Raw genomic sequence first — 71664 nt, 5'->3', positions numbered from 1 at the left:
ATTGAAGGCCATCACATCTGTCTTCCAAAAGCCATGAGTGTGTCTTGGTGCAAGAACTGGAAAGCACTTTTGATGGCGAGGACATAAAAACACTTCAGGCCACGCTGTCCTAGCCGTACACCTATCTAACTACCATTCAGTACACTATATTTGGCTAAATTATAAGCCCCTTGTCAGAGGGTGACTGAGTCTTCAAGAAAGGTGGGATTAGTCCCCCTTATGACTAAACAGTTGTGCCCAGGTTAGGCCTAATGAGGGGTGGGGTAACGCCTGGTGGTGTAAGGAGATGGTGTGGCAGGCTCGTAGTAAGGGATTGCGGGGGAGGAAGAGAAATAAGGGAAGGAATTACAGAACGGAAGCTAGTGTCTATAGTGTGCTTTGGAACAAGAGTAGGCTCTTGGGATGTAGCTCTGGGGCCAGTGTTCCTGAAGAGGAATGGGGACCTGAGAAGCTGGATGAAGATTGTTCTTTGTCCTTGCTGTTGAATTTTTTGTTAATGTGACCCTTGGAAGAGGATGCTGTTAGGCATATATAGAAAAGTTGGTGGACTCACTGGTAACCCATTTGGAAGGAAACTGAGGCAGGGCTGCTCCAGCACCCTGCTATTGCCATGTGGGAGTGCTCTGGATGTGGTGACCCGCTTACACCCCTCTATCTGTGTGTGAGGCATAGATGGAGCAGATAATGGTCTATATACTTTGACTATACTGGCCTCCCTGTGGAGCCACTGTAAGAAATATGCCCACTGGGGGAAATAGTTTAGTTTTTACTATTGTTATTGTCTGTTTTTTAAATATATGATTTCAGGCATGTCACACATTTGATGCAGTTTTCAGGGAACTTGGCTGAGAAAGAAGCATTCTTCTGAGACTGGAGCAGTCCCATAAATAGCCTTGTCTGGGTTTTATTGTCAGTGACAAATTAGAAAGTCTCTCACAATCAAAGTGGAGAATCTGACTTCTTATGTGTGTTTACATACCCGACAGCTTAATCTGTGCTGTAGACTGTGAGAGACTCTATTGAGCAGAACAGTAACAAACCGAGCCCAAACTTAGCAGCCATAAAGATAACAGATAGCCTAGTGCTCCTCTCTCTGGCACTTTTCCTCTGCTTCTCCAGTAAATAACCATTGCTGCAGCCTTACAGAGCCCTGTGCCTGATACCTCTAACTCTTGGGAAGGGTCTGACTATTAAAAACAAGCTCCATAGAATGTATATTGCTAAAGAGTGGCTGATTTCTTTTTGAAAGATGGGTCTGATTTTTTAAAAGGGCCTCAAACTGACCTCCAATTTTGCATCCATAAATAATTGCATTATCAACTAATTGTGGACACCAATTACAGCATTTCTGTGTCTGATTTTGGGACAGAACTTAGATAGATTTAAACAAATAACTATTCCTGCAATAAACTTTGGATATAAAAGTGTCTGTAAAATTGGGTCCTAAGCATAAAACTGAGTCTCTGGCCAGTAACTCACCAGCAATTATTCCAATCCCTCATGGTGCTGAAGGGTCCTGGCTCCAGGTGCTATGAAATCACAGGTGATGGGAGAGCTGACTCATTAGTTGAGGAATGGTAAACAATCAAAATGTCAATAGGAAACAATTAGAATGTTATAGTAAACAATCAAAATTCCATCCATGGTTTACTAAAGTGACTGCAAATCTCCATAGCAACACAGTGGGCCCTTTTTTCCCTCTCACATTGCTATAAATCAAGAGAGACTCCAATGAAGTCCATGGAGTTACACCTATGTGAAATGGATGTATATAACAGAACAATCAGGCCCATGGTGGATTAATGCAGGAAACCTTCACTTGGTCATGTTTATTGGGTTACAAAACTTCATTCAGTCTTGCTACTGACCATTTAATGTTTTTAACTCAATGTCCAACTGATATTTTCTTTCATTTTATGTCTTGTCTGTGTTTTGGTTCCATGTGTTGCCAACCAGGATGATGAAGTGAGTCCAGCTCCTAGTTGTTTATTAATTTCTTGCTTTTCCCCAGTCTGTGGTTGGTAACAACACTGACCATTCTATCTGTGTTGGAAAAAAACTAAAACTCATGGGAAAAGAGAGATGAATAAAGCAGACCAAACTAGCCCATTGCCATAGGCATGAGAATAGAATCATAGAATATCAGGGTTGGAAGGGACCCCAGAAGGTCATCTAGTCCAACCCCCTGCTCGAAGCAGGACCAATTCCCAGTTAAATCATCCCAGCCAGGGCTTTGTCAAGCCTGACCTTAAAAACCTCTAAGGAAGGAGATTCTACCACCTCCCTAGGTAACGCATTCCAGTGTTTCACCACCCTCATAGTGAAAAAGTTTGTCCTAATATCCAATCTAAACCTCCCCCACTGCAACTTGAGACCATTACTCCTCGTTCTGTCATCTGCTACCATTGAGAACAGTCTAGAGCCATCCTCTTTGGAACCCCCTTTCAGGTAGTTGAAAGCAGCTATCAAATCCCCCCCTCATTCTTCTCTTCTGCAGGCTAAACAATCCCAGCTCCCTCAGCCTCTCCTCATAAGTCATGTGTTCCAGATCCCTAATCATTTTTGTTGCCCTTCGCTGGACTCTCTCCAATTTTTCCACATCCTTCTTGAAGTGTGGGGCCCAAAACTGGACACAGTACTCCAGATGAGGCCTCACCAATGTCCAATAGAGGGGAACGATCACGTCCCTCGATCTGCTCGCTATGCCCCTACTTATACATCCCAAAATGCCATTGGCCTTCTTGGCAACAAGGGCACACTGCTGACTCATATCCAGCTTCTCGTCCACTGTCACCCCTAGGTCCTTTTCCGCAGAACTGCTGCCTAGCCATTCGGTCCCTAGTCTGTAGCTGTGCATTGGGTTTTTCCGTCCTAAGTGCAGGACCCTGCACTTATCCTTATTGAACCTCATCAGATTTCTTTTGGCCCAATCCTCCAATTTGTCTAGGTCCTTCTGTATCCTATCCCTCCCCTCCAGCGTATCTACCACTCCTCCCAGTTTAGTATCATCCGCAAATTTGCTGAGAGTGCAATCCACACCATCCTCCACATCATTTATGAAGATATTGAACAAAACCGGCCCCAGGACCGACCCTTGGGGCACTCCACTTGATACCAGCTGCCAACTAGACATGGAGCCATTGATCACTACCCGTTGAGCCCGACAATCTAGCCAGCTTTCTACCCACCTTATAGTGCATTCATCCAGCCCATACTTCCTTAACTTGCTGACAAGAATACTGTGGGAGACCGTGTCAAAAGCTTTGCTAAAGTCAAGAAACAATACATCCACTGCTTTCCCTTCATCCACAGAACCAGTAATCTCATCATAAAAGGCAATTAGATTAGTCAGGCATGACCTTCCCTTGGTGAATCCATGCTGGCTGTTCCTGATCACTTTCCTCTCATGCAAGTGCTTCAGGATTGATTCTTTGAGGACCTGCTCCATGATTTTTCCAGGGACTGAGGTGAGGCTGACTGGCCTGTAGTTCCCAGGATCCTCCTTCTTCCCTTTTTTAAAGATTGGCACTACATTAGCCTTTTTCCAGTCATCCGGGACTTCCCCGGTTCGCCACGAGTTTTCAAAATAAATTTCCGGGATTCAGATATGTGGGTTCTATGTGGTCAGACTGAAATTCATGGACTGTTGTTGTATGGGATACAGTCTGTGGTTAGAGTGTGAAGAACAGCGAGAAACAGAGGAGGTGAAATGTTAAGAAATCATGAGGCTTGCTTGTTAACTAGAATCTTTCACCATCACAAGTGAATCCTTCTGAAACTGACATTTGATAGTTATTCATATGAGGCATATATTCTGAGTTTATAGGCTCTGTTGTCCAGTTACTGCCAACAGCTGGGTGACACAGCACAAATCATACACTGTAGGAAAGGTTGTGAGCATCATATGGAAACTCTCCCATCCCTCAACTCCTACTGCTATGGATTCACCATCATCTGTTGGAGGGTGACTTGTCCCTGATGCTGCTGGGAGACTCATCTTTTCACACATCATGTTATACTGGAAGAATATCTCAACCCAAGAAAATGGGCTTTGTTGTTGCTCATATTTAACTCTTCCTGGGAGAGAGGAGTGGGGTTGACCAGTCTGCCTCAGAACACCAACAAAGAAGTGGGGAGGGGAGAGGAGGGGGGAGGGGGAGGCGTTGGTCAGACAGATACTGAATATACAGAGCAAGACCCTCAGTTCAAAGGGGTCTTAAACCTGGGGCTTCCTCTGTGGTAAAAAAAACAAAACCAACCCTCTTCCATTGGGAAAAAGCCAACCGAGTTTGCTCTGTAATTCCCACTCCTCTCCCTCTCTCCCCCAAGTCTGGTGGCCACAGGCTAACTTTCTGCGTACTCTGAATTCTACTTTGGCATTGTGAAGGTTCCATCACCTCTGCTCCTCTGTTGTTCTTCTGTGCACAGCTCTTTTACCCTGGCTTTGGTCCGTTGGGGCTTAACATTTGTCCCACTGAAAACTACTCATAGTTTGACAGCAGACAGATGCAGCAAATATGTCAAATGTTCCTGCATTTCTTCTCCTATAGCAGGGGTTCCCAAACTTGGTTTGCGGCTTGTTCAGGGTAAGCCCCTGGTGGGCCGTGAGATGCTCTGTTTACTTGGGCATCTGCAGGTACGGTCGCTCGCAGTTCCCAGTGGCCGCAGTCCACCTTTCCAGCCAATTGGAGCTGGGGGAAGCGGTGCTGGTCGGGCCACCGCTTCCCGCAGCTCCCATTGGCCGGGATCGGCAAACTGGGGCCACTGGGAGCTGCGAGTGGCCATACCTGGGGCACTCAGGTAAACAAAGTGTCTCGTGGCCCGCCAGGGGCTTACCGTGAACAAGCCGTGAACCAAGTTTGGGAACCCCTGTCCTATAGGAAAGGATTCTAGTTCATGTTAGCCGTATTGCTCTTTTTTCTCAAACTGTGGTTTCCCTCTTATAAACTGGAAAGATTGTGTGGGACATTGGAGACCAACCTCTCTGTTTCTCATATTGATAATTAATAGTCAATATGTAATAATTTATTGATAATCAATAGCCAATTAACAGCCAGTAATTGAGAAAATTTTAATTGTGATTATAGTTTTGATGAGAGTGGTTGTCTCGAGTTTAGTTTTAATTAATAACAAAACTCAGATAAGTCAGCTTTTGATTGGATTTTATTGATTAAAAGATAGTAAAGACAGAATATTACACAGAGAGGCCTACAATTACTCACAACCGTAGAATACCTTCCTCTGTAGTTGTCTCAGACAACCTGCTTCCAGTCTGCAGATGGTCTCCTCCCCCTTCACAAATGATTTCCTTGTTACCCCTTCTTCTTTACCACAATGACCCTTAACTACTTCCTCCTTTTGGTACATACTTCTTCTTATCTTAGGTTATTTCCTAAGTCCTCTGTTCCCTTGTAACTTTCCAACTGTCTCAACACCTGGTAGTTAGTCATTGTTTATTCCCTTATTTGGATCATTTTATTCTTTATACATTTTGCACACATTTCGTGGTAAGTATTACTAAAATATCTGTTACAATAAGTTCAAAATACATGGTTACTGCTTGGTACAATTCAACTCCTCATAGTTAGCCAAACTGCAAAGCATCGTAGGACTCTAGCTCCCAGGCAAGCCTTAGATTTTTCCTTTGGCCGGTTTAGATGGCAGGCCTTTTTTTATGTTTAATCTCTTATGGCATGTATCAGTAAGAGGAAACTGAAAAAATAGACACTTCCCTTTTGGCTAGCACTCCCCATGTAGCATCCATTGGGGTTCTTTCTGTCACTTAAAAAAAAAGAGTGAGAATGATAATTCCCAATAAAGGTTGGTATAGTATGATCTTATGTTTATATTAGGGCTGTCAAGCGATTAAAAAAATTAATCGTGATTAATCGCACTGTTAAACAATAATAGAATACCATTTATATAAATAGTTTTGGATGTTTTCAACATTTGCACATACATTTATTTCAATTACAACACAAAATACAAAATGTGCAGTGCTTACTTTATATTTCTTTTGATTACAAATATTTACACTGTAAAAACCAAAAGAAATAGTACCGGTATTTTTCAATTCACCTAATACAAGTACTGTAGTGCAATCTCTTTATCATGAACAGTGAACTTACAAGTGTAGAATTATGTACCAAAAAAAAAACACATTCAAAAACAAAACAATGTAAAACTTTAGAGCCTACAAGTCCACTCAGTCCTACTTCTTGTTCAGCCAATCGCTAAGACAAACAAGGAGATAACGCTGCAGATATTTGCAGGAGATAATGCTGCCCACTTCTTGTTTACAATGTCACCTGAAAGTGAGAACAGGCGTTCGCATGGCACTGTTGTAGCCGGCGTTGCAAGATATTTATGTGCCAGATGTGCTAAAGATTCATATGTCCCTTCATGTGTCAACCATCATTCCAGAGGATATGCATTCATGCTGATGATTTCTGCTCAATAACAATCTAAAGCAATGCGGCCTGACGCATGTTCATTTTCATCAACTGAGTCAGATGCCACCAGCAGAAGGTTGATTTTCTTTTTTGGTGGTTTGCGTTCTGTAGTTTCTGCATTGGAGTGTTGCTCTTTTAAGACCTCTGAAAGCATGTTCTGCACCTCATCCCTCTCAGATTTTGGAAGGCATTTCAGATTCTTAAACATTGGTTAAGTACTGTGGCTATCTTTAGAAAGCTCACGTTGGCATCTTCTTTGTGTTTTATCCAATCTGCAGTGAAAGTGTTCTTAAAATGAACATGTGCTGGGTCATCATCTGAGACTGCTATAACATGAAATATATGGCAAAATGCAGGTAAAACAGAGAAGGAGACATACAGTTCTCCCCCAAGGAGTTCAGTGACAAATTATTTAACGCATTATTTTTTTAATGAGTGTCATCAGCATGGAAGCGTGTCCTCCGGAATGATGGCCAAAGCATGAAGGGGCATACAAATGTTTAGCATATCTGTCATGTAAATACCTTGCAATGCTGGCTACAAAAGTGCCATGCGAACACCCTGTTCTCACTTTCAGGTGACAATGTAAATAAGAAGCGGGCAGCATATATCCCGTAAATGTAAACAAACTTGTTTCTCTTAGCGATTGGCTAAACAAGAAGTAGGACTGAGTGGATTTGTCAGCTCTAAAGTTTTACATAGTTTTGTTTTTGAGTGCAGTTATGTAACAAAAAAAATCTACATTTGTAAGTTGTACTTTTACTATAAAGAGATTGCACTACAGTACATGTATGAGGTGAATTGAAAAATACTATTTCTTTTGTTTATCATTTTTACAGTGCAAATATTTGTAATAAAATAATAATATAAAGTGAGCAGTGTACACTTTGTATACTGTGTTGTAATATAAATCAATACATTTGAAAATTTAGAAAACATCCAAAAATATTTAATAAATTTCAGTTGGTATTTTATTGTTTAACTGCACAATTAAAATCGTGATTAATTTTTTTAATCACAATTAAATTTTTTGAGTTAATCGTGTAAGTTATCTCTGATTAATCGACAGCCCTAATTTATATATAGGGTAATGTCTAGAGAACCTAGAGAACTCTACTTTCATGAAGTGCTTGATGAGAGAAGACTGTGTGCGTGGAGGAAGGAATAAAGCCTGAATGTTGAACAGTTTTGGCTCTCGCTCTTCTTATACTTGAACACTGAACATATATAGAGAGATTTAATCAGGAAAATAATATAACCTCTGAGGTAAGTAAATCTGGGCAGTGATACTTAGGGAGGCAAGAACCTGAGAACTGCTTAGACAGGATCCATCATTTTCCTCATCTGTTCTATTTGTCTACAGCTGCAGCATCCATGGGTATGACAATGCTGAATATCTTGAAATAGTGCCAGGTAGACAAGGATCAGGCCCTGTAGGACTATAAATCAACAGCAACGTGTTGAATAGAACCTGGAGCAACTGAATGTTTCAAAGGGGAATGAATTCTGAGCTATGAAAGAAAGGTAACTGTCATCTTGGAAACTGGTGGTTGGAGTGGAACAGTCCATTTTAAGAAATTTGGAGTATAATTGGAAATACACAGCAATCAGCCAATACATGCTGCATTTGTACAGTGCTCTTGTAGGGTGTGAAGGAACCTAAAGAGAACCTAAGGTGTGAAGAAACCTAAAGGGTTTCTTAACAATGCAAAGACAGTTTACTGGGTAATTTATGGGGCCCATAATGAAAATTTCCACAAAAACCTGTACATTATCAAAAGACTCACTGTGGTCTGTAGTTTTTTTTTTTTTCTCTTTTTTTTTTCTGGTCATGCATCAACCCACAATGCTTATGAAAATGCAGAATTGTTTGGCACAAAAGAACAAGATGCCAAAGGGAAGGTTGAGAAAGAATGTATCATTCCAAGCACACTGGGACTTCCTCAAAAAAAAACAACAAAAAAACCCCTTGTTCTGGTATACAGTATCATTGGTGGCTTTTGCATGTGATTTTCTAATCAGGATGGAGGTTCTGGCCTTGAGTATAAATATATGAGCGCTCCCTCTGGGGTGGACTGCATCTACTGAGCAGAGCAGAGCAGTTAACCTAGATTGAGCATCTCCACCATGAAGACAGCTGGTGTCTTCATGGTCCTCCCTCTGGTACTTTTATGTTGCTTCTCAGGTGAGTACTCTTTGTTGTAGCCTCTTTAGAGTAGGGTGACCAGACAGCAAATGTGAAAAATCGGGATGGGGTGGGGGTAATAGGAGCCTATATAAGAAAAAAAACCCAAAATTGGGACTGTTCCTATAAAATCGGGACATCTGGTCACCCTACTATAGAGCCATGTGTTTGCTGCTTCCTAGTCCTCTGGAAGCCTTGACTATTAAAGGATAAGGTCAGTGATATGCTTGTTTTTAAGAAGAATCCTGAGATCCGGCCTGTTTTGCTTGGATAGTAGACAATCCAGGGAACCGTAAGAGTACAGGTTAATGTTAATGTCCTTTGACAAAATCTCCCCTTTCCCATGGTGCTGTGAAATGTACCATATGACAATTGGTTGCAACTAGAGATGGTGGTAAAACATTCAGTTTCAAAATATCAATGAAATTCAAAATTCAAAAAAACTTGGGGGAAATTTCAGTGATTTTTGGTGAAATTCCTTCCCTCCCCCGGCACCTTCATTTTTCAACCAGCTATTCAGAAGGTAGACATTCTTCAAGTTTTTGAATTTTCTGTTTTTTAAAACACTTCTTATTATGGCAAAGTTACCATAAAATGTTAACATGCTACATCATACATTACTTATTAAGGATCAGGTTAATATTCAAAGAACTTGGATTCAGATGCCATGTGTATAACTGGGACATCAAATTTGTGAAAGGACTCATTCCAAAAAGAATTGAAATCATTTTGAAAGATGTTACTGAGAAGACTAAATATTAAGGACCTGCTTAACATCCATTGACTTCAATGGATTTCTAAGCATAAAGTTAACTTCCTGGCTTGTAACTTTCCTGCCTTATTCCCACTCCTCTGCACAACGCGTCATGTGAAGCACTGGATCCATGCGCTGAGAACTCCTAAACAGTGCCAATGACTGAAAAGGTTTTTGAATGATCAGGCTTAGAAGAAAAAAATATTTTCAAAAGTTGTAAGGTACTATTAGTTACCCTGCATCTTCAGTGGAGTAGAAAACCTGAAAAATGTATAGTTATAATAAGCAAATGATAAGCCCCTTATTATATTTTCAAATGGTGCAAAACCCCACATATGGCCCATTTGTTGCAGAAAAAGAGTTCAATGGACATTTTTCTTGAATTAATGCTTATAACCTGATTTCCGTTGCAGGGATTTGTCTCATTGTACATTGAGTATCCATATTTTTCTTCTAGGTATTGCCAGTGAACCTCCGAATCAGGTTAGTCCAACTCTTCCTGTTTAGTAATTTTCACTCTCCCCTAATCATTAGGGAATTGCATTGTGGCCAACTTTTCCGTGTCGGAAGAAACACTAAAACTAGTTAAGAAGGTCTTCAGATATTAGTGATGAGTGCAGTCTAGGAACCTACTTCGAACAGAGTAGTGGGCAGGGCTGGGTTAATCAAAAAGCAAAATGACCCCAGTTATTATCATTATTGCTATTAGTTATTATATATTGGTACTGTGGTACTGATATTTCCAGCTGGGATATAGGAATACTTATTTTGGGGGTGGATTAAAAAGTTCACTTTCTATAGGAAAGAGGATATCCCCATGTGTTTCATATGGTCAGTCGCTGAGTTTACCACATTGATAGTAGATAGTAATGCTGGCTATTATGGAACTAATATACCCCTAAAACAGTAACGGTTATCTTTCATTCATCTATATGTCTAGAAAATAATATATTTACAGTTACAGAATGATTGTTGTGCTTATCCAAAACCACCAAAGGGCAAAACCCGCTGCTGTACATAGTGTTTTTCCTTCCAAATGCTTTACTAACTACACGATATTCATAGAGCATCATGGAAATGCAACTAGCACTTGGGCAGAGAGTAGTTCCAAACTACAGAGCACAGTACCCCAGTGGTAGGGAGGGGAGAAGTACTAGCAAAGACACATGGAAAAATCCTACTCTCACCTGTGTCACAACTGTTCTTCTACCTTCTAAAGCCAGGGCTGGCATTAGGGGGTAGCAAGTATGGCAATTGCCTGGGGCCCCATGACACAGGGGTCCCTGTGAAGCTACATTGCTCAAGCTTCAGTCCTGGCTGGCGGGGCTCAGGGCCCTGGGCTTCAGCCCCATCCATCTGCCCTGGCCTAAGTGAGTCTAGTGCTGGTTCTGCTTGGTGGACCCCCTGAAACCTGCTCGCGGCTCCCGAGGGGGCACCAGACTCCTGGTTGAGAATCACTACTCTAATACACCCCAAAAGAATGAACACTAATAGTTATCATCATGTATTCATCTGTGTGTCTAGAAAATTATATATTTACAGTTGCAGAATGATTGCAGTGCTTATCCAGAAGCAAAGGGCCAAACCTTCCTCTGTACGACAGAGTACCATCCTGTCTGTGGCACCAATGGTGTGACATACAACAACATATGTTTTTTTGTGCACCAGAAAATGGTGAGTAAATAAATCAATATTTTCTATTAGCAAGAATTAGATCTACTGCGGCAAATGATACAGGAATGCTGAAAACTTAGAGTGGTCAAAGAATATTAATATGAATATATCTGTCCCAATCACATGTTATACATCCCATGTACTTCTGTGTAATTCCACAGTGATCTTATGAGATGTATTGCTGTGCAGGGACATTCATTTTGATCTCTTTTTGTGTTTCAAGGGAAACTGGAGGCAAATTTAACCTACTGCATAAGGGAGTATGTATGAAAAAGGTAAATCCAAGTGTATTCTATTTTTCATTAGCATAGTGTTTTTCCTTCCAAATGCTTTACTAACTACACGATATTCATAGAGCATCATGGAAATGCAACTCTCACTTGGGCAGAGAGTAGTTCCAAATTACAGAGCACAGTACCCCAGAGGTAGGGAGGGGAGAAGTACTAGCAAAGACGCATGGAAAATCCTACTCTTACAAAAAGGACCATGGGCTTTGTAATGCTGACTTACAGGAGACAGAAACTTGGTATGCCAGATCTCATCACCCCCAACATAAACCCCATTGCTCTCCCTGCCTCCACCTTTCCTCCACACACACATTGACTATAGGCAACTGGTTTATCACCTTTGGGAGAAAGAAGGGCTGATCTAACTGATAATATTTCAGCCTCTGATTCCAGGCAAAAAGATGTATTTCAGGGTTTCAATTTAAAACACAAAGCCATCCCCTCCACCTGAAAGCAAAATATATTCCAAATCCCAAGGCTGCCAACACAGTAAAGGGGAGTAAACCAAGACATTTATAAGAATGAAATTGTAAAACTCTATTAGTAGTATCCATGTAGTCTCTCTTCATATTCTTGTACTAATGAGAATGAAGTAAACAGTAAGTGAACTTTTTAATCCACCACTAGAATAAGTATTCCTATATTCCAGCTGGAAATATCTGTACACTGTGAAGTCATTAATAGCAGTTGACTCCAACCAGATTCAGGGCTTCACTGTCTTACGGCACCACATAAGGAGATGCTGTTTCTGCCCTGAAATGCTTCCAAATCTTCACTCAGATAAATGAAGAAGTAGTTATCAGATTGATTGCAGTAGATACCCACGAACAAAAGACCCACGCAAGATATCCTGCCCATGAATCTATGCACCAGTCTGTGGAACTGATGGTGTCACTTATAGCAATGAATGTCTGCTGTGTGCAGAAATCTTGTAAGTCCTTGAATATTACCTTTGGAATAACTGAATCAATGGTAAGAGATGCTAAGAATAGTTCTCTTGTATAAGCATTTTCTTTATACAGGGATATATCAATGTCCTGAGGTAGCTGAGTCCCTGACTCACATCCATATTCTTTTGACCTCTTCTGGTTAACCCCTATGTCCCCCGGACACCATAGCTAATATGATCCCCTATCCCAGGGATGGGCAAACTTTTTGGCCTGAGGGCCACATCTGGGTGGGGAAATTGCATGCAGGGCCATGAATATAGGGCTGGGGTTGGGGTGCGGGAGGGAGTGCGTGGTGTGGGAGGGGGTGCAGTGTGAGGGGGTGCAGTGTGCACAAAGGGCTCAGGGCAAGGGGTTGGGGTGTGGGAGGGAGTGCATGGTGTGGGAGGGGGTGCAGTGTGCAGAAAGGGCTCAGGGCAGGGGGTTGGGGTGCAGGAGGAGTGCAACAAGGGGCTTAAGGCAGGGGGTTAGGGGACTCAGGGCAGGGAGTTGGGTTGCGGGGTGCAGGAGGGGTTTGGGGTGCAGGCTCTGGCCCAGCACTGCTTACTTTGAGCGGCTCCAGGGTGGCAGCAGCGGGGCTAAGGCAGGCTGCCTGCCTGCCCTGACCCCATGCTGCTCCCGGAAGCGGCCAGCACCACGTCCCTGCCACCCCTGGAGGATGGGGGGAGCAGAGGTCTACGCGTGCTGCCCTCGCCTGTGGGTACCTCCCCCACAGCTCCCTTTGGCTGCGATTCCCCGTTCCTGGCCAATGGGAGCTGTGGAAGGTGGTGCCTGCAGGCGAGAGCAGCGCGTGGAGCCCTCTGCCCCCTCCTGCCCCAGAGGCTGCAGGGATGTGGTGCTGGCCGCTTCCGGGATCGGCGCAGGGCCAGGGCAGGCAGAGAGACTTCCTTAGCCCTGCGGCGCCACGGGGGTGGCAATCCCATGGGACAGATCCAAATCCCTGACGGGCTGTAGTTTGCCCACCCCTGCGCTATCCTCTAGCTCAGGGGTTCTCAACCTTTTACTTTCTGAGGCCCCCTTTCCCCCAACATGCTATAAAAACTCCACGGATCAGCTGTGCCACAACTAGTTTTCTGCATACAAAAGCCAGGGCTAGCATTAGGGGGTAGCAAGCAGGGCAGTTGCTTGGAGCCCCACACCACAGGGGGCCCTGTGAAGCTAAGTTGCTCAGGGTTCAGGTTCAGCTTCAGCCCGAGGTGGCAGGGCTCGGGACCCTGGGCTGCAGTCCTGTGTGGTGGGGCTTTGGCTTTCTGCCCGGGGTCCTAGTGAGTCTAGTGCCGGTCATGCTTGGCGGACCCCCTGAAACCTGTTCTTGGCCCTCCAGGGGGCCCCAGACCCCTGGTTGATAACCACCACTCTAGTTAATAGGTTTATCTTTGTGCATGCACCTAACTACAAATCCCAGATCACAATGGGAATCCATGATTGGTTAACATCAGATCCATGCTGACTTCCATCGGGATGATGAGCCTCACATTCCCAGTAACTTCTGAGATTATATCAGAGAGAATTTGATCATTACAAATCATCCCTCTGAAATATTCCATATGTTCTTAACTATTTCTGTAATTTCATAGTGAATTCTGGAGAGTTTTACTCACCAGGTAGACAATTTTATTATTCACTGACAATAATTGTCTTCTCTCTTTCAACTTTTCATCCTGTAGAAATGGGGCTACCATAGGTCTGGCACATAAAGGAAAATGTAAGGAGAAGGTAATGGCACATTTTTTATTAATTATCATTAAAATTGACATGTCACACAGTATAAATCCTGGTCACAAAAATGTTGATAACACTTGATAGATGGAAAAATGCTACTCTTACACAAAAGGCTTTGGGATCTGTAATGGTCACTTAGAGAAGACAGGACCTTGATTTTCCAGATCTCATGACCCCCAACACAAATCCCACCTCCTTGCCTTCCTCCCTGCCCCCACCACCTCTCCGCACCCAGATTAATTATAGGCAACTGATTTATCACCCTTGGAAGAAAGAAGGGCTGATCTAACTGATTATGTTTTTTCAGTGAAGCAGATGGTGTTTCTTATGACAGTGAATATGGTGGGGCTTGGAAACCATGGTGATTGGGGCATTTTAATTATTTATTATACAGCAAAGAGATGGGTTGAAAGTATGGCCTTTGTGGTAAAAGGAAAGCTGGGGAGATATGAAACTCGGGTTCTATTCCTGTTTATGTCACAGACTTTCTGCATGACCTTGGGAAGGTCTTGTAATCTCTCTGGCCCCTGATTCTGCTTCTTGAAGTGGTCAGTTCATGACGCAGTGGCAGCATAATAGAAATTAAAGATCCCCACAGAGTACGCCTGTCTAAACGTTTTCTCCACAACCGTCTCCATTATCAGAAGGTCTTATAATATCTGTAGCCCTGATTATACTTCATGACATGGTCCGCTTATGCCACAGTGGCAGCATAAGGGGGTTTAAAGAGCCTCTTTACTCCCATCTCAAAGTGTTCTCAGCACAGTATCATACTAAAGTAATAGCTGTGGGTGCAGAAAAGTAGGAATGGAGAATCTGGCCCACTCTGACTTTCTTCCCAATATGTAAAATGGAGATCAAATTACCTGCTTCCTAGAGAAGCCTCATTGCTTAAAGAAAGGTGCTATGTTAGCTCAATAGATGAGTCTTACAACAGATGACTTATTACTCCCAACAACAAATGGGGTTATAATGTCATATAACTATGTAAGCAGAGTCAGGATGAGCTCCACCCTGACATCTGGTGGTGAGGTGTGGCAAGTTGTGGAAAAGAACTTCAGGGGCCAATCTCATTTGCATAGGCACACCCAACCCGCCTAGAGTGAGGCCATAGCTGCCCAAATGGTTACTTTGGCTGCTGTGGGATCCCCAGTGTCTCTGTTATTGGGGCAGGAGGAATAAATTGTTATTACCCTGATTATGGGAACTGTGCTTGGAACTGTACTTGGCCTTTTGTTATGATGAAGGGACTCACCATCAACTAAGTAGCACTCGCTAGGCAAAGATCATGGGTTCCAAAACTCTGTGAATTGAGAGAGACTGGGGACAAGTATTAATACTTGGTGGCATGGGCCCCTTGGTGAGGCAAAAAATTGGCAAAACATGCCAGATAACTGATCAAGATATCAGAGAGGATTAATATGAATATGTCTGTCTCGTCAAATGTCTTGTACTATACAGTCCATTTCCTTTATTTTTTTACATGTGACAATGAGATGTTTTATTTTGAAGAAATACACATTATGCTTAATTTTTCTCTTTTCAAGAAAAATGTTAACATTGTTAATTCTTCCATTAGTTGATCTAGAGAGAGACAATATTTAGAGTTGTTAGGATGAGTGACGTATAAAAGCTTAACTAGAACAGAGGGAACTGGAGTTAACATTGGCATAAAACATGAAGGCGTATGTAACCGAAAGGTAAATCTACACATATTATATTTACACTAATATAGTGCTTTTCCTCCCAAAGACTTTACAAACTATAGTATGTACACATAACACCAATTATGTAGTCATCACTTGGGTGGAGAGCAGCAATTAATTTGCACACAGCAAACTAACCAAGTAGTGAGGGTGGAAAATATTGACTGAGGAGATATGTAAAATCTTACTCTGACAAAAATTGTCATAAAAACTTAAATGTTCATGCAGAGGAAACAGGACCATCTGCTGATTCTGAGAGACCTATGCACAGTAAATTGTGGGGGGAACTGAATTGATCTACCATGGAAGAATGAAGGACTCTGTGGAATTTTATCTTGTGAAATCTAAATCAAATAGATGATGTTTAGATTAGAAGGCATTTTTGAGAATTTGCTCATACAAGACTGTTGCATTGAGATCATTATCTCCATTTTCCCTCTGTTCTAGTTAAGCTTTTATACGTCACTCATCCTAACAACTCTAAATATTGTCTCTCTAGATCAACTAATGGAAGAATTGGCATAAAATAGAAAATATTATGCTTCAGTATAAATGATAAATTCTTCTGATTCCTTTATGTAAAGATATAGTTGCCATTTGTCCTGTTCATCCAGCATTCCTGATGGCATTACTGTCTTGAATTGGCAGTTCAATAAAGCAAATTTAGCAGAAATTTTTGCCTTTGTTCTTTTATCACCACAAAACATTGTGGGATTCCTTGAGGGAATCATTGAATAAACAAACTTTTCTCTTCATTCTCTATGAAATGAATAATCCAAAATTAAAAGAATCAATTTGATAATAAATGTGTTCTGGGATTGGATTCTGGTGGGGAGTCCACAGGAAACACACACAGTGGAGGACCTGAGTTAATATCAGTCTTCCCCTGGAATCAGTCCAAGGAGCTGCTGATCAAATAATAATCCAGGCTGCACCCATACATTCACCTTTCCCTCCTCACCATCCCCTTAGATAGCTACCTGGGCAGCTATCAGGATTTTCATCAGTCCCTTCATGCTGGGTAAATACTTTGAAGGTATGGACAGATTTCTGGTAACGCAAAGTTGTGCCTCGAAGATACATGCAACACTAGTCATCCAAATTAACTTGCCAACCATCCTTAAAGGTGAAGTGTACATTGCATATGCTAAAGTGTATATTTTCATAATCCAAGAGAGATCTGTTAAATTGTTGATGTCCTAAGCAAACATCTAAAGACCTAAGATTAAAATCTTAACAAGATGCTTTCCTGTTCTGTCACAATAGAACTCATTAAAAATCTTTCATTTCCAACATAATGGTCTTAGATTTCAGTTTTTTTAACCTTTTGAATCTACTTTATATAGTACTTGTATTAAATTGCTGTGGAGGTGGTTTGGGAATTGAGTTGTTTGATTCTGAAATGAACGGTGTCAGGAATACATCAAAAGAAATGATGAGGGATGAAAGTAATATTAAATTCTTACTGGTGTGTGGACCAGCTCCAGCCCCCGGAAGGGGTGGGGCCTCAGGCGGAAGGGGCGGAGCTAGGGGGTCAGTCTCCCACAACCAGCCCATCCGTGTTGCCTGGTACCCGCCACCCGGGGCTCCGGCGACGATTTAAAAGGGCCCGGGGCTCCAGCTGCTGCCGTGGTAGCGGCGGCCAGGAGTCCCGGACCCTTTTAAATCTCCAACCCCGGGGCAGCTGCCACTTTTCTCCCCCCCACACCCCTACCAGCAGCCAGGGGGGCAAAAGGGGCAATGACATTAAAGCGCTGCTGCGGAATGCTTTAGCATGGGCTATGTACTGGCCCGTACCAGCCCACTTTCACTCCTGGAAATGACACCTTGTTCCATGATGCTCTTATGCCTTTATAACAGCTGAGGGATTCCTGCACACAAACAACTTCAGGGATGGGAAACAGAGGTGGGACTAGCTGAAGATACAATACAGTATGCAATCTCAATTTTCCAAATCTTATAGGAGGCCTGGAGTAAGTTTTGATAAGCAAGGTTGTGGATTATTTACAACGTTAGCAATTAAATAGCTATTAGGAGATATGGAAGTCTGGGTAACATGTTCAGAGAATCAAGATTCTACAAAATATACAGAAAATATTCTAGATTTTACGCCCTGCAAAGTTCTGACACTTCTATCCCTCCATAGTAATTAATGCTAATCCCCTCATAGGACAGTCCCATTTATCATCAGCAAAGCAGCTCTTCCCTTCTTTAGGTCTATGTATTCTTGTTAGAAATGGGAAGTCAGAACATGTCCTTCACAGGCAAGGGAGCTTCTGGTGAGTTTTCACTGTAGACTTTCACTCTCACATATTAGTCACCCTGAATTTCTGCCAAGGAGTGAGGCATGAAAATTTTGTTTGCCAAGTAAAGTTTGGTTCTTGTCCTATGTCCTTCTACATACTCAATATCCTAATATCCAGATGCTAGCTGTATCTGCGCTTGCGAGAGAGTAGGTATGTATGTATGCTACGCTGGTGCCATCTAGTGCTGCAACTAATGTTCTGTCAGCAAGTTCTAGATTTTAAATTTCTACAGAACATCAACAAAGAACAAATTTATCTTTTCAGCAGAGTCTACCAGCTCCCCACTGCTGGTTTTCACTGTTCAAAGGAGAGGCCCTGTCAAGGATGGCTGGATGCAGCTACCTTCAGTTCAGACCTTACACATCAGTGCTACTTCTGGGTCCATGGGAGCATTGCGAGTAGCGTGAGATTGTTTGTCTTCATGGAAGATTGAATGCAGGTTCAACCACAAGTTTTCCTCTTAACCCACTCAGTAAGCAGACCCCCAACTCATCATTGTCATCAATCCATTCTGGCACCACCCCCTCCTCCTTATCCTCATATACATGGTGAAGCACACAACATATCCCAATCACATGTAGGGAATTAAACATTTTATTAAAACTGTTAAAAAAATTATATAATACATAGGTTGAGAGAAGAGTGTCTGTACATCTGGGTATAGTGCTTAGATTATCCACAAATACAAAGTTTGTTTTTAGAAGTCATGTGATACATAGAGTACATAATCAGCAATAACCCAAATTTAGGAGAATAAATTTAACAATACGGTTTAGGTATTAGAATCCGAATACTCAGGTACGTCACTCATGAAAAATTGTACAGAGATTTGGTTGTGGAAAGCAAAATATATCAATGAGTGGAAATTGTCCCTCAGTAATCACATGTAGGGAATTAAACATACTACAGTCTAAATGAGTCTGTATGCAGCACTATTTTGCTTTCAGTAAGCCAAAGGTACATTCCACCATCCTGCACTTTCTCAGTGTGTCATTAAGGAGAACAATGGACTAGCTCACCCAGGTGGAAAGAGGCCAGACATCTAGAGCACCTTGCCAGCGCATCTTGTGTAGGTGTCCATGAATGTGCCACAGTGTCCACAAGAGCTTGTGTGATGATGGTATCATACCCTTTCGTGTGAAGATACTCACTTGCTTCAAATGGCATTCAGAGGATGTGTATATAGGCATGCTGCCAATCACACCTGCACAGCTCAAGAACCCATCCATGCAAACACCACAATTATTTCAGGGATATTTCCAAATTCTGTAAACCTGGCCTCGAGCACAGCATTAATTGCCGCATGAACTTCCAAGACTACTGAACCAGCCATGGATTTGCAAAGCCCGAACTGATTGCCAACAGTTCTGTTAACAGCCTGGAGTTGCCAACTTCCACAAGGCAATAACAACATGCTTCTGGACCATTAGTGACTCTTTCATCTGGGTGTCCTGCCACTCCAGGGACAGGGCAAACTCCTCACACATGGGAAAATCCTGGGCTCCTACCGGTTATCCCATGTTTCTAGCACAATGTAGTGCACCACTCTGCACTTGCAGTCATGGTCTAGAAGCAGTGGCCTGCATGGCTGGGGAGAATCTACCCTGAAATACAGCATCGGTTCAGCCCAAGTCTCCATGGTCCCAATCTGTTGTTGTACTTCCGCGTGTTACTGCAAGTTACTGCCTCTGTCTTCTCCAGGCTAACAGCCACTTCTGAAAGGCTTACTACCATCTCTCGACAGCACCTTCTGCAGAGGCCCACCAAAGAAACACTGCACATTCCAGAAGAATTGGCAGCTGTTGCTCCCAAGCAGAATCCATACCTTCAGCCCTATCACACCACTTCAGGTCCCACAAGGAAATTTATTTCCCAGGCCTAGACCATTTCCACCCGCAATCCTCAGAGTGGGTAGCTAATTTGTCTCACAGCACCCTGTGAAAGCAAGCATAGAGTGACACAGTGAATTAGTGCCCAGTGACGTATTGGATATGCTCCTATGTACCTGTATTATTTCTCACAACCAGACAGAGCTCTAGTGCTGACGTGGGGCGTGCCCATAGCATGCAGATGCAGACAATGTGGTTGCGCTCTAGTGAGTGAGGCTACTGTGCATAGACTAACTTGCAGTTGCTCAACCTGTGGTTAGCCTGAGTAAATACATAGCCACAGGCTTTCCTACTCCACACCATTAAGTCTGGTGTTTTGGCCTTCTCTACAGTGCCTAATTTGTGCCAGAGCTGAGCCCTGGCACCTCTAGGCTTGGCAGTTCAAAGCCCCGTTATCTCTGGGCTTGCCACGTTAGTTATGAAAGTAAAAAAATTACTTGAGCCCTGGCACCTAATTGCTTGCGCCCCAGCACCTCCTTCATTACAAATTAAGCCCTGCTTCTCTAGTGGTGGCTGGTCCACACACAGAGGTTGAGGAACCTGCTACATTTGTTGCCAAGAGTGGTGAGCTCTTTAGTGCCGGAAAAACCAGCCTATGCTTTTTAAATCCAGCAATCCCAGTTCAAATCCCACTGCTGATAACCCACACAGGAACATCACATTATACATGCAACATTTGCAGAGCTCCCAACCTCGCCAGGTCACAGTTTTCAAAAGTGGACAGTGATTTAGGCTCCCTCATTTTTGGGTGCCCAAACCTGAGACATTGGGTCTTATCTCCAGGGGTGAGGAGCACCGACAGTTCCCATTGACTAGGCCCAATGTGACTCAAATTGAGTACCCAAAACATGAGGCACTACCCAAAATCAGTGACTACTTTTCAAAATATGGCTGTAGATTTTTAAACTTTCCAATAGATTATTTTGTATTGTGTGCTACCTAATTTAACTGGTATTTAAAGTACAATAAATACTCAAGTTGTTTGTAAAATTCTTGTAGGGAAGAAAAAACTGATGTTTGTAAACAGGAATAAGAAATATCTATTTATAGAATCTCACAGTGCTAGGCTAGCCCTGAGGATTTTAGGAAAATTTGGAGAAAATAATCATTAAAACCTTCCAGTGTGTAAGAGGGAGAGCTGCAAACCTTTAAAAAATACAACTAATTATTTTACTTTGGTTTTGCCTTAGACTTTCTTGAAAGACAGAGAAGGCTTTCAGAGCAGTGAAATATGTGAACAGAAAATTAAAACCTGGTGGGGCTACCATCTGTGAGTTTTGGAGAACACCTTGTATGGCATGACTCTTGCACTGCCCTACTTTTTTAGAAGGTTTTGGAGCACAGCCAGGAATTGCAGATTAATTACTGCTGATTCATTGGTTCAGGTGTGGCTTGTTAGACACCACTTTTAATATAAAGGAGAAGGCTTCTAACAGAGTCCAAGTGGGCATGGGTGGAACACAGAGAAGACAGAAAGAATCCCAGAAGCTGCTAAACCGGAGGAGTGGGTTTAGGCTGGGAGTGCTTATGGTATTGATTTGCAGTTGCCCTTTTATTTATAAATCAGCCCTCAGGAGGGTGATTTTTTTGATTCTCTGAGTATGTTGTTTCTATCTGGAGCTCACGGGCCACTCATCTAGTTTATACCCTAATAAGGGAGAAATGTTCACAACTGATTTTTTTACCTGCACAATGTGTTTTCCCCATTATACTTAGGGCCAGATCCTGACATCAACTGGAGTTGAGGCTGTTCAGCATCTCGCAGGATTAGAGCTCTACAGCACACTTCCTTAACTTTATACAAGATACACAGTAATGACTATACTAGGGGCAGTGATGAGCTGCCAAAACCTTAACAACTGGTTCCTGCCTCACCCCATGAGGGAGTCGTTGCCCACCCCCGACCCCCAGGACTTCTGCCCTATCCAACCCCCTGCGTTCCTTGACGCACCCCCCCACCCCCCCAGGATCCCTGCCCCATCCACCCCTGACTGCCCCCAGAACTGGGCAGAAGGGTCTCGTGAGCCACCGTAGTGGGTGCCACCCCACCCGTAAGAGCCAGAGGGACCTGCCGGGGGGCAAGGTGGGGAGTCCCGGTGGTGCTTACCTGGGGCAGCTCCCAGGAAACATCTGGCAGGTCCCTCTGGCTTCTAGGGGCGGGGGAGCATAGCTAGGGGGGAGCAGGGGGAGTGGCCGCTCCCCCCCGCTGATCACATCAAAAATGGCGCCTTAGGCGCGGACTCCCTGGGTGCTCCGCGGCTAGAGCACCCACGGGGAAAATTTGGTGGGTGCAGAGCACCCACCGGCAGCTCCCCACCCCGTCCCGGCCCCAGCTCACCTCACCTCCACCTCCTCCCCGGGCTTCCCGCGAATCAGCTGTTCAGCGGGAAGCCTGGGAGGGCTGAGAAGCAGATGGCGGCGGCTTCACACTCAGGCCGAGGGTGGCAGAGGTGAGCTGGGGTGGGGAGTGGTTCCCCTGCGCCCCCACCCCAGGTTACCTGCTGAAATGCGGGCGGCCCTCCTCGCGCCCCCCGCCCCAGCTCACCTCTGCCTCCCTGGGCCTGAGTGCGAAGCTGCTGCCTGCTTCTCAGCCTGTCCCAGCTTCCTGCAGGAACAGCTGATTCGCAGGAAGCCTGGGGGGGGGGCGGAGAAGCAGAGTGGGGCAGCGCGTTCAGGGGAGGAGGCGAAGGCAGGGCGGAGGTGAGGTGAGCTAGGGACGGGGCGGGGAGCTGCCGGTGGGTGCTCTGCACCCACCAAATTTTCCCCTTGGGTGCTCCAGCCCTGGAGCAGCCATGGTGTCGGCGCCTAAGGTGCCACTTTTGGCCGGTTAAATTTAGAAGCCCTTTTAGAACCGGTTGTCCCTCGCGGAACAACCAGTTCTAAAAGGGCTTCTAAATTTAACAACCGGTTCTAGAGAACCAGTGAGAACCAGCTCCAGCTCACCACTGACTAGGGGCACATGTATAATCTTAGGCTTTCAGGGAGTTCCTGAGGTATCAGTACTACCCAGGCGCTCTCTCTGAATTCATTCTCTTGATCCATTTCCATAGGTTTCTGAGAGATCTTACCCCATTAGCGATTGCTTGCTTCCCCCTTATCCCTATATAATGTGAATGCCTCACATGGACTCTAGAGTTCTGTACAAAGGACAATGGGACAAGTGACATTCATTGAGTCCACAAATCCCCATGGCAGCCAGTCAATACTGAACATATTTTCACCTACTGTCCAAATACTGGTCACACCAAATAAGTGTTTCACAAGCCATGACCCACTCATAATGTGATTCATTTTGAAAATGTCCTTTAGAAACAGAGGTCTTTAATATAAACCCATACTGCTGAGTGTCATGTTTTGATGTAGGACCTAATCATAATCTACATAGACTGGCTACTGTATTTCACCAGCCCAAGCTAAGGAATCACTATTAAAAATGTGAACGGTAGCAGAATGGTCCAGTTTTATGGCAGTAAACTGGAGATAATTGAGTGTAAATCTCTGCTGCTGATCTGAGGCAGGGTCACCATGTGACGCAAACTTTCCTCATATTTTCTGCAAATTATGTTTTGAAATGAACATTCCTACCTGCCTGCAACTGCCTGCAGAGAAATTCCTGTGTCAGTAATATCCTTTGCAGATGATTTGCTAATCCAGGTCCCGAATCTGATTACTTCTATAGATATACAGAACTATATATATCTGTGAACACAGTCGGGGGTTAATTGCAAGGATACCTACCCAGCAAAGTACTAACAGAATCAGCACAGACCAGACACCTGTCTTCACCATGAAGCTAAAAGGTGCCTTTGTGTTCTTTTTCCTGGCATTTTGCTGCTTCATTTTAGGTGAGTAACTCTCTCTACTCTGCGTCATGTATTAAACCCTATGGCAGACACCTCTGGCATCAGAAATCTTGACTATTAAATAATAATGTTGCTTTCACTTATTTTCTTAAAGAGAAGATGAAGGTAAACATTTTGAAAATTGGGTGTCAAAAGTTAGGCACTCAGTGCCAGATTTATAAAGGTTTTTAGGTCCCTAAAGATGCAGATAGGTGCTTTTGAAAATCTCACTGGATACCTATCTGCATCTTTAGGTGTCTAAATACCTTTAAAAATATGGCCCTTCGAGCTTGGTTTTCAGAGGTGCTGTGCACCCTAAACTCCAACTGAAGTCAATGGGAGCTGCAGGTACTGAGCATAACCCTAAATAGGTGGTCTGATTTTCAGAGGTGCTGACCAGATCTCATTGAAGTCAGTGGGAGTTACAGATGGTCAGCACCTCTGAAAATTAGGCCAGTAAGTTTGAAACTTTTGGCCGAAAGCCCTGTCGTGTATGTGAGGTGTGGCACTTTTCCTCACATTCGGAGTTGGTGCCCAGTGGTCTTGGCCAAAATTTTCCCTCCCCTTTGTTGTGCACTGGGATGTTGACTATTGCTCTCCACCCTATAGGTGGCTGCACTTCAGCACTAGATATTGTTTGTAAAGCTTCTGGGAATTGTATGGGATGAAAATGTGATGACAGGAAATTACATAGATTTAAATAATTTAGACACAGAAATCAACAATTTGCATTCAGCTGGGCTAAGCTAGTTTTTGCCATGTTTTAAAGGTCTTTTAGTTTCATTCTGTTAGGTGTTTTAGTTTTGCTATGCTTCTCCTTAGCAGAGCATAACTCCTAAAACAATCAGTGATGTGAAATAATAAAAAATGCTTATTAATTAATAAAGTTAATACACAACCCATAAATGCCAGTAATATTAGGTGATGTTTGCTGAGTTAGAAAGTGCATTCTATTTTTCTACACACAGACTATTGCATTTAATCTCCTTCAAAGATTTTGTCTTATTCTTTCTTTCCTATCCTGTAAGCATCCTTACAGCTCCGTAGTTAAGGGTGCATTGAAATCTGCAACTAAAGCAGAAATAAGATACCTCTGTTAGACACTTAAATGATGGAAATTATTTTTTAAAATTTACACACCTGCTCTTTGGGATCATTTAAATGTTTTATAATAAATTCTAGGATACATTCTGCTAACTTTCAAGGGTCCATTTTAAATATTTCCTTTTGTAAAGTCCATATTTAATACAAACAGACATCTATAGACCATCTCAGATCATTGGCAGTATTCATATTTGTCTGTTGTTTTTTCAGGAGTCACCGCTCAAGGTGGGCGTCAGGTAAGTACAGTTCTTTGTGTTTATTAACAGTAAATTTCCTAGGATCTCTGTCTACAAACAATATTTTGGCCAAATTCTCTGTGTTGGGGAAACTCTTCTCCCCTAAAACTATGGGAAAAGCTGGTTGCATCAAAAATGAGAACTATCCCATTGCTCTATTAAAATTAGAGGGTATACCTGCGATTCAGATAGATGGTCTCCACACAATCAGACTGATTACTTTTATACACTATTTTAAATGACACAACCACTGGTTAGAATGTGTGAGATACAGAGAAACAACTGGGGAAATATTTTAAAATATGTCTGTTGCCACAGCGAGAGAGATTTCTTTCTATATCATATATGTAAATTACAATTATTTACTTAACTGACTTGAAACTGGCAAATATTGAGGTTCTTCTTAGATTTTTAGCTCTGAGCCTTTGTCTTCTGGTTTATCGTTATTAGTCTCATTATGGCAGTGACTTGTAACTGTGAAAAAAACAAAATAGACCTTCTCCTGCGAAATATCTGCAGTATTTTCCTTTTCTTCCAGCAAAATGAACTACTTTTTCCTCACCCCATTCTAGATTTAGGAAACAGTGAAAAACATAGCCCCTGTGTGTGCTTTCTCTTCTCAAAAGATCTAGTGAAGAGTGCAAAATGTCCACTCAAATGTCACCTTATTAATTTTGCAGCCTGACTGCAGGAAATACAAAAATCGAGATGGGACCTGGAGAGGAGGCTGTCTAAGGAACTATGCACCAGTCTGTGGAACAGACGGCATCACTCACAGCAATGAATGTTTGCTGTGTGAAAAAATCTTGTAAGTACTTTTATCGTTTCTTTGATGAAGTGAAATCACTGGTGGGAGCTACTAATAACAGCTTTTCTATTTAAGTATTTTCTTCATAGAGGGAAACATCAATTCCCCTAGGTTTCTTATCTCTTGATTATTATTTAATATTGATATTTTTTGTAATGCACAGATCAGGATGGACAGCCCTTTGTTTTGATTGTGTTTAATACCCGAGTGTCCTCTTCCGCTTACCTTCCAATATTCCCAGGCCCAGATCCCCAAAGGGACTTTTATGAATACTTAAATAGTCAGAGTCATTGGGACAGAGTGAGCAAGAGAATGAACCTATAGCCTGGTAGTTAGGGTACGTAGCTGGGAGACCTAGGGTTCAGTCCCCCTGCTCCAATGACTCTTTAATCTTTTACCCACGGTGGAACAGCTTCATCGGGGGAGACTGAGGGAGCCCTCATCAGAATATCCCACATCTCTGAAGTTAGAGCACCTCTTGAGAAGTGTGGGAGACCCTAGTTGAAATCCTTTCTTCTGCCTCAGGCAGAGGAGGGATTTGAACATGGGTCTCCTACATCCCAGGTGAATGCTCTAACCAAAGGGCTAAAAGTTATAAATTGGGGACCATTACCACCCCTCCAGATTTTGAATGGGACCCAGACCTGAAGGTAGCCTCTGAACATGCCTATTGGATTGGGCCCCACACATGAGATAGGCAGGTGAAAGGCTGTCTTTCCCAGTTAGTGAATCACTCCGGGGCTTAGGTGGGTTTAGGAAGCAGTATGCATGCTCAGAGACAGAAACTTAAGCACCTAGGGATATTTCTCCCTCAAAATGTAGGTACCAAGTGAGTTTAGGTGCCTGCAAGGTTTGGTGGGAATTTTGTGGATCGCAGTGGAGCCTAAAACTGGGACTTAAGCACCTAAATCCCATAGTTCAGTGCCTAAGTCTGGCGTTTAAGCACCTAAGTACCTTTGTGGATCTGGGTCCCAGTGTCTTCTTGATCTGCTTTAGGCTCTAGTTAAGATGTTCATAAATTCCCCAAACTACAAATCCCTGAATGTGGCAGGAGTCAGAGTAAGAGAAGGGACCACCTGGCTAATTTAAACCTGGCCAATAAGCACTGCATGCTTGATAACCTATGTGATAGAAAATGAAAATGTATAATGACTGTGCCTTTGCCAGAAAAACAGCACGTGTGTTTCCTGTATTCTTTTAATACTCTCTGCTTCAAACTGCTTGCCCAGTAATATATTTTGTTGTTTATTCACCTTAAAGTAAGATACTCCTTCCCAACTTTATTTCTACTGATCGTACTCTTCCCTTTTTGAAATCCTCTGTTTTGTCATCTCTGAATTTTCTTTTCTCCAAACAGATTAAGTACATCAGGCTTAACTTCCTGCTATCATATTTATTGTTCTACACTGCCCCCTGTCCCAGGAACTAATGTCATTCCTGGGGACAAAGCTCAGACGTGTACTTCTTAGTGGATCAAATCCTCCCACTGGGAAACTAGCATTGCTCCACTGATGTCTATGCTGATTTGTAACAGCTGAGGACCTTGCCCCTTGTTCCGTATGGGCTTTTACAGTTCACTGTCATGTCCAGTAATGGCATCATTTCTCCAGCTCAGATCCTGTCTCTCCCACATACATTCCTCTCATCATGCCCTGTCTCTCCTGCCCACGTATGCACATTGTCCCAGAACATCTCCCTCCTGGGCATGGAATGTGCTGTTGTTGCTGTTCCTGCCGCTCAGGGCCAGCAGACAGGTGGGTAAGGGAGTGTAAAGCTGCCAGTACTGGATGTCTTCTCCTCGCTGCCTGCCTTATTGGGCTGCATTGAGAGGCACAGTAGGGTTGAGGAAGCCAGCACAAGGAGCAGTGAAAATGGGACTTGGAGGAACGGGCAACTTTAGTTGTGTTCTTAGCAGCCCTGAGAGTAGTGCCTAATAGCCAGGAGGACAAATCTTGCCCATTCCTTGCAGCCCAGCTGACTTTACAACTGGTATGAGCAAGAGAAATAGTGAAGCAAACCTATGAGTGCCATTCTATACACTTAAACACCAGCAGTTACATGAGCTTCTCAAGACTCTTTTCCATTGCTCCCAGGTTATCATTCTTGGGAGCACAGTATATTCTTCAGTCATTATGAATGTGTAACTCCCAACAACGTGGGTGTGGAATGCATTTTTATAGATTCTGACTTGGTTTCTTACTGAAGAGTCAGACTACAAATACCAGCACCCAAGTGGGCAGCCTGTGGATATGGCTGACTAAGGAAGAGACAGGTTCATATTGGAACAAATGGTAAAACATATCATAAAAAATATACACGAACAGGGCTGGCCCACTCTATTATCTCAAACTGTATCATTTATAAAAAAGAAAAGGAGTACTTTTGGCACCTTAGAGACTAACCAATTTATTTGAGCATGCGCTTTCATCAGATGATGAAGTGAGCTGTAGCTCACGAAAGCTCATGCTCAAATAAATTGGTTAGTCTCTAAGGTGCCACAAGTACTCCTTTTCTTTTTGCGAATACAGACTAACACGGCTGTTACTCTGAAATGTATCATTTATGTTAATCTAACTAATTTAACAGCATCCTTATAACAGTTTTTACTCTTGAGGGTGACTACCATGTACTTACTCATAATGGCTAATCTTTCTTTCTCTTTTCCAGTGAAACTGGAGTCCCCATTGGCATAAAGCGCAAAGGAGAATGTTAGCACAATGGTAAATCCAGGGCTTTTATTGATTAATTCAGTGTCAGTTTCCTTTGTTTGATGTGTGGAATAGAGGACTATTTGGAACATTTTACTGCTCTGGACTAAGGCACTGAGTTCATTTTGTCTGTTTTATAACTGTCTCTTCTCCCCCTGTAGGATGAATAGTGGATGAATTGGTGTAAAGCACAAATAGGAGGTGTTGTAAGAACTCTGAGCAAAGAGTCTCAAATCATCCTGTGCACCAGGGGCTCCTAGTGGCTTCCCCGTGTCTCCTTATGTTTGTTCAATAAAGTAAACTAAAAAGTTTTTTTTCTTATTTTATTTTTCAACACAAAGCAGTATATGCTTTTGCGGGGGAATCATTAAATCAACAACTGATTTTACATATCAGCCTTCATAACATAAATAAACCACAGATAATAAAGTATGTTCAATAATGGATAGTCTTTGAGGTTGGATTTATTTAGATCTGTAGGAAACACACATGATGGAGATCTTGAGTCAATAGCAATTTTCCACTGGGATCAGTCCAAATGGATTGATTAAAATAGATATCCTGAATGAAGAAACACGAATGCCACCAATACACTTTGACACAGACAACTAGCCGTATAACAATCACTGACTTTGTGGCTGTGAAGATAATGTATGACTATTTTTCAAGTCAAAGTTGCATGCTTGATCATGATTTTTACAAATGTTTTCATTATAATTTTTTCAGACATAGTTTATGTGAAGAAATGTTATACTTCTAGCTATTCATTATTCAAAATTTGCTACTGAACTTGTGAGAATGGTCACTTAAGTCACATGTTATTGTTTCTGTTCCCATACTAGTTAAGCAAACACTTTGGAACTATCTCTGCTTCTCCTCCAAACAAATGTATTGTGTCACAAACTGAATTTTGTTTCTTGATTAAAAGAATCTCTATGAGCCCAAAATTCCTTTTCTGTGAATAGTCATATGCATAAGACCTTGCTCAGATGAACGCTTGTGGCAAATGAACAGAAAAGGGCTTGTGCACGGGTGGATTGAAATCTGTAAGGGTGCTGTGCACGTGCTGCCAGCTGTCCAGTTTTATGGGCTCAGTTGTTATTCCATGCAAAAAAAAATGGATAGTCCATTTTTTGTACCTTAGTGATAGTGTCGCTACATCCACCGGACTCTCACAATGCACAGCTGAAAATCATGCACAAGCAGGCTTAGACTCAAATCCTCAAAGGTATGTAAGCCCCTAGATGCTTTTGAGGATCTGGGCCTTTCTCTCTCTCTTTCCCTCTCCCCAGCCAGCCTGGGCTCAGACACTGGGGTACAGATGTAACAACACAATTGTGAGACATCAGATCTGTGCCATGCTCCAACCTGGTCAGCTGCCCACTCCCGGCTGGCCTTGGGCCCTGGGCAGCTGCACTGCAGCTCCGGGCCGGCCCCCAGCCCTGTACAGAGTGGGGGCTGAGCCTGGCAGGGATGGTACATGGGATGGATAGGTTTGCGGGTGGCTCAGTCTGCTCCCGCGGGGCAGTAAACCTGGCCTCCATCGGGGAGTAACAGTCTGGGGTGGTGCTGGGATTCCTGCTACTCCCTCCCATCGCCCATACAGAGACGCCATTCGTCTGAAGACAGAGAGGCCACAACCAAGATGGCGGCGATTGGGCTGCAATGGAAATATGCACGAGGTGCCGCATCCAAGATGGTGGCGCGGGAGGGCCGCAGAGAGGGTTGATTTTCCCTGGTTCTGGGGTCAGGGACCGGAAGCGCAGCGGACGCAGGCGGAGGCGGAAGCGGAAGCGCTGGGTGGCCGGAAGTGTCTGTCGGGGTTATCCCTCCCCCTCGCAGTCACAATAACAGGCGGCACTTGGCGGCCAGGTAAGGGGCGGCGGGGCCGGGAGGGGTAGGATTAGGATTAGGGTTAGGGTTACATGCGGCTGCTCTGGCTCCCCGCACACGCACCCCCGGGGACAGGAGGGAGGCGCCGGGTCGGGCTGGCCCTGTGGAAGGGAATGGGGAGCGGCGTGTGCCCCGCTTTCCTGGTGGGCGATGGCCTGGGCCGTGATCGCTGGCGGCGATGACCGTTGCGGGCGCTGGGGCGGGCGGTCGTTGCTGGGGGGGTTGACTGACTGACTGACCGACCGACCTCTCGCCTGGGCCTGCCGCTGGGAATGGGGGGAGGGGCCCTTTCCCATCTGCAGTGGCCTGGGGGAGACCCGCGGTCTGGATGACCTTTTCCCTGCTGGGGTGGGTCCCCTCTGCCGTGTAGAGCGAGTGTCTTTCTCTCGCTCTCCCCGCTTCCTTTGGGATTTGCTTCCCTGACTCCCCACCGGCACGTACTCTGCTGTAAGTGCATGAGGCTGCCTTGGGAGACCCTGCTTCATCCCTCTTGATGCCGTGCTCTGCCTCATCGTTCCGAACCTGAGGCAGGTGGAGGTGCTTTCTAGTTACTGTCCCCTTTTTCTTGCTTTTTCTTCCTTGTTACTTCAAAGAAAGGGGGTTACATTTGAGTAATGTCTCATCACAGCAGAAAACAGGCCTGAAAAATAGTGATGTCTCTTCTAAAGTACCACCTGGAAAAGGTGGAAAAATCCACTTTTCTCAGAGACAGGATGCAATAGAAAACTAAGCTCCCACAAAATAAATTATAGGAGGATGTTTTCCCCTGTTCTCTCCCGCCCCCTGCAAAAAAAAAAAAAATCCCCAAGCAGCAGTCACATTAAATGTGACTATCAAAGATATAGTAGGAGATGGGGATTATCTGTCTTACATTGCTTTTTGCCTACTGCACTAAAAAAAATTTTACATTCTTTAGGATCACCTCACCCGATAACAGGAATGTCATAGTAGATAGCATGTGATTATTGTCTCAAGTGGTTCTTCTTAAGTAGTCCCTGGTGTCAGCACATATTTATTTGCTCCCCCTATCTTCCAGGTCAGTGCTATTATGTCTACTGATGAAACCAAGTTTTGCAATGCTCAGACTAGCAGTTTGATCTGGGTTGTATTCTGTTTTGCAAACTGTCAACAAAATTGACAGCTCATTGATTCCACAATTGCTGGTACAGTATTTTTGGAACTGCTCAGTTTGTTTTCCAAAAGGAGGCTAAGCTGACAGTTCTGGTTGTTACTAATCAAAACAGGAGTTTTCTAAACTTATCAAGTTGAACACAGAAGTCACTAATTGAGAATATAACACATCAAACCATTGTTCATGTAGGATCTTTTTTTTTACCTTACCTATATTAAATTGAGAAGAATAAAATTCTCTGCATTTTCTGCCTACTTTGTTTAAATATTAAAGGAATATGTATGGATTGTTTAGAAGTCAGTTGTTGTAAAACAGCAGAACTAAAATAGTGAGAATGTTAGTTTTAAAAACTTGTATGTAGAAACTTATTCCCTACGCTTATTTCTGGATACCCCACACACTGCTCTACGAAGATTACATAGTTCTGGGTGACGAGGCTTTTTCTGTCTCAGTGATGAGATCTAATTCAAAGCACAGTCATCACCAGAGAAAAGTCTGGAGCTGCTCATGTAGATTAACTCATACCTTTAGATTTTCTGCACTGGACTCCCACAAGTGGAGGTGGCTCTTTTACTTCTCTGTGGAGCTCTTCCCTGGTTTCCTCCTCCTCCACTTCAAACCACTGACTTACCTTCTACTTGACTTAAATCTTCCTTTTTATGTGTTATCTTATATCAGATGCTCTTTTTATCTTGAAATATCTTACTCTCTGTACAAAACTAAAATGTTTTCCATTCTCTGCTGCTGTCTGTCTGTCCTCCAACTGGAGGAGTATGGGGAAATTCACTTGGAATCCATATCGCACAGAGAAACTTTGATACCCATTTATAAAAATTTGTACCAAAGTCCCCCAGTGTCTCTGGATCCTATTTAGGAAATCTTGTCTTAAAGATGGGCTGGATGGCTCAGTTGGGATCTTGATCCTTGCTTATTGGTTGACGATAAAATATTTAGTTGGCCTGTGTGTTCCTCTTTTTATGGAGGTGTAAAGGGTGTGTGGTTTTGTGGGCCCGTGTGAGAACAGTACTGTGATCTTATAGTTACAGAGATGCTTATGTTTAGAAGGCTTTAAAAAAGGATCTTGTCACATTAAAATCATACAATTAAGGTAGATTTGTTACAAACAACCTTAATATTAATCTGACAGTTTTATAAACCTAATCTTCCTTGGTTATGTTATGTACTTACTACATGCATTAATCTACCAGGTTGGGCAAAATAAATAGAATAATCTCATTTCTTTATGGGCCTTTTCTAGTCAGTTTCATTCTCAGTCTTGTATGCTTGAACAATGCTGCAATATTTCAACTGAAAATATTGTAACTGATGAATATATAAACAAACATTTCTGTTGATGTTGGGATTTGTAAAAGCTAAGTTTTGTAAAATCTACAGTATATGTAGGGCCAGATATGACTTAACAGTATCTCTTGAGGGGAAGAAGGGTGGCATAACCTTGATGTGTGTTGTATGATTTCAAAATTTAGAATGCTGACAAATAAAACCTTTCCCCATCATTAGATCTGAGTGAAGTTCATAACGTTTTGAGGTTTTTTGTCAGATGCAAAACTTGCATTTGGTGAACACAATTTTTCTCTAATCTGTTATAAGATGCTCTTTATATGTCCATCAACCTGCCTTTGAAATATACTTACTTCAGGTTAGGACAGTTTATCAGAGCTATACCCTTCAGTCTTTTTTTTTATCTATTCTTCATCTACTAGTTGACCGAAGAAGGAAGAGAACCAAGATCAGTTAAATGAACTGGTTGTGAGCAGCTAAAGACCCTAGGTACTGGGAAAATAAAGAATGAGGGGAAATCATGTAATGTACTATTTGTATTGTGGCTATTGGTAGAATCACAGTAGAAATACAATATGTAGTTAAATGATAACATGTTTAACATCGACAATATATATAGTGTTTCGTAACATTAACCACAACATTTGCAACAGATGATTTTGATAACTTCATATTTTTACACTCTGTTTGTTGGTTGATGAATTTTAGTTTGTGGAAAACTGAAGAAAAATCTGTTGCATATTATGAAGCTAAGAAATGCATTTCCTACTAAACACTTCTTATCACAGGAAGTGATGAAAGTTGACACTTGACATGTTAGAGGACACACTCCACTTAAAATCTAGTCAGTTTACAAAAGTTAACTCAAAGTATTTTCATGTCCACCTGCCCTGAGTCTTCCTGCCAATTATTTGTTGTTCTACAATCATTTTCTTGTTGTGGGAAAGACCCCCACAAATAGTTTTGTATGAATTGAATTAAATTGAACAAAATAATCTTTCATAAAAATAATAATTTACCATCATGATCAGGAGAAAATATAGACCATCCAAAACTTGTGTGTATCACAGTTTTGGAGTCTTTCCACAATTTTTGTTGCAGTCTGGAAATTCTGAACTTTCATTACAAAAATGTTTTCATCTCTTGCTGTTGAAAGTTAAATCCATGACAGAGTTTATTGGTTTAACAATACTCTGTCAACGTAACTGTCCAGAAAACAGTCTTGAACTAAACAACATCAGTAGCAAGGATGTGAACTCTTCCTACCTCATGCCATTCATCTCTGTGAGCTGTCAACTTAATTAGAGTTATTAAACATGGTACTTTTTCTTTAAAACTAAACAAATTAATGCAAAAACTGCTAACATTTGGTTTGGATTATTTCAGTAGCAGAAAATGCAGCATCATTAACTCAGCCATATTGCACATTAGGTATAAAATTATGGTGAAACAACATTTACAGAAATATAGTAAGCTACAAATTTAACAGTGAAAATAGAGAGAGATTAAATGTATGCAACATTGCTGAGTTAAGAACTTTAAGCAAGATTGTAAGAGCCTTTCCTTTTTAGGACAGAATAATTTAATTTTGGATTGGACATAGTACACTGAAATGTGTCCACTTTGGTTAGTAATTTTCTGTATCTATTGTTCCATGAGCTGTCTTTGCTCATTGCTATGTGGGTGGCAATTGAAGAGACATTTTATTGTTTTCTAAGTTAGAGAAAGGTTACTACAGAAGTAACCTATAATTAAATTACTTGGATATGTACATAAGAGATCCAGGTGGTATTCTGTTTACTAATTTTACTTGGTTCAAAGGGACTTTCTAGTTAGTCTTCATTTGTTTGGCTGGAATTTTTTTCCAGCTTTATACACAAGGCAGATTGATTTATATCTTGCTAGAACAATCCTTCCACTTTTTAGTTGATCCATTTGCATAATGGCATTCTACAGTTAATTTTTAGTGGCAGATTTTGTTGAGTCCTTCTGTTTATATTTATGTTTATTACTCTCTATCCTTTCTCCCACTTTTTGTCTTTCAGTTGCACTGAATTTGTATAACATTGTGAAAATTGATCCTTTTAATCAGAAATCATTGCAAATATGGGGCCTCGACGGAAAAATGTGAAACCGTGCTGCATGAGTAGGGAAGTCTCTGAAACTACCAAACTAGATGAGCCAAAAGATTATATGAACCAGCTCTCACATGAAGTACTTTGCCATATCTTTAGGTAAGAAGCTGTATTTTTTGTCTCCCCATACCTTCCACTTTGGTATCTGTGAATAAAAATCAAATGACAGGCGTTCAGAAAATACTAGCTGTACCGCCGTTAGTTAGATGGGAATTAAATTTAGTCCTCAGTATTTGTGGATGAGGTTTTGCTGGACAATACAGAGGAAATGTATGGGATTTCTTTCTTGTGGAACTCTACCTTTATTTCTTTTGTTAAAACTAAGCACATAGGTGGCACTATATAAATAAGTTATCTCTCCAGAGAAACACGCTTCATATTCTTTGATATAGTCATGTACACTGAAAACTACCTTATGTGAAAATTGCTATTAGTATCATGTAGAAGCAAGCAAAAGGGCAGAGAAACGTTATATCTTTTATTTTTTATTTTTTAAGTTAAGTTTGACTAAAAAAAGTCTGCAAGTGTACACTGATGATAGATACAATATTCATTCTAAGGCAAATTATCTTTTTATACCTTGTAGATGCATGTCTAAAATTTGTTGCATAACTGTTTCACTCATACAGATTCCCTTACTGTTAGCGTTGCAATCTTGCCATTCAATCTTTCCTATATGTTTTAGGCATGATCGTGCTCCAGGGTGTGCAGCCATGCACTATAATGTCTCTGATAAATTCAATTACCGTGCATACATTACAAGTGATGCATGTCTGGGTATATTGAAGCAGCACTGACCCTGCCGCTGAGAGTTTTAGTCAAATGGTTCATTCCATTTAAAAAATAAATGGAATACTCTAACTAGAATTTTACAGATACTCTTAGACTTTGAATAATGTGGCTGGCATGTAAATATCTTGCTGACAAGTTTAAAATGTCCCACAGATTGCAAGTATGTTTGTGGGGCAGCTCCTACTAAACGGATCCCCATTTACAATGAACTAGAGAATTAAAATGCACACTTCAAAGGTAGAAAGTTTCCAGATCTCCGGGTATGGCAACTTTGCAAGATTTGGTCAGAAATGAAATAGGCTCCTACACGTACTAAAGTATCACGGAGTCTCCCTTCTCTACCTCAGACCCTTATGGACACGGCAAGGCCACTGTTCTGTTTTTTACCTTAAGTGCAGTGGCCCGCCTGATGAACAAATTGCTACCTCTTCTGCCTAGCCACATTACATAGGTTGCTACAGTACTATCTGAAAAATCTTATTTGAATCCATGCTAGATGTGAGGAACGTCTGGGTTTGTATAGTAATCCTCTGGATGTTCTTTGGTGTGAGAGAAAATGAATGAATGTCTTTGATGAACAGAGTTTCTTTCCATCCGAAAGGTACCTTCCCCTGCAGGATATCATGTGCATGGAATGCCTCTCCCGGAAGCTGAAGGAAGCGGTCACTCTGTACCTGAGAGTGGTGAAGGTTGTGGACCTCTGTGCAGGCCGCTGGTGGGAATATATGCCCACTGGTAAGAAGTACACTTCATTTGGGTATTATGTTAATATTGTATTGATGAGACCTAGCTGAGCTATGATATCATTTATACAGAGACATATGGGATGGGCTTTTCGAAAGCAGCCAAGAAAGGTGAGTGCTTACCTCTCGCTGACTTTCAGTGGTAGTTGGTGCCTTCCTCACTTCGGTACTTTTGAAAATCCCACCTGTATGTGTGTTGAATACTACAGTGATGAAAATGGGGCTGCTCCATAACAAGTTATGAATAATGTAGGTTTGTTGTAAGGGGGTTTAATGTATGCATACATGGGGCAGTTCAAGAAGAGGCTGTTTGCATGCTGGTAAGAAAGAGTACGACTTCATCTAGCTATCCATTTGCCAACTGTTCAAGGTCAATATAAGAGCCATTCACTTGGAGGTTCTACCTCCAACCCTTGCTTAGCTCACCCATTGAATTTGTCAGGGGTGGGAGGAGCAAGCATCTGAACAGTAAGACTTGCACTGGATTTAAAGATATACTCGTGGCTGGGGGGGAGGGGAAGGCAGGGGAAGGAGAGCTACGGTGACCGACACTCCAGAGGTTGCAGTGTCTGGGAAGTTAGACTTACAGGGGTTCCTGTCAGGAGGATATTGGGATAAGATATACATGTATACAGACTGTTTATTGTTTTTAAGTCCTGTTTCTCTTGTATTTTGTTCCTACTGTTATGACTAATCAGTACTTTGGTTAAGAAGGCTGTCTGATCACTGTATTTACCACTGGTCACAGATTCTTAAAGGGAAAAACCACAGGTACCAAAACCCTCAGACCTGCTGCTTTAGCACCGTTGATACATGGGGTCCTGCAGACCAGGGCCTCATCTAAGAGTGGGAGAATAATGGGATTCCCCTCAGGGGAAGGTAAATGGACAAGGCCTGACGCTCATGGAGGTGCACTCAGAGAGACCTGACAGAGGACAGAGATGCAGCTAGCCCTATAGTTTTGACAGCTTTGCCCTGGAGGATATAAAGGCAACAAAACATATAGGATATTAGTTCATAAAAGTTGGGGATGGAAACCATCTATTATATCATCTAATACCTTTTCTGGCATGGGAGGGCTGAGGATTTTTATTTTTTAAAAAAAAAGAAAAGGAGTACTTGTGGCACCTTAGAGACTAACAAATTTATTAGAGCATAAGCTTTTGTGAGCTACAGCTCACTTCGTTGGATGCATACAGTGGAAAATATAGTGGGGAGATTTTATATACACAGAGAACATGAAACAATGGGTGTTACCATACAGATTGTAACAAGAGTGATCAGAAAAGGTGAGCTATTACCAACAGGAGAGCGGGGGTAGGGGAAACCTTTTGTAGTGATAATCAAGGTGGGCCATTTCCAGCAGTTGACAAGGATAGTAGGAGGGAAAATAAACAAGAGGAAATAGTTTTACTTTGTGTAATGACACATCCACTCCCAGTCTTTATTCAAGCCTAAGTTAATTGTATCCAGTTTGCAAATTAATTCGAATTCAGCAGTCTCTCCTTGGAGTCTGTTTCTGAAGTTTTTTTTGTTGAAGAATTGCTACTTTTAGGTCTATAATCGAATGACCAAAGAGATTGAAGTGTTCTCTGACTGGTTTTTGAATGTTATAATTCTTGACATCTGATTTGTGTCCATTTATTCTTTTACATAGAGACTGTCCAGTTTGGCCAATGTACATGGCAGAGGGGCATTGCTGGCACATGATGGCATATATCACATAGGTAGATGTGCAGGTGAACGAGCCTCTGATAGTGTGGCTGATGTGATTAGGCCCTGTGATGGTGTCCCCTGAATAGATATGTGGACACAATTGGCAACGGGCTTTGTTGCAAGGATAGGTTTCTGGGTTAGTGTTTTTGTTGAGTATTTGCTTCAGGTTGGGGTGCTGTCTGTAAGCAAGGACTGACCTGTCTCCCAAGATCTGTGAGAGTATGGGTCATCCTTCAGATAGATTGTAGATCCTTGATGATGCGTTGGAGAGGTTTTAGTTGGGGGCTGAAGGTGATGGCTAGTGGCATTCTGTTATTTTCTTTGTTGGGCCTGTCCTGTAGTAGGTAACTTCTGGGTACTCTTCTGGCTCTCTGTCTGTTTCTTCACTTCAGCAGGTGGGTATTGTAGTTGTAAGAACGCTTGATAGAGATCTTGAGGGTGTTTGTCTCTATCTGAGGGGTTGGAGCAAATGTGGTTGTATCGTAGAGCTTGGCTGTAGACAATGGATCGTGTGGTGTGGTCAGGGTGAAAGCTGGAGGCATGTAGGTAAGTATAGCGGTCAGAAGGTTTCCGGTATAGGGTGGTGTTTATGTGACCATCGTTTATTAGCACCGTAGTGTCCAAGAAGTGGATCTCTTGTGTGGACTGGTCCAGGCTGAGGTTGATAGTGGGATGGAAATTGTTGAAATCATGGAGGAATTCCTCAAGGGCTTCTTTTCCATGGGTCCAGATACATACATAGATACATAGATATTAAGGTCAGAAGGGACCATTATGATCATCTAGTCTGACCTCCTGCACAAGGCAGGCCACAGAATCTCACCCACCCACTCCTACAATAAACCTCTCACCTATGTCTGAGCTATTGAAGTCCTCAAATCGTGGTTTAAAGACTTCAAGGAGCAGAGAATCCTCCAGCAAGTGACCCGTGCCCCATGCTACAGAGGAAGGCGAAAAACCTCCAGGGCCTCTTCCAATCTGCCCTGGAGGAAAATTCCTTCCTGACCCCAAATATGGCGATCAGCTGAACCCTGAGCATGTGGGCAAGATTCACCAGCCAGATACCCAGGAAAGAATTCTCTGTAGTAACTCAGATCCCATCCCATCACAGGCCATTGGGCCTATTTACCATGAATATTTAAATATCAATTAATTGGCAAAATCATGTTATCCCATCATACCATCTCCTCCATAAACTTATTGAGTTTAATCTTAAAGCCAGATAGGTCATTTGCCCCCACTGCTTCCCTTGGAAGGCTATTCCAAAACTTCACTCCTCTGATGGTTAGAAACCTTCGTCTAATTTCAAGTCCAAACTTCCCGATGACCAGTTTATATCCATTTGTTCTTGTGTCCACATTGGTACTAAGCTTAAATACTCACAATGTCACACACTCAGACCCTGATCCAGAAAGTAGCATAAGCATCTGCCTAACTGCAAGTACACGAATAACCCATGTCATTAGGACTATTCATGTGCTTAAAATCAAACATATGCATATATGCTTTAAGAACAGGAGTACTTGTGGCACCTTAGAGACTAACAAATTTATTTGGGCATAAGCTTTCGTGGGCCTAAGGTGCCACAAGTACTCCTCTTCTTTTTGTGGATATAGACTAACACGGCTGCTACTCTGAAACCTTATATGCTTTGTATGACTGGGGCCTAAGTCTCTGGCGAAGCACAGTTTTTTCCTGACTCCTACCCAAGTCTTAAACATCAGAGGTGAAACCTTTGCCCCTTTGAAGTCAATTGCAAAATTCCCATTTACATCAATAGATCCAGGATTACACCCCAGGTCTTCTTATCCCTATGCCTGTACCTTAACTACAAGGTTATCCTTCACAACACACTTATGCCCTTCCCCTACCAGAGAAAAAAGGTTCTTTGTAAATATCAAATTGTGCTTCTTAGGTGCCAGATAATGATTTAGAAGTATATAGTGCCACGTGTCTCGTTTTTAAAAATATTTCTGACATTGTTATTCCTACACGTATATAGATTTCAGTAGAAAAAGTTTTTTTCCAGAATGCTATAAATTATTATGTCCGTGTGAACAGGAAGCAATTAGGTTCAGTGCAAGTTCAGATTCTACTCCACCTTTTTCCTTCACCGTTCTCCATCATAGGTTCCAGTGCCTGGGGTTTAATATACACGAAACTGGATAATTTTACAGCACGTTCTGATCAGCTGTGTAGGGGACATTAAGTAAAGTTTAAAGCTCCAGTGAATTCTCAACAGCAGTTACAAAAGCTGGCATATGAGTTCTCAGAGCATGTTACTGTTCAGATGATGAAGATGTCATCAGTGTAGCGCAAGTAGTGTAGGGGCATTAGAGGACGAGAGTTGAGGAAGCGTTGTTCTAAGTCAGCCTTAAAATGTTGGCATACTGTGGGGCCATGCGGGTACCCATAGCAGTGCCGCTGATTTCGAGGTATACATTGAAGGTATACATTTTTGTTATACACAGAGAATTGCAGCATAAGTTCTGTCTGTTTACTGTCACATGGTTACTGCTACATGTTTACTGTCACAAAACATTCAAAACTTGTGTCCTCCTCATAGGTTTCACTGATTCCAGTTTCCTAACGTTGCTGAGGAAGATGCCAGACATTGAACAACTCTATGGTCTTCACCCCAGGTATCTTGAAAGGCGCAGAGTCCGTGGCCATGAAGCTTTCAGCATTCCTGGAGTGCTAGAGGCCTTGCAGGCCTGCCCAAATCTGCTGGTAAGTGTGCAGGTTCAAAAGATAAATGCCTTTCATCAGTTGATATTATGATCCTTGATAAGGCTGCAGAGGAAATAGATGGTTGGGATTAATTAACACAATTAATGATGTAACTTCTTGCTTGGATGCAGTACTGTTGTGCATTTAATCTTTGTCTTGCATTGATGGCAGCTGAAGTAAACGTTTACAAAATGTGTTGCTAGTTTACAAATGGGTGCTGTTTTTTTGTAGTCACTTCAATGGGAGTTACAGGTGCTCAGCATTTCTCAAGATCAGGCCATTAGTTACAGCAGTATTGCAGCTAATTAAGTAGTTTCCTATGACCACTTCTGCTTTTAAGGCAAATGGTTCTGCAAATGTCAAGGGAATTCGTGCATTGCCTCAAGCTCTGAGCATTACCGAGAAGTTTGCTTGGTTAAGAGAAATATTATTTCTGCTTAATATGGTAATTGGAGCCTTGCCTTTGCTTATTATTGTACTTTTATCCAGGGTGTTGAGACCTCTCATTTGGAGCTGGTGGAAGCCATTTGGACATACATGCCACAAGTTCATATTTTAGGGAAGTTTCGTAATCGTAATGGTGCTTTTCCAATCCCGCCCGAAAACAAACTGAAAATTCCTATAGGAGCTAAAATTCAGACGTTGCACTTAGTAGGTAAGAGTTTATTGGTGAGTAGTTTCCTTAGATACAAATGAACTTAAAAGATTTGAAATGCTGCATAATCTGGAACCTATATTTGACTCTAGGACAAGCAGAGTTCCAGAACGCAAACTCCGGTGTGACTGTGTTGACAGATGGTGGTGAATTCCCAGTTCAAGAGCCCATAATTTTTGAAGTGTTCCATTTGCTCTTGGGGCACAATCTGTAGAGATGGGTGTAAGTGCCCCCCATCAAAGTCAAAATCATTTGCCCTGAGAGATGTGTTGTTAGACCCTAAAAATCATGGACTGATTAGAGACACTGGATTAATGGTTTATTACAACAATCTATAACCCACTTGCAATCCCTACCCTCCTGCTTTTCCCCCACCCCTCATGACTGGAAGGGTGTTAACAGGCCACGTCACTTGTATGGTCCCTTGAAATATGTGTTAACTACTTATGCTAAATAATCTGTTCCATCTTGAATTTAGCTGTGACCACTCTGAGGGCTTGTCTACACTTACAGTGGCAATGCTACAGCCTTTTAACACATCAGTGAAGATGCTACTTAGGCTGACACTAGGGCTTCTCCTGTTGGTGCAGGTCAAGGATCAGCAATCTTTGGCACGCGTCCCAGGGTAAGCCCCCTGGCTGGCTGGGCCAGTTTGTTTACCTGCTGCGTCTGCAGGTTCGGCCGATTGCAGCTCCCACTGGCTGCGGTTCACTGTCCCAGGCCAATGGGGGCTGCAGGAAGCGGCAGCCAGCACAGCCCTCGGGCCACACCGCTTCCTGCAGCCCCATTGGCCTGGAGCGGCAAACTGCGGCCACCGGGAGCCGCAATCGGCCGAACCTGCAGACGCAGCAGGTAAACAAACTGGCCCGGCCCACCAGGGGCCTTACCCTAGCGGGCCGCGTGCCAAAGGTTGCCAATCCCTGGTGTAGGTAATCCACTTCCCTGAAAGGCAGTAGTTACATCAACCAGAGAAGCCCTCCCATCAACATAGTGCTGTCTACACTGGGAGTTAGGTCGGTATAACTGCGTCGCTCAGGGGGTTGATATTCCGCACCGCTGAGTGACGTAGTTATATCGACATAAGTTGCTTGTGTAGACACAGCCTGAGGAAGTTTCCCAGACCTGAAGAAGAGCTCTGTGTAAGCTCAAAAGCTTGTCTCTCAGCAACAGAAGTTGGTCCAATAAACCTCACCCGTCTGGTTTCTTTAATTACCCCGAGCCCTGGTCTACTCTATAGAGTTAGGTTGGTGCAAGGCAGCTTGTATTGACCTAACTCTGTAAGTGTTTATACTAAAATTTCGCTCCTGCTGACGTAATTTGCGCACTACATCAACTTAATAACTCCACCTCCCATGAGAGGTGTAGAGTCAATATTGATGTAGTTAGGTTGACACAATGTCATTATAGACACTGCATTGCTTACCTTGACCATTACTGGCTTTCAGAAGCTGTCCCACACTGCCAGTTCAGACAGTGCAAGCGCTCCTGGTGAGGACGGGCACAGCCGACACAAGGAGCAAAGCGTAGACACGCACAAGCGATGTAATTACTGCGGCAACTGTATGCCAACCTAACTTAGGTTGACTTAATTTTGTAGTGTAGACGTGCCCAGAGATTCATTCTACAGTATATGTCTGAAAGTTTGTTTAATGTGGGACCTGATTTGGTTTTTTGTTGTTGTTCCTGTATTTTAGGGGTAAATGTCCCTGAAATTCCTTGTATCCCAATGCTGAGGCATCTTTATTTGAAGTGGGTGAGGCTCACCAAACCACAGCCCTTTAAAGATTTCCTTTGTATCAGCTTACGCACTTTTGTCATGAGGAACTGTGCAGGTAAGGTGTGCATCTATATTGGAAAAAACTAGTACCTGTACTAGGGATATTGTAACTGCATTCGTGCTAGACTACCAAAGGGCACTAGCTCAGAACATGATGGTAAAAATGCCTGAAACCTGTCTACCGTAGCACTTACACCTGTACAGCTGCACCATTGCTAGCAGTTGCTGTAGTAAGGTTACTAAGTTTACTAATGCAGATAAGATCTTGGGATTGCCCATCATGCAGTACTCCAGAAGCAATCAAAGGCTTTATTTCACTTTTGATATTGAGGAAAAAGTTCTCCTATGCTGTATTGCGTTGTTACATTAATAGAACACCTCTAGTTCTTAGTTCTGATAACTTGCTGAACTGAACGGGTGCAAATAGGCGTATCTGATGGCTGCATTATTTGAATGATGTATTAAATAAGCAACCTTCTGTGTATATGTTCCCTATCGGAAGATTTTTTTTCTCTGCAGGACCCACAAATTCTCTGAAATATGTCCCCTTAGTGACGGGTTTGGCTTCTGCCCGAAACCTGGAGCATTTAGAACTGGTTCGAGTTCCTTTTCTTGGAGGACTTATCCAGCATGTTGTAGAAGATAGCTGGAGATCAGGTATACAACTTCCTACTGCCCTGAAGAATAGAACAAAATTACCTCTGGCATCTCATGGGTACCGATCTTATTCTACAGTTTGTTCTTTAATTAGTATGCTTTTAGCCATGTTGAAAGGGTGTTAATAATGGGACTTTTATTTTTGGGTATTGTTTTAATCTTCTGTATATAACTATATGCTTTAGTGACACATTTTTGTATACTAATACTGAAAACAAATAAAAGCTAAGTTAAATTGAAGTTCTATATTTCTATAACAATGGAAACTATTAAAGAATTGCTACCTTTTGACATTCCAACCAAATGTCAATCTTTACTGTCATTTCACTTTCTAGAGGGTGGAACTGGCAGGAGTAATTTGAAGGAAGGTCACTTTTAATTTAAAAAAAATAGCTTCTTGGTAAACTTCTGTTGTGGTAGTCAGGGCTACCTCCTACCAGTAGGTGTCAACGTAAAGAAGCTTATATTAATTTTCTTTAAAATGGCATGTATTCTTGTTGTTAATTGCAATTCTGCATTCGTAAAATAACACCAGGAAAGTGAGTAATGTTTTAATGCCACAACCCATTGACTAAAGTGAAATTTTGCTTTTCTTTCCCATTATCAGGTGGTTTTAGGAATTTGCACACTATAGTTTTGGGAGCTTGCAAGAATGCTCTTGAAGTGGATCTTGGCTACCTCATCATAACTGCTGCACGAAGGTACTTGCCTTCCCCAGCCATTGTCTTTCCTTTCTGGTTTCTCTCTCTTCAAATCACAGTTGTTTAGGTAATTTAATAAATTCCCAGTGTTTGAAGAACAAGAAGTTTTAAATGTTCAAGAGAAAAGCCATGTGAACTTTTACAATCTATAACAAGAATATCAAATGGCTAGAGGAAAGGACTGGGAATTACCATGCCTGGATTCTGTTGTTAGGTCTGTCACTGACTTGTTCTGTGGTCTGAGCCAAGTTACTGCACTTTGTCATCTGTAAAATGAGTATAACAGTATTTTTCTAGCAAGTGTGTATGAGGCTTAATTGGTATTTATAAATTGTGTGGAGTTCCTCATTGCTGCATAACTGCAAAATACTGAAGGATGCAGGTATCCACTGGATTTCACCATTGTCAAGTAAATGTTTTCATTTTACTGCCTAGAGTGGAACAGAGGCATTCACTCGGATGTTTTCTGCACTAAACAGTGCTTTGTTGCATCTGACCTTGAATGTGAACTGTACTTGATTGCTTTTAGGTTGCATGAAGTGCGAATTCAACCTTCCCTGACCAAAGATGGTGTCTTTTCTGCACTGAAGATGGCAGAACTGGAGTTCCCACAGTTTGAAACCCTTCATCTGGGATATGTTGATGAGTTTTTGCTACAATGTATGCACATTTTTGAAAAAAATTCTTAAATTACCTGCTGAGGGTTAGGATAGTGCAAATTGATAGTTTTGGTGTATTTTTCTAAGACTTGCTTTTAAAAGAATATAAATAATTATTGCTCTTGAATCTGGTGACGTTTAGTCAAGTATGATTTTTCTGTACCCCCTGAAACTTCCATTGTAACTGGGACAGAGACTTTGCTTTGTCTAATGAAAATAATACTCTGGTCTTTGTGTCAAATGGGATTACAGTATGGGACTCAGAAAAAGCTTATTGAAAGGCTGCAACTTCTGAAGCAGCAGATTGCTGAAATCTTCTGTTGTCTTTCTTTAGGCAAAATGACTAATGGGGACTTGGTAAAATATGGCTTGGCTGATGTCGTTGAAAATCCAGGAATCATCACAGACATTGGAATGAAAGCTGTAAATGAAGTATTCTCTTGCATCAAGTATCTGGTCGTGTACAACTGCCCACATCTGCACAACCCAAACAATTGGATCACAGGTATTGAATGCTTTTGGAATGCTGGAGATACAATGTGAATACCTCACATCAGGATGAAGATTTCTACTTAAACTCCTTTCAGTAAATGAACATCATAATCCTGCAATTTAAGGAAACATCTGAGACCAAGAAATGGTCTATTTTTTTTTTTAAAGATTTGGTAGTTGAGGGCATGCCTTCTGTGTGTGTGTGCGTGTGTGTATATATATAATATATATACACACAAGCAGAATATTGTTAATTTGCACTGTAGATTGGGGTAATAGTTAGGAATTATTGATGTTTGCAAATTAGTAAGTGAGAAATATAGTGGAATAGTGCATCATATAAAATTATGATGTACCCATTTAATAAAGTTAGTCCAATTTAAAAGTTTTCATGATAATTCATTGTGCTTGAATTCTGACTTTTTAGGACCAGGTCTGATGATGAGAGTGTATTTTCGTGTCTATCGCTGATTCTACTCTGGTCCCCTTTCCTGAGAGTTGCTAAAAGTGCAAATTAGTGCTAATTACGATAGTGATTCCTGTGATGCGAATGCTTGTCTGTTATGAGCTAGACCGAGACTACAAATGCTTTTCATACAGGTTGTGAACAGCAGGATGGATTTAAATCACTAGTCAGGAAGGCTCCATTTAATCATGGATTTATACATAAAAGTGCATTCTTGTTGGTTGTTATAACCTTAATACATATTCCTCACAATTCAGAGATAGATGTAGGTTTCATTTTTAGAAGGTACACTACATTTTTAAGTGATTTATTTTGAAAACTTTTCAGATTAGTTTTACAGCTATATCAGAAAATGAATGGTTGTTTGGTTGTTTCATTTGCCAAAGGTAATTGAAGCAGATATTTATGAAGTCATTGGGAGGTGAACTATCTCCAATTCAAAAGGTTAATCATTAATATTTGGAGGATTTTCTTGCCATGCAGTATTAGGAGGAGAACATCACCAGACAGACATTTAAATTGTTTTATTTAACTAAAACAACAACGTTATGTAGTCTGGATTTTTTCTTCAACAGCAAACATATAATATTTTAACAAAACAAGCATATGAATTTTTGAATTTAGTTAAACATTCACATTTTTTAAAATCATGTTTGTTTTTGTTAAAATTGTTTTTAACTAAAATAGTTAAATGAAATATTAAAAAAAAAATTAAATCGACTATGTCAGCCAGGTCAACATGAGAAACTTAAAATACTGGCTTCTGCAGCTAACTCAGTTAAAATACTGGCTTCTGCAGTTAACTCAGAAAACTGTCGTTTTCACCTTCATCTTCCTGTTTGTTCATAAGCTGGAAAAGAAAAACAAGGTTTCCTGCTTTTTCAGGTCCCAAACGATTTCTCAATTTGGAATGAATTAGTCCAAAGGAAGAAAATATTGTTTCTACACCGGCAGAAGAAGCTACTGCTGTGAAAAGTGAGATTATCACTTCAACAGTCTCTGAATCCAAGTGCTTAAGTGACTTCCACCAGTTCCCTGGTGTGACTTTCTTTAAAACATCATCAGCAAACATGTATTTCTTGAATGGTTCACCCTTAGCTCTGAAGTTTATTATAGCTGGCATTATGGAGGGATGATTGCTGGATGTCCATGTCATAGCCATCTCCTCCTCTTCAGCGGTTAAGGTTCCACCTTCGTACCAAGTATTGAGAATATTTGCAAGAAAATGAGCTGGAGATAGTGCTTATCCCATTTGTTTTTTTAATGCTTGTAACTTAACTCTGTCATTGCATATTTCTCTTTTTAACATCTCACTCAGCTTCTTCCAAATTTCAACAGCATCAGCAATAAAACAGCTATTTCCCTGAGTTTTGTTCAAGGCTACAGAAATAGGCTTCCAGGTACTCAGCATGTGTTCACCATTTCTCTTAAGCCCAATGTTGAGAACTTTGGCTGTGACAGGGCTATCTATTTTTTCATGATTTTGTTCACAAACTGTCATCAGATTCAGCCAGTTCTTGATATAGTGCTCAAAACAGTCCACTGCTGAGTTCCATCGCACGTCTTGTGGGAGAGTTAGCTTGGTTCCTCCCACTTTTTTCAGAGCAACTGCTGCAAAGTGGTTGTTACAGAAGTATTTTGCAATTTCAATAACATTAACCTTTATTTCTGGAACACCGAAGTCTTTGGGTAGGATGTGCATCAAATGAGCACTGCAACCGTATGTTATGAGCTTGGGACTCTCTTCACTCTTCTAAACTTCTTCTTATCTTAGATACGTTTGCAGCCCTGTCTGTGACCAAGCTGCATACTAGACATTTGAATTTTTTTTCAGTTTGTTATAGCTTTTACTACTACTTCTTGTAAATATTCTGCTGTGTGTGCATTTCCTGAAGTATCAATTGTTTCTGTACCCGTTGTCACACAAGCACATACAACAGGATCATTGTGGACATTGCTCCACCCATCAAGACTCAGGCTAACAATTTTACCCTCTAGACCTTTTGCACACTGCTAAGTTTCTCTTTCATACACTTTATCCAGCAATTTGCTTGCGACATCTGCTCTGTTGGGTGGACTGTATCCTGGTCTTAATGACTGAACCATATTAATGAAGTGTGGGTTTTCAATCATACGGAAAGGAGAGTTCGTTGCATAAACAAATGGGTCAATTTTTTCATCTATTATCTCTTTTTGTAATCTGCTGGTTCTTCTCACAAACTTATCTATGGTTGTTTCTGGATGATGGAGATTTTTTTTTTCTTTTTGCTACAGGTGGTATACTGTGGCTATGTGAGAGAAACACTATCATTGGCAGATAACTCTGAAACTATAGAAAATGATGGTGATCTTGAAGGTGGATAGTCGTCAGAATCCTGTATGTTGAGGATGGATTCTCCTAAACAAAATAAGTCAATGCCATTATTTAATTATTATTACCATACTGCTCATTTAGTATTACTCATTGCATTCATTGACACTCAGTACTACTTTAAAGGTGAAATTTTAGAAGGAAGATCAGCCTATTTCAGCTATTTATTTTGTATCAGAACTGCATCTAAAATGATAGTACCATAGAGTAACAACTATATTTTTTGCTCAAATATGAGAATTCAAGAATAGTCCAGAAGGAAGACAGGTAGTCCTTAAGAAAGAAGTATGAAATAAAAAAGTTTACCAACCTGAAAATCCTGCATGTTCAGACATGTTCCTTTCATCATCTTCAATGCAGCTTCCTCCTGAGAAGGAACACTTCTCATGATATTGTTTCATTTGGGAAACCAGGCCTTTCATTTCTTTGTTGCACTGTTTGCATTTTGCAAGCATGCCTGTCTTACCCACAGATAGAGGAACTTCATTAAAATATTCCCAAACTGGGTCTTTTACGGCCTGCTGCCATTATAGGTTTTCCCTTCTAGTGAGAGAATGATGTGGTAGATCTCAAATCAATAAAGGCTACACTCAGAAAGACCTCAAGACTTCTGGAATATGCTGCTCAAACAGTTTGATTTTTGTTTCTACTGCCTGTCCCCCCCTTCTCACATTTATCTCCAGACTTGTTCTCCTTGTCCAGATCTATTCTGTCCCCAACAATCTTCTGTTCATTGAACTTTTTGAAACTTTGCACTTTTAGAGAGCGGTAAAGGATGGACTCTGTGTACTCAAATTTGCAGAGGGAAAATAGGGTGAGGTCTGTTACTTCTCACCTCAATATATTTATTTATTTATTTATTTATTTAAAAACCATTTTTTGCTGTTAACAAACATGTTATCTCTGGAGAGACAAATCCACAGTTTGAGAACTGCAAAACTAAGCATCTCTGATGGTATCTTCTAGACTGAGCACTGAGTCCCATTGGTTAGATAGAAAGATTAACCTAAATAATCTATACCAGGGATCAGGAAACTTTGGCACGCAGCTTGTCAGGGAAAGTCATTGGCGGGCCAGGCCAGTTTGTTTACCTGCAGCGTCCGCAAGTTTGGCCAGTTGCAGCTCCCACCAGCCAATGTGGGCTGCAGGAAGCAGCGTGGGCCGAGGGATGTGCTGGCTGCCGCTTTCCATTGATCTACACAGAAGCCCCTGGAACTCCATAAGATTGGGTCCCTAATCCATGAACTATTGGAACTCATTTACAAAACTTTTCTTAAACAGTACATGAATATATTGTCTCATACTATAGAATTAGAATTTATAATCCCTATTCCATGATGAGATATCTTTGAGCTAGAAGGTATCTTATTAAAACTATCTTTAGATAGCTTTTTTCCTCAAAAAGCATTTTATCAAAAAAATCTAATTTTTTTTTATTTTTGATTTTTTTTTAAATCATTGATTTTTATCCACCCTGGTGAACAGTCGTTATAGATGTGGACTGTATTCAGACTGGTTACAGAATGAAGAAAGTAACAGTTAGCAGACATCAGAATTACTCCTTTCCCCAGTCGTCATTTTAAAACACGGGTAGGGCAAAGACAGAGAGAGAGAGCCCTAATAATGATGGAAGGTTTTCCATAATTCTGCTAACTATTCTGTCCTACTATAAACAAATACGGAGATGCAGAAATTTGGAACCCCGATGCTGATAAACTGTCATAGTGGTGGTAATGGAAGGCTTAACCGTCTCAAATCTGCAAAAGTTCTAATAGGAGATAAAAGAGGAGCATATATCTCTCTCCTTCCACAGACCATTCAAGATGGACCCGGCTAGTTGACCTCACCCTGGTGCGATGCCATGCAATAAAGCTAGATTCTTTTAGTCAGTTCATTGAATTACTGCCAAGTTTGGAGTTTATCTCTCTGGACCAGATGTTCCGGGAACCTCCTAAGGTAAGTTTTTCTGTGTGTAGTTTGAGGTTTGGTTGTTTTTTTTGTTTTTTGTTTGTTTTTTTATTGTTGCTAGGGCATCTGAAATATACCAGAGTTCTGTTAAGGTACATGCTTTTTATAGTTATAATTAATTAAATAGTTCTGTGTGTGACTTAGGAATACAATGATTGCTATGAAAGATGTTTTTCTAAAAGATATGCTCTGAAGTTCTATGGCCTATGTTATGCAGGTCAAACTAGAGTATCACAGTTTTCCCTGCTAGCTTTATGATCTATGAATCTGTGATATGCAATGAAGAACAATTGTATCCATTTGCAGACAGCAGTAGTGGTGGAATGTGGTACTAATGATTAAATATTTTGTTGTCCTCAGAAAAAAAGGTTTAGATGTACTGTCCATATTTTTACTAGGGTTTTCATTGCTATTTTGGTTTTGCCTCTTTTTTTTTTTTGCATGAGACTTATTTTTGTATTGAGAGAATTACACATTGTACTAAGTATTCTTATGATTTTGCAGCATGGTAAAATTGTGGTACTATTTCTTCATGAATGTGAATACTTTCATATATGGATTCTCTGATTTTTGTCTCCCCTCCTCATTCCCGCCACCACAAACTGTTAAATATCTTCTTATAACAATGTTCACAACTGTGGCAATATACTAAATACTTCTTAATGAGATGATTATTCCAGAAACCTTTATCACATATGTTTTTGTTTTTTTACTAGAAAATCAAGAATAGTATCATTTTAATATCTGTCCTCTGTCTAGGGCCTATCCTGCTCTGGAAAGGAAATACAAACTCTTCTGCTAGATTTTCTTTCATTTCTAGCTTCTCTGATCCTATGACCTATGCATTACAACTTTTTACCATAAGAGTGTACTATTGCGCTTTACATTTTTAATGCCAGTTTGAAAGAGGAAAGGGAAGGGGTATAAATTTGACAACCAAATATGCAATCTGTGCAATGTAAGTACAGCAAGTTTTGTGAGCAGATCCTTCCCCATATCTACACATATACTACCCAACGACAAATATAACAGTATCAATACAATGGTTTTGTATCAATGTTATGATACATTGTGGCAATTTGACATCAGTAATTTAGAATCTTTTTGTGTTTTTGTTTATTTCAGGGCTGTGCTCGTGTGGGCCTGAGTGCTGGCACAGGGATTGGAGTTTCATCTGCCCTAGTCAGTAATCAGAACTCCAACAATGATAACGACAACAACAACAACCCCAACATCCATCACAACAACCATCAACACCCAAATGACCAGAACGAGGAGAACGAGCTGCGGCAAGATGGGCAGGTGGAAGAGCAGCAGATTGCAGCCGAGGGTAACCACTGATCTTTTGTGAGCCTCTGAAAGAAATGGTCTTATTTTGCATTGCCATTTGCACAGGACTGTAGGCAAAAAGTGAATGTGTATTGTATTTGAGCTCACTTGGTCAGGGTTAGGATTGCATCACGTTACTTTGTAGCATACCATCCAGTGAAATGGTACAGATGTTTTGGGGAAAGCAGCATAAAGGCCTCAACCAGATGAACTTGTCATGGTAATGCAAGGAACCTTTTCAGGAAGAAAAATGGAGAATCCTGAAGGAGCCACTTCCTTCAGCAAAACCAAGAGTATAGAATTGGACCCAAATCCCCTAGAAGTTACAGAACCAATAATCTCTGAGAGGCTTCAGCATGACTCAGTGAGGAAATAAGGCAGCTACTGTTAGTGATATTACAGCACTGCGGTGCCTCTCTGTGACTTCAGTGTGATTATTACTGGAAATACTTCTACATATATTGAGCTATGTGCTTTGGCTTCTTTTTCTTGATGGTTGATTTTAATTGTCTCGATCTTTTCAGCACTGAATGATATGGAGGAAGTGGCACAGGATGATGGAGTGGCTGCAGGGGACAATCAGAATGAGGCCTCTGCTCATAATCCAGCAGTTATTCCTATGGATGTTGATGAGGAGCAAGCAGGTAATTCTGATCCTGGAAAGTAATCATTACTTCAAGATCCTTCGAGTTGCAAGATTCGTTAGCTCAGTGTGACTCTATTCTGACTTGACTTTTGTTCAGCTAGGACATGTGAGACATTTGAATTAATAGCTCTGGTATGGTGGGATACTGCAAAGAAACTTGTGATTTAAAGTCTGTTCTACAGTCCCCACTTTTCTGCAGTTGATTTGGTGCAGGATTATGCTTCTAAGGCCTAATTTTCATACTGCAGTTAATGAGAGGGTCAGAAGGTATGAATATTCTTAGCTTGCTTTGCCTTGTTCCAGCCCTTGCATTTATGGTCTCCCTCCTCCCACTGCAGTTCATGGACTCCTCCCCTTTGGTTGTGTTGTAGCCAGAGCATCTTGTATAAGCACTAATTTAAGTTGCATTAATGAGTCGCATCAGACAGTCTCAGTTACTGATGCCAGCCATTTGCTTTACAGCACACTGCACTGTAGATATGTCAACAGCTTAAAACAAAACCATGGTGTCTGGTCACTGGAGTGTTTTTCCAAAAAGCCCCAGGAAATTTATTTTCATGCTGATGTTCATTTCTCAGATTATTCACAGGTACCATATACTGTGCCAGTTTGGTACAGTTAGCAGCACTCTGTCCCAACAGCCAGAAGCATGAGAGTTGAGCCCCACAAGAGGACATAGGTTTGCACTGAGTGCAGATGCTCTGGGATGTTACTGGGAGGAAGACTGCTGCACCACTAGGGGTCTTTTCTGCCATCTTTGAGGGTTGCCTGGGTGGAAGTTTGACATCCCTGGATGCTTTTTCAAAAGTATTTGAGGATAATCCCAACGTCCTGGCTAACATTTGCGCTCCCAGTAGCACAGATTCTAAGGGATGAGCACAAAATGCCTTCCAAATGAGCACCTCAGTTACTACATTGTCAGTTTTTCACTGTTGTAGAAGATGCTTACGGGATACTTCGAGTGTGAGGCATGTCATAGAAAACCAAATTCTGGCCTATTGTGCCAGCCCCTTTTTTTTTTTTGGTGATAGATTAGAACATCTTTTGATTGTTTTAAGTGTGTTTTAATGCTGCATCTTTAAATCACTTTTGCAGCATTTCAGTTTTTATGCAGGACCCACAGAAAAGCGTGCAGAGTTGGTTGAACGAAACCCATCTCTTTCTATGGTATTCCCAAACTGTTGGAGACCTTCACCAGACAGGAACTATTGCATTATAATACCCTACAATCAGTGATTGCCTGGCGTAAATGAACTGTCAGCATTCTTCTCCTTTTTTAGGACCCAGTGGCCTTCAGCCTATCGTAAAAGCCACACCTATTACTGTCCATGACTCGGACAGTGAGGATGAAGAAGAAAACATGGGGTCCTCAAGAGCCTGCATTACTAACAGCATTGCACAGAGTTACTCTGATGGAGAAGAGAAAGTCAGAGATCCAGTGGAAACCAGAGAGCTGTCAGGTGTGAAAGATTTTGTATGGGTTGGCTTATTAGTAAGGGCTGGATTACACTAGGCAAAGTCTCCTAATTTGGAGACTGAAGCTTAAAAGAGCCCATTTTGCTTCTTTTCCATGCCTCAGGTAACGACTAGTCATACAGATCCATTACAACCTAGAATGAAGCAGTAGGATACATCCCCATAATGCTGCATTCACATGTGTAAAATGGGGACATACAGCATAAATGCCAGAGGTATAGCTGCAGATTTTTGCAGGCACAGGACTGCTCATACATATTTGCAGGTATATTCATTGCATCAGTGGCTTACAGTAGACATCTGTATGTCCAGATTTGCAACTGTGTTGCCCATATGAACTCTTTCAAAGTGCCTACAGTCACAGGTTGAAAAGCTATCAGGCAAATGCTTAGGGGAAGGGTAGGAAATGCCACTGCCATCTAATGGATAATGTAGGCTTCCTGGGAATGTCCCAGAGAAAGTAGTCCAGACCCAGACCTTAAAGAGAATGTTATAGCTTAGGAATAAAGTGAATCCTCCCTTTTTTCAGCTCTCAGGCTCCTCTGCTTTGGAACAAGGCTCATTATTGTTACTGTCATTGTTTGTATTACAGTAACACCCACAGGCTCAAATAAAGGTTGAGGCCCAGTTGTACAAGTGGAAAAACACAGCAAGAGACTATCCCTTCCCTGAAGACCTTGTAGTCTAAATAGGCAAGACAGACAATGGATAGAAAGGGAAACTAAGGCACAGAGAGGTAAAGTAATTTGACAAAAGTCACAAGGTGGCTCTGTGGCAGAGATGGGAATAAAACCCAAGTTCTTTATCCTCAGTCTGTGATACCTCTCCAGAAACACAGATGACTTTAATAACATTTCTGAAGTCTTCATCTGCTCACTCTGAGTAGGACACTGGTCCACATGTGTACGCAAAAGGTGGAAGTAAACGCTGAATTACATTCTGTACACAGGATGCCAGATAATTGACATGAAGTATATATGGCCTGGTTCTTCTGGGTCTTGTAGCCTAGAAAAGGTTTAGCTAACTTAACAGTATAACAATAATCCTGAGTGGTGTGTTGGCTTAATGTACGCTACTAGCCTTCCATTTTTGCAGATCTGAACGCACATCAGCCTTAGTTCAGAAGTGAGAATGAATTTGGTGGCTTCACACTAGTAGCTGGTGTGTATCTGCATCTCAAAACCGTTAGTGATTTAGTACTTTTTGACAGGACTAGTAGTTTCAACTCAAAGGAAGTCCCAGGCAAGCTACAGTGTAGCAATGAGGTTGGGGACCCAGATTTGAAATAGCAGGGGATAGCTACATGTCAGAATTAAGATACGTTTGGAGAGCTGTTTGCAGAAGCTTTCCTGGTGATACAAGTGCCATTGGGAGCTATCTGGTCTAGTACACTGAGCAAGGGGCTGGGAGCTAGATGTTTCTGAGTTTTAATGCTGGTTTTGATACTGACTCTGTGTCTATTCCTCTGTAAAATGGGAATAAAACTTATCTACCATACCTCACATGTAGGTGTGTAAATTAATGACTGCACAGTGCTTTGCAAGTATGAAGCACTATCAGTTCTAAATTGTCATTTAATCCCTTATTTTCAAGAGAACTAAGAATTGCTACAAATTCATTCCCATATCATGTTCTTGCACATTGGCCTTTTTAACCGGTGAGCTGCTTACAGAAAGCCCTAGGCACATCCAGCAAATGTGTGCCTGGTACATCAGTTCAGATGAGCAGCTCCAGGATGTTAGAGAGATTCAGCTGCCAATGGGATAAGTGTTAACTTCCCACAACTTCAGAATAAGTCCTAATTCAATATTGGTTCCTCACTGACCTCCCCACAGCCTTTGCAGCTGAACTCCTGGCTGCCTACACTTTTAGGTGGTGTCCTACAGCATACTATTCTGCATGTTGTCCATATGCAATGTCCATATATGTTTGTTTGCCTTGCATTCGCTTGCTTTATTGTTCTTTCATGCTTAATGTTACTGTATCAGCAGTGAGCGGTAAAGGGAAGACTCCACTGCGGAAGAGGTGCAATGCCAACCAAGTGGGCCAGGTGAAGCAATTCCATGCTGAGGAGAGCAGCTGTGAGAAAGGCTGTCAAGTGACCAGTGAGCAGATTAAAGCAGATATGAAAGCAGCCAGCGACATGCCTGACAGGAATAAAATCAAAGATTCTTACCCAGGTTGCACTAATGCCACTGGATCGACAGGGACCTCCAACTCTTGCAGTGCTGCTTCTTCAAGCCCTGATTGTGCAAGGACAGCTAATAGCCACTCTGCTGGCACCAGTCCAACAATTGCAGAGGAATCCAGGCAGTGTGTCTGCTCCCCTTGTGAGAGCGAAGGCTCCAATGAGAGAGACAGTGAGGAGGGTGCCATTTGTTCCAGGTGCTCCTGCTATAGGCAGCAGGAGCCACAAAGGAGGATTAGTGGGTGCTCTGATGGGGAGTGCCCATCCACTAGTGGCACCTACACTAGGAATGGGCCAAATAGCACTGGGTCAGAGTTTTCACTTAGGACGCTGCCAAACTGTGGGCCTCCAGGAGAGGCAAACACCGAAAGGACTAATGGGAGTGTCTGTGGGACTGCTGGTGAGGAGGAGAGTGCTGGCTCACAGCCAGGGAACTATGAAATGGAGTATAATGAAGATTATCCCCGCCGGCCTCTAACAAGAGCCAGAAGCAAACTGTCCCATGTACCGCTGTTGTCTGAATCAGGTATGGCCTACACTTGTATATTTTACTTCAGAGTTCCTGTTTCATACTAAAGCAGCAACTATCAACTAAAAGAAGCATCCATATTTTAATAACTCAATAATTCTGCATGCTTGTAAATAAACAGTTTTATTGATTGACAGAAGAGCCAGAGAGTTAAAATGACAGATTTATCAGTTTCATAGCTGCTTATGGTCACACATCTTTCTGTAAGCGTGACCATGATCTCTATATTTTCTCATATGTTTTCATGTGTGTCATGCATATGTGGTAAGGTTGGAACAACAATTCATTTACTATTTTGAAAAACACTTACAAATTTTTTGACAAATCATCTTGGTTTTTCTGTCTTTATAAGCTGTTATTCACTGAAACATAAGAATTGCTCCCCCATTCAAGAATTACTTCTGTGAAAGAGGAAGCAGGGATGCTTAACTGTTTTCCAGAGGAAAAAAGTTGATGCAATAATTGTGATAATTGATCAGCCAGTAAGGCAAAATGTAATTATTACCCAACCTTAGTAGTATACAAACACACACCAGCATAATGGATCCCACTTCCAATTGCTGAGGCATGAATAAGAGACTTGAAAAATGCATTTCTCATTAAATAGTTTGCACAATATCCAGAATGCTAAAAGAGCCCATCTAAAGGGATGGAACAAAGACTAAAATTTGGGATGTGGGGAGGGAACTTGCTGGCATCTTCTGTTTCTTACTGTACGTTAGGTAAGGTTTCCTGTCCAAGCTGCTATAGATTTCACTTGTCAGTCCGGGCACACTTTTCAATAATATTTTCCACATACCCAGAATTCCTCTCTGGGAGCATCTAACAAGTAAAATGGGACAGAAAATAATGGTGTTATTTATAGAATCATAGACAGTGGAGATGGAAAAGATTTATTCAGTCATCAAATCCATATCTCTGCCAATGCAGGACTGATTTCAGTACATTTTCGAGTGTTTTTCCAGTCAAGTTCAATGTCCCAAGTGCTGATGAATCTTAAATCACTTCCCTTAGGAGACTACTCCATAGCTTAATATATCTCAGATTCAAAACGGTATCCTGATATTCATCTTGAATTTTCTGTTTCCTAACTTGCTCCATTATTAATAGTAATGGAATGAAACCGATAAAGGAATATAGTGCATTGTGTGCATGCCAGACAGGTCTTCCTGAAAAGAGTGCTGTTCTCCTGTCTCAGTTAAGGAAAGGGTCTGTTTCTTCTGCAAGTTAAGTGTCTTCACATTTCATATTTCATGGCATAAGCTGATTGCCTGCAGAAAGTCAGGAATCCCTATCCCCCACCCCACAAAAAACCCAGTCTCACAAGCGTGTGCACATCTATGCCCTTGTGCAGCATTTGCCTGCTCTGAAGCATTCAGTGTTGGCTAATGCTGGAGGCAGGCTCTCGGTCTTGAAGTACCAGTCAAATCTGGTGTGGCCCAGGCCCAAATTCATGCTGTTTATGCCTGGATATATAGAACAGTGAGGCTCCATCTGTCAAGCCATTATAGCAGCGTTTCCCAAACTGTGTTCCGCGGAACACTGGGTGTTCCGCACGATGTGAATAGGTGTTCCATGAAAGAATCGTAATTAAAAAAAAGGGTCTTTAATTTTATTTAATTTTAAATTTGGCATATTTGAAGCATAGTTTAGAACTCTTTTTGAATGACCTATAATTTAACATAAAACTCTTTTTCCAGCATTATTCTTAATATTAAGCGAATTTGTGATAGAAAAAAGCAGAAACACCAATCCCATTAAATCCAAATTTGTATTTCTGTTTATAAGAATAGATTTTCCTAGTAAAAATCTAATTTGTTTGTTTGTCTAATATATAAAAACAGGGTTTTTTTTTTAAGTAGAACACTGTTTCTAATTGACTCTTGCACTTGATTTTTGTACTGCTTTATGCACGCTTTCCAATTAGAAATTGTTAGTTCAAGTTATTTTAAATTTGTATTTTTGCTTTGTTTTATAAAATAAAATATATTTGAGCATAAATAATGCATTTTTTTATTTGAAAACCAAATAACTACAAAATAATATTATAAGTGTTCCGTAATGGGCTAAAAAGTGGCCAAAAAAGTTTGGGAAACGCTGCGTTATAGTCTACTTCCCTCCTCTTCCATCCCCCCATGCTGGAATGTAATATTCATTTACATTCAATGCAAAACTTGAAAACGGTTTGTTACAAAACTAAAGAAATGTTCCTGTAATTGGGTTGAATAAATGCATTGAAATTCATGGCTCTCTATTGTTTTGCCTGTGAGTTCCGGAATAAAATGACGTGGTTTTTGGCTTTTGTAACAAACTTTTATTTATGATAGTGAATCTTCTATAATTGTTTGTCTTGAGTAATTGTTTAACATTATCTCAGACATCTAAGTTTTAACTTTTTCTATTGCTTTATATGGCAAAGAGTGAAATAATCATAAAAATAATTACTAATACTGCAGATAAGTTGGTAAAAGGGGGAAAAAATTATTGGCGGGTATGATACTCTAATTACAGTAAAAAGCAAAACTGGTTTTGTCATTTAATAAGCATTTCATTTGAAACTTGTCTTAAGTTTAATTTATAGCTGAAGGCAGCATTTTGGAATTACATCCATGTTAAGCTCTTTGAAGAAGAGATCTTTGCCTGGAGCTGTACTGTGCACAATTCAGCATACGTTTTGGATGTTTTTCTTGTATTACAATAAGTGACTATATCCCTGGTCATATATGCTATATGTACTGTCATGAAATCACACTGGATGATGATACATATGTACAATGAATTGCTTATTCCAATTATAGAATAATTTTTTTCACTGTCAATTTCATCTCCCACAACTGTGGGTCCTCTGGAAGAGGTTCCTGAATGCTGCAGGCTCAAAGGTGCTCAGTTAAAGTTTGAGTGGCAATTGTAACTCAAACTCCTTGCCTTTATGAGTTTGTCTCAGCTGTAACATTATCAAACAGTCTTGTGTTCAGTTTCCTTTTTTGTTTTTTAACGGCGGTATAACTTTCATTGACATCGTCTCAGTGTCATAACATCATGTCTACAGACTTGCATTGGTATCACCTTGAGAACTTTGTAACAGTGCCAAGGTGAACAGAGAGAAAGCATTGTCACAAAAGGGTAACTTATAGGCAATACTCAGTAGCTGGTTATCCAACTTTAGGGGACCCTCTCAAGATTAGTCAGCTAAAAATCTGTGCCTGTGTAAATGTTAAATTCATCTCTTCATAGCATCCTGAAAGTAGCTTCATTGTTTTTCCTAAATGAAGGAGGCAGTGGAATATTATTAGATTACAGAAAATCTAACTGACTTTGACCTATAATATTAAAGTGGTGCCCAGGTTCCCTCCTCCCCCCCCATCCACCCCACAATTTCAGGAGTCATATTAACTATTTTTCCACATTCTGCTACCTTCAGTTCTTATTGGCTGTACTCTTGTAGGCAGGCAGTGAAGTAAAATTTACACAAGTCCCGTTCTCCTGAACACTTAGAAACATATGAATTGCCAGAATGGATCAGACCTGGGGTCCATTTAGTCCAGTATCCTGTCTCCAACAGTGGCCAGCACAGGCATTGCAGAGAAAGGTACAAGAACCATGGAATAGGCAGATGTGAGATAATCTGCCTCTCCTCCTCCCCATATTAGTTCTCATCCTGATCTAATAGTGAGTTAGATACTAGATCAGTTTAAACTGTGAAGCATAAAGTATAAGCTACATTTTGAAATGTTAGCTTTAGCAATTATAACACTTATAACATTCTTGTCATCCATATAAATGTGCAATCCTTTTCCGAATCTTGCCAAGTTCTTGGCTGCAACAAGTACCACAGTTTAATTATGTGTTTTGTGAAAAATGCTTTTGAATTTGCTACCCATTAATTTCATGCGGTGTCCCCTTGTTCTTGTGTTTTGAGACAGAAGCTTCTGATCTATCTTCTCTAGACCGTTCATTACGTTGTATACTTTTATCATGTTGGGTGGTCTTTGTCTCCTTTTTCAAGTAAACAATCCTGCTTGTCTTGTCATCTTTCGCCAAGCCCTTCTAATCTGCAATATCCCTTTTGAGAGGACTCTTGTAAATGTCACTTTCCTGGAAATGTGCAGGCCCGGGAAAACACTGAACTTGAGAGTATCTGGGAAGAAAAACTCAAATATTTGGCCTCTTTGGCTTGACAGCATCCCTTTTAAACTTCCCATCCATTTCAAAATATCAAAGTGTATTTCATCCTCAGTGAAATATTAATCTGTTTTACTTAACTATCTCAAAACAGAATTAATTCTTCTTTATAAGGTATTTAATCCTGGGAAGGAAGGTGCTATAGAAGTGCCAAGTGATGGTAGGGTCATTTTTTTATTACTGTGTCCCTACAAAACCTTGAATTTTAAATTGCAAAGAGAAATCTGCCAAAGCGTGAGGTCAGTGTTTCCTCTGAAATAGTTGTCACTACTAAAACAGTGTAGGAAGCTGCTGGGCTCCATACTCTGCTTTATGTGTGAGCGTCATCTGCAGCATCAGAGATGTGGCCAGGAAAAGGAGATGGGAGTGAGCTTTCAAATAGTTTGTTGACATGTACAGTTAATTATTGAAAAGCCTATTAAGGTTCTTCTTATTTTCCAAAAATTTCCAGTTCTCTCTGGGGAGTGGAGCATGGTCTAGTTGTTACAGCAGAGGACTGGGATGTAGGGTTCTAAACCTGGCTCTGCTGCTGTCTCCCTGTAAGACATTGGACAAGTGATTTCAGCATCCTTGCCTGTGAAATCGGGAATCATATTTACTTTTTTCATTTGAACAGACTTGGCCATTAAATCTGAAAGTGGTGGTGTTGCAGTTGGTGGGTTATGACCCCAGTTGCTAGCCTAGGGTGGTCCAATGACTACACTAGTGGAGCTAGAGCATTAGAGGCTATTGGAGGTCCAATTAGGAAATGCTTCTGCTTTTCTCCTGGCTGTAGCTTAGTACAGAGGAAAGACTGTACTTTAATTTTCCCTTTTTGTTTTTTCCAGAAGTGGCCAAGCCGAAGCCTCGGCAAACAATGAAGCGGAAAAGGACAGCTGACAAGTCAACAAGCACTAGTGATCCTGTTATTGAGGATGACCATGTTCAGGTAAGGCTTATTTCCCCATCTACCACAGGTTCCCAGCCAAGAGGCTTTATGAACATATGACTCATTACAGGCTTGTTTTCACTGCAGAGATCAGATTATAAATTGAGTTTGGTCCCTATCTCAAGTCCCATCAACACACACACATCCTTAACTCAAATGCAGTGGTACTTGTAACTCAAGTTAGCTGGCCTGAGAGGGAGTATATGCTAAAGCTCAAGTTAACACAACTCATCAGCTGCTCACACAATTGCTTTGTAGTGTGGACTCAGGATAGAGTGCTTCTGTCCCTCCAGTGTCGTCCCACAGTTCCTCCCATACACCCAGAAAGGACAGACAAGTTCTCCCATAATTCACTTGGAAAGCATTCATAGAGCAGCTCAGCTTACTGCAGCGCTAAGAACCATGGGATAGCGCTGCCCATGAGTGGGTACAGTGCCAGGGTGGACACAGTAGCTCAAGTGTTGTTTTGTAATGTGAGTGGTCTTACTCAACCTAGACTAACCTGAAGAGTAAATTGAGTGTAGGTAAACTTGTTAATAATCCTGCCACGAAGATGTAGTTTAAGGATACATCTATATTACATGCTTCTTTCAGCAGCATGCAGAGTACATACTCAGCCTCTTTAGCACAGGCATAAATAGCAGGGTAGCCGGTGAGGCACAACTTAGGCAAATAAAGGCATGCCTGAAGGGTGGGAGTATGTATACGAGTACATACCCTACACAGCTCTCTACACGCCTAAGTCACACCTCCCCATCTATACTCTGTTTTTAGCAGTGTAGTGTCCCACTGCCTGCCCTCAGCTGGAGCCCTTCCCAGCTGCAGAAAAAGACTGCAGCAATGGGGAAAACCTCGGGCAGCTCCCCACTGCTGGAGCCTTTCCCTGCCACAGGGAAAGACTGAGGCAGCTCCCTGTTGCTGGATCCTTTCCCCTTAGCAGGGAAAGGCTCTGGCAGTGGGATTGCCTTCCCCCCTCCCCCCCCCCTCCCCCGCCGGAGCCTTTTCTTGCTACAGTGAAAGGCTCCAGGAGTAGGGAACTGCTCAAGCTTTTCCCTATTGCTTGAGTCTCACCAACACATATAGCTACATGTCGCAGTGTGGACGCAGACATGTACACTACACTCCTCTGACTCCGGTGTGTAGTGTAGACATAGCCTCAATGTGCTTTCTTATTTCATCTTTTTTAAAACTAGAGATTCTGTAAACGGCATAGAAGTTACTTCTGAGTGTAATAGTTGTTCCTCAAAATAGGCTCTGTTTTAAAACAACACTGTTACACTGAAAGTCATTTTTTGTTCATTCTGCAGTTACAATTAATACATTAGATAACTACAGCTGAAAAGTTACCAAAAACCTACTTTCTCTATTTTTTCAATATGCTTACTTTGTGCATTTGACAGCACTTTTTATGTAGTCTGTCTGCCAAACAGATTCTTCCTTGCTATAAAGGTTGTTACAAAATTGCTGGATTTTTTTTAAATTCAAGCTGTCTTCCCTTAATTTTATATTGTTAGTGCCCTTCTCCCAGTCTCTGCAGTGTTAAAAGTGACTCTGCTCATGTCCCTTGAGATATCAGAGTTTACATTTGCTTTTTCTTTAGTTCCCATACACTAATGTCAGATGTACAGGACTGCATGAGCTTCAGAGACTAAATTTTCTTCTCACCATCCTCTTTAGAGGCACCTTGATGAAAGGCAGTGTATATGGGAATGTCACACTGTGATTTTCTGGACCATACCTTTCTGTATTTAAACAGAAGAATAAGGCTTCACAACTGTCAATCCGAAGTCAGCCCAGTACTTAGAATATGGCTCTAAACTAAAGCATAAATAAGTTTTTAGATTGTTTGTGAGAGATAATACAATGAGATTTTGGGTAGTAGGAACTCGAGGTATTTTCTATCAAGTCAATGCTTCTTATGGGAATTGTGTATTGACACTTTGTGGGTCTGAAAAATCACTTATTTTTAACTCATTTTGTAACAGTGCTGATCAGGAACACAAGTCCTGCTTTTCCCTTGCCAACCTGTTCTGGGCAGAGGCCATTACCACATTGGACAGTGTCCCAGAATGAATTTTCTCCTAGCATATTTACAACAGAGCTTCTTTTCCCATTTTTGCCAGGATTTTTTGTTTCTATTCAGACTTAATACTTTAAATTAATTTTGTATTAATCCTATCCTGTGGATTATTTTCACCAGGTGCTGACTTTGAAATCCAAAAACCTTGTTGGAATCACATTGACCAATTGTGGAATAACAGACCTGATCCTGAAAGACTGCCCCAAAATGATGTTCATCCATGGTATGTTGTTAATGTGATTGGGACTCATAGCTCAGCCAAGTCTTCCATTCTGTGTGCCAAGAGCTTGCCGCATTTTCCATCCACACTGAAAATACTGGAGACATTTTAAAATATTCTCTTAGGAGCTGTCCACCAGCCTTTTGCTTACTCTGTATTCATCAGCAGCTAAACTACATGTCAGTTTTACTCAGAACACTGAATAGCTATAGGAGGCATAATGAGACATGTCATGGCTTCTCAGTTTCTGAGTTCCTTATTTCTCTAGCTGTAACAGATTTAATAAACGTTAACACTTAAAACAAACAGTGTTAAATAACAATCATAAGGAGAGCCTGTCCAGTGAACAGACTTTTCTTGGAGTTAATCAGAGAACTGAAAGTTCACTAAATGAATTTAGAGTGTTTTGTTTTTCCTGGTTCCATATAGCTCTCCCTATAGTTATTTATCTTACACAGTAGTGTTTCCTTCTTGAAGTGCTGATGAATGATAAAAAATCTGTATTGACTAATGGCACTTTGAGCATATTATGTGCTGCATTCCAGTCTCCTCTGATTAGTTCTCCCTAAATCATCAGGTCAGTTGTTCTGTTTCCTTCAACATCTACAATCAGTAATAGTGTTGTCTTGTCTGAATTGGTGTCTCTCTCACCAGTCTCCATGAAGTCATATAGAACAGGAATGTGTATGTTTGCAGAGATTAGGTTTATCTCAGAAGGCTAATCAAAGCACACATTTTATTTTAACTAATCAGCTAAGTACTGATGATCCGGACATGACAGCAAGGAGGAGAACTATATTATCCCAGTATATAATGCTTTACCTTCCTCCATATTACAGGTGGTGATGTGATACCATGATTAGAGGTAGATTGCTCTAAAATCAGATTTTTTTATTAAGGCTATTAGCTGTGCACACATCCTTCAGTAACTGCCCTTTACATATATATATGACCCATTTGCCTTATGTACCAAACAGTCTGCTTTTGGAGATCCCCTTAGGAAAATTCAAAGGCCTTTTATGTAGTATCGTGTTTGCTGCTGCTTTTATAGTTTTATTCATTTGTAATTTGTAGCTACAAGATGCCGCGTACTAAAGCATTTAAAAGTAGAGAATGCACCGATTGTCAATCGATTTGACTATGCCCAATGCAAGAAATTAAACATGGATCAGGTACTAGATCAAATACTGAGGATGCCACCAGAGAGAAACCGGATCATTTACCTTCGTCCAATGCAGCAGGTAGTTTTCATTTAACCAAGGCAAACTTTGAAGCTGTGTTCTTATTCTTTCATCTATGCTTGCTTTATTATTTCTACTTAGTGCAAAATAAATAAGCGTGAGCATTTGAATGTCACTGCTAACATTAAATAGGTTTCAGAGTAGCAGCTGTGTTAGTCTGTATACGCAAAAAGAAAAGGAGTACTTGTGGCACCTTAGAGACTAACCAATTTATTTGAGCATAAGCTTTCATGAGCTACAGCTCACTTCATCGGATGCATGCAGTGGAAAATACAGTGGGGAGATTTATATACACAGAGAACATGAAACAATGGGTGTTACCATACACACTGTAACAAGAGTGATCAGGTAAGGTGAGCTGTTACCAGCAGGAGAGTGTGGGGGGGGAAACCTTTTGAAGTGATAATCAAGGTGAGCCATTTCCAGCAGTTGACAAGAACGTGTGAGGAACAGTTGGTGGCAGGGGGGAATAAACATGGGGAAATAGTTTTACTTTGTGTAATGACCCATCCACTCCCAATCTTTATTCAAGCCTAAGTTAATTGTATCCAGTTTGCAAATTAATTCCAATTCAGCAGTCTCTCGTTGGAGTCTGTTTTTGAAGTCTTTTTGTTGAAGAATTGCCACTTTTAGGTCTGTAATCGAATGACCAAAGAGATTGAAGTGTTCTCCGACTGGTTTTTGAATGTTATAATTCTTGATGTCTGATTTGTGTCCATTTATTCTTTTACATAGAGACTGTCCAGTTTGGCCAATGTACATGGCAGAGGGGCATTGCTGGCACATGATGGCATATATCACATAGGTAGATGTGCAGGTGAACGAGCCTCTGATAGTGTGGCTGATGTGATTAGGCCCTATGATGGTGTCCCCTGAATAGATATGTGGACACAGTTGGCAATGGGCTTTGCTGCTGGAAATGGCCCACCTTGATTATCACTACAGAAGGTCCCCCCCCCCGCTCTCCTGCTGGTAATAGCTCACCTTACCTGATCACTCTTGTTACAGTGTGTATGGTAACACCCATTGTTTCATGTTCGTAAATCTCCCCACTGTATTTTCCACTGCACGCATCCAATGAAGTGAGCTGTAGTTCACAAAAGCTTATGCTCAAATAAATTTGTTAGTCTCTAAGGAGCCACAAGTCCTCCTTAACATTAAATAGTGAATTTGTTACTGTTAAATACTGTCTCCAAGGCTAAGTTCATTGCATTAGAAGACTATAAGTCAACTGAGTAAGGTGCTGAATTAATGCTGTACTACATAACTAGAGTTTACATAATATACTTCAAAAACCACTATTGTTTATATAGTTTCATAGTCGTTTTCGTTTATGACTGGAAGTATGCCATATGCCCTGTGCGTCTGGAATAGTTTAGTGACTACTTTGCCCTCTCAAGTTCGACACCTCTACTTAGCATTTATATACTGTTTTACATCATCAAAGCAGACTTTAACTAATCAATCTGCCAATATTGCAAGGTCGTTAAAATACTAGTATAACCTGTATTTACATGTGGGGGAACCAGAGACAGAGAAGTTAAGTGACTTGCCCAAGGTCACAAAGTGAATAAATAGCAAAGCTAAGACTAGAACTCAGAACTAGTTCTTTGATTAGTTGATGTGACCATGCTGCTTGCTTAGCAGGAGCACTCTGAATGCCAAGTAATGTTCCCTCTTATCTGTGGTGTCGGAATAGTGAAACATTGGTTGGTACAGAAGACTATATTCTGAAAAACTAGATCACTGTTTGCAGTCCAGTTCTTGGTTGCAGTGTGGTGCACTGTGTATAAAAAAAACAAAAACCCTTACGCCAGGGCCCCTTTCTGTGGGAATGAAGGCATCTTTGGTCACTGTGTTAATTAAACTAGTAACATGCAATTACAAAATCAGACAATTTTACTGATTTATTCCCTACAAATCCTGCAGTGCGGTATAATGTGCATTGGCAGCTGTGCTACGGAAGTTGTATAGTGGGTCTTCCCACTATATTTTAACTCTTTGCTAACATTCATATTTTTTCTCTGTACACTTTGCTTCCCCCTGAAGTGGGGAGTATTGATCAGACATATGCTGCTGATTCTAAAATCACCTCTTCTCCTTTCTCTTGGTTGTAAGTCCCTGTCTGACTTTTTCCACAGGTCGACACATTGACTCTAGAGCAAAAGATATTTAGTGGTCCCTATCCATACCATATTTGCATAATTCATGAGTTCAGTAATCCTCCTAACGTCCGGAACAAGGTGCGCATTCGCAGCTGGATGGACACAATAGCAAACATTAACCAGTGAGTACCTATCTCTCAGTGCTGAGTGAATAGACTCAGTATATATAGTGAATATATATATAGTATAGTGAATAGACTCAGTAATATAGACTCAGTATATTATATTGGCCAGATAAAGGGGTACCCTAACACGTGGGATTGCTAATGTGTAAATGATGGGATGAGGAGAATTCAAATAGTATTTAATAGTTCCTGCACTGGGTTGTTTTCCAGAGGTAAAGTAGTACCGTATTCTGTACCCAGCTCTAGTGCTTCACTAACACAACTGTAAAATGTAGCATTTTGCATCTTTGCTTAGAATGCTGTAGCATTCTCTTTAAGGGAGGCTGGGGGAATTTCTTCTAAACTTGTCTCTCTCATTGTTAAATTCATTTTTAAAAAAAAGAGAGACAGACAGATGCACACAGTCTGACTCTAGTAGATAGAACTTTAGTTTTGGGGGGAAATAGAAATAATGTGCAGTTTTCAACTACACTGCAATTCTGCAAGGTTTCCAGCAACAGGAAATTATATGTAGCAGCACCTGTCCACCATTTCAGACCAGGTTTCCGTTCTTCTTACATTTACTTGGCAAGATTAAAGAGAGAGAATTTATTTAGCTCTAGCTCTGAAGGATAGTCCCTTACAAACAGGAGGCATCACAAACAGTTGTTTTACATGCAGCAGACATAGACGTGATCTTTTGTCTAACCCCGGGTCACATGTAGTTGCACTCAAGAGCCAAGGGATTGCATATGACACCCAGGTGTGTATCTTACCAGTGTGTTTCTGTAGGTTCAGCCCTATTAAATCAGAGGTCACATTGTTTCAGGGTTTCCAGTGTGATTCCTGTCCCTTTTTCTAACATTTCCCATTACTGCCACCTGTATTTTCTTCCTTCCTGTCTCCAGAGAGCTTATTAAATATGAGTTCTTCCCTGAAGCCACACGAACTGACGAAGACTTGAAGAAATACACCAAGTACCCTTGGGGGCGGGATATTTATACTCTAGAAGGTGAGTATTCCGGAGGATTAGAGGCTAATCTGTTGCAAAAGCAAATTATTTTGTTTCCTCAAGAAGTTGCCCGGGGAGAGGAAAAATAGCTGGGGTAAATATGCCTTCTAACTGAATATTGGAGGTCACCTGCACACCATGAATTGAGACTGGCGCTTGTCTTGCTGCCCTCAAGCACTGCAGCAGTTGATGTGGAATTAAAAACTTAGTTGGGAAGTGTCTGAGATTACGGTGCGGAAATGGATAATAACTATCTCAGGAAATTTCAAAGAGTTATGGCTTGGACAGGTGTTGAATAGAGCATTCCTGGGCTGAGGAAGCTCTTTGCCTGTACCAGTGTGGTATGCCTGCCTAATAAAATTGGATTCTTCCTGGTGAGATGAGAAGCAATGGCATTTAAAGGACAACAGTATAATCTCACCAGTTCTCTCTTTGTTTTTTTTAGGCATTGTGGATGGAGCCCCTTACTCTATGATTACAGATTTTCCCTGGCTGAGGTCGCTCCGAACAGCAGAGCCAAACAGCTATGCCAGATATGATTTTGAGGATGATGAGAGAAGTGAGTAATTGCTGCCTTAACATGCTGCTTGGATTGAGGCTGTGCTTTTTTAAAAATAATTTTCTAAAGGTTGCAAGAGGTATGGGGCATAGGGCTGTTTCTGCACCTCAGAGACCTGGTGAACCCCTTCCACCAGGGGTATTTCCAGACAGCTGTTTTTGCCCCTTCTATACCTCCAATAGGTGTTAAGGGGACAAAGTCGGCAGTGAGTTTATCATCAATTATGGAAGGGAAGGTTAATCCAACCGTAATGAAGACAGTTTAACAAAATAGAGGACTCATAGATGCATGACTTTACTTTATAACATGGACACATGTGAAAAGATCACCCTGTTTTAGTTGTACGGTATGCATTTTAAGGCATCTATAGAACATGTATAGTTAAATGACTTGGCATTTTTTGACAGCCAGATAATCTGTGGTCTGTCTTCAGCAAGTTCCTGAGTTCTCTGGTGCCATATCATTGGCAAAACTGATTCACCTGATGAATCGTTATAGTCTGAATCAAAGTAATTCTGTATTGTTTTTAATTGAACAATGAGAAGACACCTTTTAACGTCTGGTTGTAGATCTACAAAAAAATTCAAAATTGAGGCTGTAACTTCATCCTTAATTTGCCCTTGTTGTCTAGACATTTCAAATTATATGATTTTACACCATGATCTACAACATCTAGGCACATTAGGGTAAGTTGTTAATAATACCTAGCTTTTATAGTGCTTTTCATCAGTAGATCTGAAAGTGCTTTACAAAGGTGGTCAGTATTATTTCCATTTTACTTCTCCATCCCCTCAGAGAAACTGAGGCACAGAAAGGGGAAGTGACTTGCCCAAGTAGGCCAGTGGTAGTCCTGGATATTGAACCCGGTCTCCTAGGTCTAGTGCTCTAGTCATTAGGCTAGGCCAGAGTTTAACTGCAGTAGCATTTGTGATTGTTTTTCTACTAAACCGGAGTTCCTGGACAAAAGTTCAATCTTAAAACAATTGAGACATTGGGGGTTTTTAATCAAAAACAAAAACCTCAGACACAATTTCTTCTTCTTCTTATGCCTGACCAATAGCTCTTAGACTTTCATGCCCAAAGGGACGTTTTCTGTGTGCATGTTTCACTTTCCGAGGAAAGGTTCTTTACATTCTCATGTTAGCGCTAATATAGAGAGTGCTCAATTTTGTGACTTTCTTCATAGAAAAGCATTTCATTTTTATTTCATTCTTGCTATACCTTTCATAGCAACTATCTATGCTCCCCGGAGGAAAGGACAGCTATCTGCAGATATCTGCATGGAAACAATAGGCGAGGAGATCTCAGAACTGCGCCAGATGAAAAAAGGTGTTTTCCAGCGGGTGGTGGCGATCTTCATTCATTACTGTGATGTCAATGGCGAACCAGTAGAGGATGATTACATTTAATTGGATCCCCCAGCTAATCCCTGGCCCTTCCTAACTTCCAGTTGGCACTGCCAGCAAAGAAAGCAGATGGATCCATTCCTACTGCCTTAGTGCACTGAGGTGTCTTGGGAATTGTGTACTTTGCGGTTGGCCTGACTCAGTTTGGTATAGAATATGTAGTAAATGTATAATGAAATATAAAAATTGTATACTAAGGTTTGTACATAGAGGAAACAAAAATATTCCTAAAGCTGAGACTTTATTTCATATGTTTATACAATTTAATTTAAATTCCATTTTAATGAAGGCGAACAATTGGGACAAGGTGAAAAAGTTTGAATTTCTTAGCCCATACAATTCAGAGCAGTAAATTTTTTTTGTTTGTTACAAACATAACCCCATTTGCTGTGTTCAAAAGAGTCATTGGAATCTCTCTTAATCTGTGCCTTTTTCTTCTTGAGCATCTAAGAGTCCAGTCCGAGTAAATCTGTTGAACACAGTCTGTGTGTCTTGTGTGCATTTTTGGGAGCTTGGGGAGGAGCTAACTTAAAGGGGCTGCAAAGAAGGGCAAAAGCTGAAAGGGAGCAGCCATGTCATTGGTCCAGAGGAAGTTGTAATTTTTTTTTCCTTTTTAAAAAAAAAAAAAAAAAAAAGCTTGTGAACCCAATTTCATCTTTGAGTGATAAATTCCAAAAACATTTTCTAGCATTATTTATTTCCTCATTCAATAATGTATGTGGTGCCTCTTGGAATATGAAAATAAACCTTTATTAAACATTGGGTCCACTTGCTTTAAATATAAAGCTGC

General features: G+C 41.3%; 2 protein-coding genes and 1 long non-coding RNA gene across 6 annotated transcripts; 2 read left to right on the top strand and 1 right to left on the bottom strand.

The window, feature by feature from the left end:
- Nucleotides 1-18611: 18611 nt before the first annotated feature.
- Nucleotides 18612-22543, bottom strand: LOC142073077 (uncharacterized). The gene is made up of 2 exons (XR_012669765.1): nucleotides 22468-22543; nucleotides 18612-19968 (listed from the first exon to the last, which is right to left on the bottom strand). It is a non-coding gene; the product is annotated as an uncharacterized LOC142073077 (long non-coding RNA).
- LOC125641677 (serine protease inhibitor Kazal-type 1-like) lies at nucleotides 22164-28931 on the top strand. Of its 2 annotated transcripts, none has more exons than XM_048861982.2 (6): nucleotides 22164-22372; nucleotides 23602-23767; nucleotides 25079-25104; nucleotides 25785-25912; nucleotides 28580-28632; nucleotides 28782-28931. In XM_048861982.2, the coding sequence occupies exons 2-5, from the start codon at nucleotides 23710-23712 to the stop codon at nucleotides 28623-28625; spliced, it is 258 nt and encodes an 85-aa protein (XP_048717939.1). In that variant the 5' UTR covers nucleotides 22164-22372; nucleotides 23602-23709; the 3' UTR covers nucleotides 28626-28632; nucleotides 28782-28931. The 2 variants fall into 2 exon arrangements, with proteins under 2 accessions (XP_048717939.1, XP_074988065.1); XM_075131964.1 differs by lacking the exon at nucleotides 22164-22372 and adding an exon at nucleotides 22585-22622.
- Nucleotides 28932-30409: 1478 nt separating this feature from the next.
- FBXO38 (F-box protein 38) lies at nucleotides 30410-71355 on the top strand. Of its 3 annotated transcripts, none has more exons than XM_075131358.1 (22): nucleotides 30410-30492; nucleotides 34993-35181; nucleotides 36476-36609; nucleotides 40900-41063; nucleotides 41553-41718; nucleotides 43413-43550; nucleotides 44015-44152; nucleotides 44760-44853; nucleotides 45383-45513; nucleotides 45847-46017; nucleotides 50655-50797; nucleotides 51935-52139; nucleotides 52663-52782; nucleotides 54065-54244; nucleotides 56252-56974; nucleotides 61987-62087; nucleotides 64288-64390; nucleotides 65462-65628; nucleotides 67770-67915; nucleotides 68806-68909; nucleotides 69355-69468; nucleotides 70699-71355. In XM_075131358.1, exons 2-22 carry the CDS (start codon nucleotides 35054-35056, stop codon nucleotides 70875-70877), a joined length of 3549 nt encoding a protein of 1182 aa, XP_074987459.1. In that variant the 5' UTR covers nucleotides 30410-30492; nucleotides 34993-35053; the 3' UTR covers nucleotides 70878-71355. The 3 variants fall into 3 exon arrangements, with proteins under 3 accessions (XP_074987459.1, XP_048717917.2, XP_048717915.2); XM_048861960.2 differs by having other exon boundaries at nucleotides 56249-56974; XM_048861958.2 differs by lacking the exon at nucleotides 30410-30492 and adding an exon at nucleotides 33370-33436 and having other exon boundaries at nucleotides 56249-56974.
- The last annotated feature ends 309 nt before the right edge of the window (nucleotides 71356-71664 follow it).

This window comes from Caretta caretta, chromosome 8 (assembly GCF_965140235.1).
Source record: "Caretta caretta isolate rCarCar2 chromosome 8, rCarCar1.hap1, whole genome shotgun sequence".
In the NCBI taxonomy this organism is placed as follows: domain Eukaryota; kingdom Metazoa; phylum Chordata; order Testudines; family Cheloniidae; genus Caretta; species Caretta caretta.
This window is presented reverse-complemented; position numbering and strand designations above follow the sequence as displayed.

Excerpts from the sequence above, each read along its gene's own strand:
- LOC125641677 (XM_048861982.2), top strand. The coding sequence starts at position 23,710 with ATGAAGCTAAAAGGTGCCTTTGTGTTCTTTTTCCTGGCATTTTGCTGC. Across the intron at positions 23,768-25,078 it reads ATTTTGCTGCTTCATTTTAG|GAGTCACCGCTCAAGGTGGG; the intron begins GTGAGTAACTCT and ends TTGTTTTTTCAG. Across the intron at positions 25,105-25,784 it reads CCGCTCAAGGTGGGCGTCAG|CCTGACTGCAGGAAATACAA; the intron begins GTAAGTACAGTT and ends TTAATTTTGCAG.
- FBXO38 (XM_048861960.2), top strand. The coding sequence starts at position 35,054 with ATGGGGCCTCGACGGAAAAATGTGAAACCGTGCTGCATGAGTAGGGAA. Across the intron at positions 43,551-44,014 it reads TGTCATGAGGAACTGTGCAG|GACCCACAAATTCTCTGAAA; the intron begins GTAAGGTGTGCA and ends TTTTCTCTGCAG. Across the intron at positions 65,629-67,769 it reads ACCTTCGTCCAATGCAGCAG|GTCGACACATTGACTCTAGA; the intron begins GTAGTTTTCATT and ends CTTTTTCCACAG.